The following is a 60,948-nucleotide window of genomic DNA, read 5'->3' on the forward strand; positions in this document are numbered from 1 at the left end:
TATCTTCATCTCCTAATTTTCCATGTTTTATAGCTGTTTTGTTTTACTAGTTCAGCTTAACTCATTTTGCATGAACAACTCATTTTTAAAGATGTTTCTTTCTGATAGAGATGGTCTGGAGTGTAAAATCCTTTTAATATTTTGCCAACGTATAAGCAGGTCCGGGCAGATACTGGTGGGCAGACATTACCCACCCCCAACACACACACACACACACACACACACACACACACACACACACACACACACACACACACACCGCAGGGCAGTCATTTTTCACCCAGCCCTATGGGCCTCTGACAGGTCTGGGAGAGGGTCTGCCTCCATGTAAGGCAGACTGGCAGGACTGACACCTCCATATAGCAACGTTAATTATGGGCATCTGCTTGGACGCCCCAGTCTGGGGGTCTTCCAGGGTCCTTGGCTGTTGCCATAGGGACAGTGGAGAACCGTTGGTGGTTTGGGGGGCAGACAGAGACCCCGTTATTCTCCTGAGGGGTGGCCAGACATGACCCCCCCCCCCCCACGACTCACCCCTTTTGATTTGGCTGGGAAACAGCGAGCAGCCAGCCAGGAGAGAGACAGATCGTTTCAGCTTCATTTTGCGGACTGTGGGTGCCGATCTAGTGAGACTGACAAGAATGGCAGGGAGCAAAAACTGTTTGGATTTCAGTGCAAGAACACTGTATCACTGTATGTGTGCTGACCCCTGTTTCATGAGTCCAAAATGTCTATGTAGCAATTTTAAAATGATTTTGATTTAAAACGACTTTGTGCAATGTATAGGTTCATTTTCATTATATTCACAAAAATGCAAAAATGCAAGAAAAAGGCAAGTCAATTATAAATACAAACTTATTAATGTACACACACGCACACACACACTCACACACACATGGGAGTACACGCTGAACGCCTGGATTTGCTTTATTCCCACTTTGCATAAATTGGCTAAGTGTCTGTGTCCTGAAAAGCATTGTTGTGTTTTCCCGCTCCTCCCCATTTGATGTCTCTTTTGTCACTGTGAATAAAAGATGAGTGATGAATGGGAGCTGAACTGCAGCTTCATCAGAGGGAGAGAGACACGGAGAGGCCGCCACGGAGGCAGCAGATGACCCCTGTTGGACGAGAGGTGAACAGCAGAGAAAACGGCTCCAGATAACAAACTTTAACTGGAATGATGTATTTGTGAATTTCAGACAAGTTCAGACATGTATTTTCAACAAATGTCTAGAACACCTGTGTGTTCATTCATAAAAATTAATTTGTTTTCTTTGGCTTTCTTTTTTTTTATTATCCTTGATATATCACCACTTTTTGTTTCCTGCTCTCCACTGTAAAGCAACTTCTGTTTTGACAAATGCAATGCAGTTTCCTTGGACAACCAAGCATCATGTGTCACCGGTTATCTCCACTAGATGGCCCTAAAACATCACCGTCTGAGCTATTTTTTTCATCTTCCTGAATTTTCTCCCCTTTTCTTGTTGCTTTGTGTGAAAGATGGCAAGGACAGGGAAGGTTTTTTTTTTAAACAGAGCAACAACAAAAGCTTTCAATAGCTGGACAGCATACCATACATTTCTGAAGGGTTATTTCACACATATAATTCAGTCTGCCTGGTGACATTGTCCTCAGTGACAGAGGTGTTACAAAAGTTCGAGGAGGCTTCTTCATCACTTTCTGCCAGTCGGGTCAGACTGACCCTGAGGTGTAATTTACGGGAGCACCGAGGACAAGCAGCAGCAACTTGGTGTCCTTCAAGAAAATGAAGTGACAGCAGAGATGGATGTGAGAAACAGTGGTTGCATTGCAGTGACGAGACCATTAGCGGCAGAGTGCTGCAGAGGGAGGAGACAGAGGGCAAAAGGAGGCGACCTGAAATCAGGACTCAGTGAATGTCACAGTTCGGCACAGTTCAGCTCTCCTGAGGATGCAGAGCTTTCAATTAGTCTGACCTTTTTTACCCAAGAGGTCAAAGACTATGTGATCAATGAGATTGTTAGCAATCTAGCCAGGTGTGTGTGTGTGTGTGCATGTCGGCATAGGTATACTAGCCTTAAACCTAAAAATCAATCAAATGTAGGAAAAAATAAATGAAGGCCTCCTGTTCTTTTACTTGAAGTTATCTGAGCGTTCAGTCAAGGACAATAGGATGGTGCTATGATTTGCAGCACTGTGAAGCATGAATATTTTTGCTACTGAAGGATTAACAGGCCTGTCTGCATAATCCAAACAACACGTCCTCCTCTCCTCTCCAGACAGACAGACAGCAACAACACAACAGAGACAGAAGAGAAAGATGTTAAGGCAAATAAAGGACGTCCAGGTTCCTCAAAAGGACAAGGAGGCATGAAGGTCAAATTTGACAGCAAACAGCATTACTTATTCTCTCATCGCTCATCCTCAGCTCTTCATCTGCAAAAAGCGTTGTCTTAAAACTAACATTATATGCTACTTTATACTACTTTTTGCTGTGCTGTTAAATATAAGGCATGCAGCAGCCGGTTAGCTTAGCACAAACAAGGAGCTAGGCTAGCTCCATCCAAAGGAAAAAACACACCTATCAGCATCTCTGAAATTCAATAAATAACACAATATATAAAACCAAAGTGTAAAAACATTAACTTGCTGTTTTAAAGGGGTTATGTGCCAAAGAATATATTTGCTAAGAGCAGTAACGTCCCGGTGGCTTGTCAGAGCTGAGAACTGGCTTAGCATGTAACCCCCATAAAACGGTTGATTTCCGTTTTTACAGTACTGATTTTTTTACAGATTAAAAAAGAAGCCGAGATACAGCGTGTTAGTTAGTGAGCTTTAGAGGTGCTAACTAGTTGATCGATTTATTTTCCTTTGGACGGAGCCAGGTGAGCTGTTTTCTCCATATTCGGTCCCACTGCAGCTTCACATGTACTGTAAAAGCATGAAAGTCCCATCCACCCACCACCTCCTTACATGGACCCTGCTGCTCTGTAACACCTGACTTCTTCCGTTGCTCTCGTCAAAATTCTTACAAGCGCAAACATAGGTCGTTTTGGGGCACTCGCTGAAACTACTGATACTGTAGTTCTCCCTGGGAGGACAGACAGCAAATTAGCATTATCTCCCAAAATGTTTAACTGTTCCTTTAAGGATACTCCATGTTTCCTGTTACATGAACCTGATAATGTAGTGGGCGTGGGATTGTAAAGCACTAATTGGGACTGTAACAGTCGTGTGCCTTCAAGAGCACAATATTTCCACTGGAGTTATGCGTTTAAAAAAATATGTTTGATTCACGCTGTGTTAATGTTCTGACAAGCCAAATGCGTTGTAATTAGGAAAAACAAACAGATGGGTATTTTCATTAGAGGCGTTAAACGTGGGTTTGTGTGTGAACGAGAGAACGAGAGAGGGAGAGAGGGAGAGAGGGAGTTAATTTAAGTTTTCAGAGTTAATTTCCTGGTTTTCTGAAAAAATCTAATCAACACCACCAACAAAAACAGTTATAAAGCTTCTCTATAAAGCCTTTTTTTTGATACTCCAAAACATTTGAACAGAAAGAGCCTTATTTCTCAGTACTAAATACTTTGAAATTGTCCTTTACATCCAATTTATTTCAGCATTAATCCCCAGGCCAATAGGTCTGGAGTGCAGGATATTTAGCCTTTAGAAGCAATCTGAGATGGCCTTTATCAATACAATTTCATCTGATTTGCTTTTTCACTCGCAGGCTAATACCCCCTCACCTAAGCAGTGAATACCATGCATTTCTGTGCAAAGCGTCCTGTTTGCAGTAATTGGAAATATCTAAGGTCCATGTTTTCCATTTCAATAGGAAGCAGTAGAGAGATAATAACACACAGAGGGGCATTATAAAAGGCTTCAGGAGAAGTGTTTACTCTGTTATGAAATATAATCTTGAACACACTGAGAAATCATTTATTGGCACAGACAGAAAATGGAGCATGTTTTTTGGCAACTTGCTTTCGAAAAGCATGAGGCTGAAACCCCCCCCCCCCCCCCACAGATTGAATACCTGAGTGATGAAATAGGCTTAAAAGTGGAGTAGAGTAGGTTCAGGAGTGAGTGTGCAGATCTAAAGATCATTTAGTCAGATTCCCCTCAGTGTCAGGGAGGCAGCGTGAGGCAATAAGACTGAAACACTCGACTGTCAGGCCAACTAGGGCAAGTCTTACCTGCAGCGATGAGGAGATTAAGAGCTCACCTACTTGTTACATTCTTTCGTTATGTCGCAATTTAGTAATGATGAATTATAGCTGAGTTACAGGGGGAGCGGAGTACTGATGAGTAGAGGAGTCCAGAGTGAAGGGGAGTTATAGCAGACTAGACTGGAGTTGAAAAGAGCAGAGAGGAGTTGCATCTGAATAGAATAATGGAGACGAGAAGAGTTAAAGATCAAGTTATCTTTGTGATTCTAAAGGAGCTTTCCAAAGTTTGAAATCATAACCCTGGGTTTGAGATTTAATTTCAATATGTATCTATGTGTGTCTTTTCCTGCTATTTCATTAGTTACTCTTATTTGTTGTTTGTTTTTAGCTTTGTTGTGTTCTCAGTTAGCTACAGTTTGTCCCAACAACCGTTTTTAAGTTTTATCTTTAAAGCTTTAAACATAGTAGGTTGAGATAAGTGTTACTGCAAAGTACTAAACAGAAAAGAGCAGAATAATGTGGCTTTAAAAGCAACGTATACCAAATAAAGCAGAGCAGAACGGAGACAGAAGAGTTATCACTGTAAAGTGGAGAAGGGTAGAGTACAGGTGAGTACAGATACGTTCCAGTAGAGTAGAACAAGGAAGAGTTGACAATACGTAAGATTATATGTTTTTCTCTTTTATCTATTTTTGTCAAGTTGACTGTCCAGGGCGATAATAAGCCTGTGTGTGTTAGTATGTGTGTGTTTATTTCTCTCTCTCTGTGTGTGTGTGTGTGTGTGTGTGTGTGTGTGTGTGTGTGTGTGTGTACAGGTTAGTGTAATAGGCGAACGCTTTGACAGCAGAGCTTCTTCTTTTCAAAGCTCTGTTTTTATTTGCTTCTGTGAAGAGAGCGACTGCCACAGATACCTGATGAAAGCAGGAGGAGGAGAGGGACGGAGGCTGAGTGCGACATAGACCACAGATGCTGCACAGGAGAGCTCATTAGACACACACACACACACACACACACACACACACACACACACACACTCAAATACATAATTTCAGCTACACACCCCAATCATGCCTGAGAATGTAAACAATTGCACTCATAGACACATGTGAACAAGCCTCAACACCCCCCCCCCCCCCCCCCCCACCCCCCCCCCACACACACACACACACAGCTGCTCCTCCACACATGACCTGAATTTTAACTTCCAAGATAAGTGATTAATTGAGCATGTAAAAGTTTTTTTCTTTTTTTCAGCATGTTTGTGTGTGTGTGTGTGTGTGTTATTTGGGGGGTTGGGGTTGTTAAAGCTCTCATTCAGTCTGAATTATAGCGCTCACACATCAGACAAACTGTAAGACGAGCTCAGATGCACATGCACAAACAAAGTGTCTCTGAAACTGAACATTTTTCTAGGATCAAAAAATAATGACAAAAACAAAAGCTTCACCAAAAAACAGTCTTGTTCAGTCCCAGAAGCTTGAGCTCAAACATTTGTAAAAAACATTCACGATTTGGGAGTTCGTGGCTCCTTTTGTTCTCTCCTCCCCTAAACACTCCCCTTGTTTGCTAATAGTCCCTCCACTGCTGTCTGATCTTTTGCCCACACATTTCTCATCTCTTCCAGGCTGCCAAGACTTCCTCTCTCTTTGATTCGTGAGATATATTTCTCTTCTATAACTTATAAAGCTACATTTGGGCCTCAGGCTCAGTGACTAGCTCCATCAAATCTGACTGTATGAACGTCTACAGTTAAAACAGAGCAACTGATTTGACAAAAACAAATCACTGTTGGCTTTTTCCGGAGCTTTCAAACACATCTCATCGGCTCAAGGAGTTTTCTCAGTTGTCATGGTGATGGTAACGTCTACATGAGTTCAGGATTTAGTGTTTTACTGAAAACTGAGTCGGCTGAATGAAAGTAACTGATAGTGGAAACACAGAATTTTATGATTTTATTTCTCTGTTTATTCAACATGGATTGGTCATGTTAAGGCTGAAAGCAAGTCTGTTAAAAAGGTCAGCATCGGGGCTGATATCTGTATCCATAATATTTGGGTCATGTGATGACAACTGAACCATCAGGTGGTCGTACATGGGGGACAATTGTAGCTTGTCTCTTTTAAGTGATATAACTTCCACGTGACTGGCCTTCTTGATCTTTCTTCATGACTCTGAAGACCAAAGATGTGAATCTCAGGGTGGCGTCAGAGGACATCTCTGATATCACCAGTAGAATTCATCCTCTGGGCACCATGAACGTCTGTGCAAAACGTTATCGTGATCCATCCAACAGCTGTTCGACCAACACAGCATTCCATGTCAAGCATCGCTGAGCATTTTAGAGTAAGCATGAATATAGTCTCTCTGATTGAACTTACTTTGAACTTCGCTGGACCTTGAGTTAAGTGCTTTTTGGCAAACTACTGAATTACAGAAATGACCTCTCACAGTAAGTATTCCACTTCACTGAAATAAAAGCTTGTCTTTCCAGTTTCAGAGCGAGCTTCAAACCTTGAAACTTCTACTGTGCAGCCACCAGAGATGACATAACAAAGTATGAAACTATGTCTGTAATGACCATCTATGTGGTCCAAAGTAAATATTAACTAGTCGGCCTGTGGTTAGACAGTGTGGAGGTATCCCATGTGGTTATCATCGGAGGTATCCCATGTGGTTATCATCGGAGGTATCCCATGTGGTTATCATCGGAGGTATCCCATGTGGTTATCATCGGAGGTATCCCATGTGGTTATCATCGGTGGCCGCCACGTCTCCCTGACTTCCTCCATAACTGCTCGGCTGCCTCCCAGATGGGGCCTCTTGCCTCGCAAAGACTTAAACGCAGCATGGTGGCTAAACCAAGTCTGAAGAACTGCTGAGTTTATCAAATCTAGTTGAGTTCAGACCTCTCTCTACTGGGAGGTATCTTGTTTTCCTCTCTTTTTATGTGGCTTGGTTACTGGCCTGTTTGATCTCTTCACATTAACAGCATGACCATAAAAACAAACACATGAAGGAGGCCGCCCCGTAAATTCTAAGCAAACACAGGAGCCTAAACACACATCTCCATCAGTGTGAAGAAATCATGAGGCCGCTGAAAGCTTCATTAGACTCTCTGATTCCCACCAAAAACAGCATGTGCTACTTGGCTGTCTTATTTCGCTCCCGTTAAGAAGCTATAACAGCTTTCCAGAAGTCATGTTTGCGTCATCGTCCTCATCCTGCCTCCCTTGTGTATTGTGTGTTCTCCATTGTGCGTGGATGGCTGCTCCCTCGCTGGAGAGTGATTGACATTGTTTGTCTCTTTGGCGAGGCGCCTGACATTTCTAAAAGTCACAGCTCACATTAAGGCTGAGCCAAGCCTCCTTGCATATGTGTGTGTGTGTGTGTGTGTGCATGAATTAGTGGCTATGAGCAGGGCATGTGCAGCATGCTGTAAAACTGTGCAATTCAAAGTTTAATCTCGTTGGACACAAACATGCTCAGATATCCACTTTCACTTCCTGCTCTAAATTATATGTTTAATATTCATAAGTATATTTCTGCAACAGCAATTTCATTTGGAGTGTTGTTCCCTGCTGCATGATCAATGCTAGTCCAGTTTTTACTCTAATGGTAGCTTTGCTTTGGTCTCCACCATCTCCTGAGGGAAATATCTGCCTCTTTAGCTTCTAACTGCTCCACTATGTTCACCAGCTAGTAGCTACTTTGTCTTTCTACCTCGATTGTATCAACAGCTGCCTGTTGTGTCCCACAATGACGCTGAGAAAGGTTGCAGACTGTAAAACCAAAACAATGAGCTGAAAGACGTTAAAAAATCTCCGGAGAGCTGAAGAGAACAGCGCAGTACTACTCAGTGGGTTCATCACTCCGAGGGAGATTACACATTATTTTCATCCACTGTTGATATAAACAAACATAGAGCAGCTTAATGGGCAATAACGGTACAATTGTATGTTAGGGGATATGTGAATCTTTAAAATGTGCTGATGATGGTGTTTCCTGAAGCCTGAAATGTTGTAAGACATTTGAAGGCGTAGAAGCGGTTTGAAATGTGACGCAGTGTTTCTTTTATAAACTCAGAAAGAGGATTCAGACGAAGGAAAGACAAACAATAAATCTTTACACTGTTAGTTTCTGGGTCTTAGTTTTAACACTGAGGAACTGAGAGCTGACTGGATAAACAAGGTTGACTATCGGTACGGGGAAAGACTTGCTATAATTCAACTGGAAATTGATCCTCTGGAATTGGAGCTGAGGGCAGATTGTCTTTCCACAGTGGCACTGATCTCTTTCCAGCCCACAGAGGTATGGGAGTCTCCAATAACAAGTATTGATCCAGTCCATTACTGATATTGACGAAGTATTCTTACAGTTTGTGGTCTTCTGACATAAATATTACAAAGATTAATGGACATTGTGTCATTCTTTGTTCTAGCCTGCAGAATGGACAATGAAGTACAAATGTGATTAAGTGCACCTCTGGTCAACAGAAAAGCTTTTTCTTTCTGTCAGCACATAAATCTACAGGCTGGTGGGAGTAGTGCTGAGTGACTCTACGAGACACACTGTTCATGACAAGGCCTGAGCCAGCTAAACGTCTTCTAAGCAAATGTTAGTTCAATCATCTAAATACCTCATCGTGCTTTCTTGGTGTCTGTCTCTTTCTTTGTGGCACAAAATACAAAAACAACTTTCTTCCAAAAAAATCTCCATTTCAAACGCAGAAATTCAGATTAAACAAAGCTGTTTGATGTGTTGGAGAACATAGTTTAGTCATATTTAATCGTATTGAGTGTGTAAACATAGTTCGCCTCTAATCCCGTTGCAACTGTTATTTTTTGGCTTCGGTTTCGTTGGCATTCAAAAACAATGGCGTGTTAATACTTTTGTGAAAAAGAAGGAGAAAGTATATGAGGCCACAAAAACTTTGGATCAGAAATAGCAGTGGTTCAGGCCTACTGAGGCTCCTGATCCAGTCAGCGTGTTTGTTTTACAAGCAGACACATTTACGGGCAAGGGTTTTTTGACTGGACCCTCATCGGCGCTGTGAGAGTGATGGGAAAAACAGAGACAAACAGGACAGTGGGGGATTCATCCGGCTCTTACCGGGTGTCTGATTCCCTCTAAACACAACAGGAGGAGGACCAGAAGGAGATGCAGGAGAATTAAACGTTTTACTGAAAAAAAGCTTCAAGGCACAGCTCCAGGGAGTTCGACCTGAACAAAACAACCCTGTGTTTATGGCTGCACCATAAAACGGAAGTATTCTAAACGTCTGGTGCGTGGTGAGGAATGCTCCCCTATGTGCAAGTCAATATGAATCATGTGTAGTGTTGGTGAATGCAGCCCCAGGCCTGGCTCATCACCCAATCAATTCCCTAGTTATGGTCAGATTGTATAAGACACCTGTTGGACTTTGCTCACTCTTTAGTACCCTGTCATGGCTGGTATAGTGTTTGGTGTTACAGGTATGTCGTTAAATCACTTAACATCTTTTTCACACTGCACATTCAGTTGACTGTGCTCTGTTCTAGCTTTGATCTCAGATGTTCACTGAGCATATTGTGTGTTGGAACCCCATTGTTGTCCTGCCTATACCTTTTTGGGTGAGCCCATGTGTTAATACCTGGGGTGGGGAGTGTATCATTTCAGCATGCATTATGGTGAGCTCTCGTGAGCACAGTTTTCCCTTTTGAAAGCTCACCTGCTGCTGTTACTATTTTGCCTGTATTGTCAAGCCAACTGGTTGGCTTATTTGTTTTGATTCTTTGTTTCTTTTCTTCCAGTGAAGCATTGTCAGACCAGCTGGGTTTGTTTTTGATTCTTTTTGTGTTCCCCTTTCTTTCAGTGAAGCGGAGTGCCACATTGTTGGGAGGCTAAGCACTCACGCTTGAGGCTCCTTCACCTTATGCGGGAAAGTACCAGCGCTGGGACACAATGTAGATTGCACCATTTTTGCTGTGAGGGTTGTTGCGTTGCACCCGATGGAGCCAGCGCTAGAATTCATCAGTGAAGTCGACCTCTCCACCGGTGGTATCAGCTCAGTTTCTCCAGTTCTGCTTAGTTTATGGTGGATTAGTAGTTTTAAGGATTGTCTACATTTTGTATTAAACTAAAATTGTAATAAAGAACAATTTGTATTTCTTTTTTTAGTTTAAGTTATTTTCATTTGGCTATTAATATTACTTCCTGCCCCACAACTCCCCGTCCCTGTCTATTTGATTATGTCTGATTTATTTCAATAAAACTAGATCTCCACTAGCATTTGAAACAAAGTTTGGCTGTACAGCATGGATTTCTGATGACTGACCCACAGGTATAGGTTAAACTGAGGTTCAAATGAATGTTGAAAAACCAACGCTGCATCACTTGCCCGAATCCCAAAAGAAGTGCTCTGACTTATTTTAAAAAGCAAACAAGCTGAATTCTCAGACTTTAAAAGAAACATTTCACCTTTGTTCTACAACACCTCCTATACACATAAGTGAAAAGAGGAATTGTCCTCAAACGTTTGAGTCATTGATTCCCATGATTAGCTGCTCGATCAATGTACAAAACCAACTCCTGCCTCCATTACTCAAGGGAAATGCATGTCATGTTGAGCAACCGACTGTAGGCCTGCAGTATGGGTCTGATGCTCTTCTGCTCATTTCTTCGTTGATGGAAAATTGTGGTGGAGCTGAGCCTGCGGTCAGATGGCCTTGGTCAAAGCTGCCAACTATAGCAACAAACAAGCTTTTTATAATGTGCTAATGAAGACTGACTTGAGTATTGACCTTGCTGCAGTGTTGAGATGTTGGCTGTTGTGAGATGTGTCTGAGGCAGCTGTGTTTTCCACTTGGCAGCACTGAATTCTGCTCGGCATCGGTCAAAACGTTAGTCCTGCACTAATTGGTCAGATACTGTATGATTTTTATTTTATTTCAATAGAACAGAAGGCCTGATGTTAGGTGATGCACAAGTTGAGTTGATTGATCGAAGGTATGTGTAGAAACAGAGGATGTGACATGAGGATATCAGGGGGTTTAGGTCAGACTGTAAGCTCATGGGTAAATTTCAATTTAATTCAGACACCGGATCACCCATTGAGGTTTATGTAGGAATCGGATTACGGTCATAAAGTACACCTCCCGTCCTCTCGCTCTCTTACACCCCCCCCCCCCCCCCACCCTCCCTCTCACCCACCCTGTGCCCCCCCCCCCCCTCCCCTCTCTCTTTGAATGGGGGCGCTGGAGCCGTCTGCCTGTCACTGCTTTGCCTCTTTGTTCAAACTGATCTTGCTTCTCTCCCTCAGCGTTGCTGCTGGCGAGGAGGGGGTCGGAGGCAGCACCTTGCTGTGTGTATCTGCGCGCATCTATTCCGATCTGGCAGATATCAACGCGTGACGATGAACGGCGCATAGGCTGCAGCTCAGCGAGGAGAGGATAACGTTGGTGACGGAGTGACAAGTCCAAGACGTCTAGCGCCTGTGCACACACTCACGCCGGTTTCTTCTGCCTCTGCAAAGTGCTGTTTTCACCCTTGTTTCGTCGTTCGGCCGTCTCTTCACCCTGTGGGAGCTTTGGGGAGCACCTGCACTGAGGCGCAAAGCTCACATTCCTGAGGATTGCGCCACTGAGACGGGTCTCGTTTTGACAGAAAAGGTAGGACTGAAAGCATGGAAATAATTTGCTTCGCATGCAGGCTTTATGAAATCAGTCATTTGGTCAGTGTGTGATATCTCAAGTCACCGGGTGGCAGGAAGCGCCTGAGACCGCTCAGCTGCTAGAAGAGGATTCAAAGTGGTTTTATTTCTTGGTTTAAATATAAAAATGCACTTTAAAAAACTGAGGTTGCAATTTATGAAAATTGTGAAGTTCTTTTCACAATGCTTAATCATGCAATATTTAATTATATGCATATGCTGTAGGTTATTCTTGATAAATGCCTTTCCTCTCGCGCAATCACAGCCTCAACCTTTAGACGCACACAAATCGCACCCGTATGGGATATCTTTAATTATTTACAGGTCAGAGCTTTTATTTTTGGTCTATATTTACTACCCATGTTGGGGCATGCTATAATCATCAACTCACCAAGTAATCGTGTGTCCTACGCTAAGGAGATGTCCTGTCTTCATAAGAACTTTGGTTACATACATCTTTTAAATCTTCCTTTACAGATGTCAAAATCATTAGAAATCAGAGGGGAGAGTGCCTTCTGTTGAGAGATGCAATTGTGGAAGCAGATCTGAACTCTTGAACAGGTGTTTGTGAAATATATTATGTAAATCAGAGTAATTTGGTGAACAACATGTGCTGAACATATGCCAAAAATCTGATCTGCACCTGGGCATGGCATCAAAGATCCTGTTATATATAGGAACTGGATTATCAGTGATCCCAGAGGTTCGCTTTAGCTTTATAAACTAACTCTGGTGATACAAAATGATTAAAAAGTGACCAAATTATAGTAAAATGAGTGATTGGATGGATTTGTGAAAGTCTTGTATTGATGCTTTCTCTGTAAACAAACACTGGCATATACAAATCACAGTGAAGGAGAACAGTCGGGTCACCTTGACAAATGAGCTGTATTGTCTGAGAATATGAGAGCCCCTGCAGCCCAATAAAGCCCATTCTGTTTCTATTCACTAAGTGCAAGTCTTGTCTTCCTTGGCCTTGTTAGTGTGTCCACCACCAGCTGTGTGTCAATGCCACAAAGAAGGACGTGGTTAACCAGGCAACACCGAGCTATACGAGCTTGAAATGTACGACGTGTGTGTGTGTGTGTAAGAGATAACAGAGCAGTAGTGCCTGTGGGATGAGAATAGTGAGGAATGAGGCTAAGAGACCCAGCTGAAAGTTTACAGCATGCATTTTTCATTCTGTCTGGATGTGTGCAAGTGTGTAGCCTATTTGAAAGGGCATCCATGAGCCCCGGCACGCATACAGCAGAGATGTGTATATGTAGATGACTGCACTCATACGAGCACAGGGATCAGAGAGAGTGGTGTTGTGGGGAAGAAAAAGGTCTGACTAAAATAGAGTACAAGCTCAGTTCGGCTGCTTCACCGTCTGTTGCTGCACACTTTGCACTCAATCAGCCTCAGTGTTGTTTATCATGTCTGGCTCTGAGATGGCTACAATTCCAGGAGACACTTTGAATCACTGGAAGATGAAAAAAAAAGAGCAATGCTAGATGCTTTCAGAAAGATGAAACACTAAGTGAAATGATCAGCCGATCTGCAGAAAATGCCACACATTCCCATGTTTCTGCCTGCAGCTTCTCAAAAGTTATGATTTGACGCTTTTCTATCATTTTAAATTGAATATCTTTGTTTTGGGCTGTTGGTCGAACAAAACGTTAAGACGTCACCTTGGGCTTAATTTCTTTGACATTTTATAGATGGCTGAGAACATAATCTGCAGATTAATTGATCATTAAATAGTTACTTTAAGTCCTAAAGTACTGTAATTTTTCTAAATAAAATGAAATAAAGGAGTTTAAGTGAGCAGCTTTGTCAAAAATCTTGCTGATGGTGTATTTTCAGTAGAAGCTAAAGTCAGTCCTCAGTCGAGGTTTGATATTCTTCTCTATGGTATGAAAGTGCCCTCACCAGTATGTCATTCAGGTGATTATGGGGTCCATCCCCCTCTAATACCGTGCTAATAGCTAACAGAATAGCACCATAAAAATGCAAATCATGGCAAGCGCTCGCTTGTAGTGACAATCAAAATAAGCTTCACATCTGAGTCAGCCACAGGCTTGTTTCTTTACGGTTATGCTGCCCTGTAAATGTGTTGACTTTGTTTGGATAAAAATGTGATGTGTTCTGATGTACAATGCAGCAAATATTTGAGACTTCTTTGTTGCAGTCTGTCATAGCAGTAATTCACAAACAGCACATTAAACCGAGAATTGAAGTGGGAAGTTTATGATCTCTTTGAACTTTAAGGTTCATTTATAGCCAGAACGGGAACAGGCTTTAGACTAACAATGTCCTCACAGTGACTGGAGCTAAAACTGTCAACGTGTTCAGCACTGGACAGCTCCCAAATCTCAGAGCCCAAATGTTCCAACCGCAAACATTAGTCAAATAGAAAAAGAGCAGTGAATAGTTGTGTTTTGAGCTGCTGGATGGAAACGTAATGTCTCCCTCTCTGCCTGGAATAGGCCTATTGAAACCAGAATGAGTCCCCAGCCACCAAAACCCAAAAGGGATTGGACAAACCAATCCATCAATCAAGTTGTCTTTAGCCTGGGAGGGACTAAAGCAGCCCACCAGGCCAATCATTACAAGCGTAGATGAGACCACAGCTGAACAGCTCACCCACACAAAGAGAGAGGTGCCTCTCTTTGTCTTTGGCCAGAGGCTCTCCTCTAAGGTACTGACTGGTGGAAGACAAATGTTTGGCTTCGCAGTTGGCTGAGAAGAAGCTCTTTAAGGCAGGACCAACATTTTTATCTGCCTCTGCAACACAGAAGATTGGAATGATTAGTCACTTTCAAAGAAGTAGTTAATAGTCATTGCAGTTAGGATTTTCCTAAAGTCTCACCGATGGAACACGTACTCAACACTTCTTTCTTGTTGTGCTGTTGTGAGAATGAGTAGATGGCTTGTGCCTCTGTGTGCATTGGCTTTGGTTATACATACTTGAAGGACAGAGCTCTCTGTTTTTAGTCTTTTCTCACCGAGTTAATATTCCACAGACTCAGCACAGCATTAAAGATGAGGGATTTTTGGAAGAAGCTCCTCCACCACGTCTGTGTTTGTCTATTCTTCCATATAATTTCACTGCTACTCGTTTTTCTGACCACCTTTCCCAGTGGATGGAAATGTGGTTGTGCTGTGGTGCCTGTTTATGGAAGCTCTCAGTATCCTGTGTGTGTGGAGTCGTAGACTAATATACTCAAGTTAATAGCTGCGTCTCATGCACCTGATCCTTTATTGACTTTGTTACCAAGAGTTGACCTCAGAACCTTCACCTTTGACCTCTGGTGTCTTTATAACACAGCTGGTGTAGAGGCTACTCACGACTAGCCAGTTCCTACATGTATTTGTCGTCTGACCCTAAAATCATTATCCCCTTCAATATTGCTATTTACTAAAATAAACATTTTACCTACCATACGTGGGAACTTCATTCCTTTAAGCTGCTTTTATTATCATTTTGTATAATAACATTGGATCAAATGACTACATGGCATGTGAAAGGGGGCCGATCGTAGTGATGAACCCACCCAACGCTGCAGTTCCCTTCTGCGGAGCATTTTAGCATCTTTTAGCTAATTTTTTTAAATGTGTTTAATATTTCGGTTAATTCTCATTAGCTTTGTTCCTGGCAGGCGTCAAGGAACCTATAAAAGATGGAAGGGTCATTAAGTCATCGACAGCGTTCTAATTTTCATTGGCGCCAGACTTTGGTGCCAGTTCTATTAAAGTGAATGGGGCGGGCATGGCAAGCCCCACTGTAACCCAAAGTATTTGTGTTGTTTCACCTTTGACTGAAAAATGCTTTCACAAAGTAAAAAAAACAGAACACATTGCGTGATGGCGACTAAATGTGCGTGATCATGGCTCTGTCCAACAGCTGCATACAGCTCAAGTCAAGATAGCTGCATCATGATACAAAGCCAAATTATCATCACTGACCAGACTGCAATCATAAACAAATCAATTTATTAATGGATCGTATTCACTGGACATAATGATGTGGTCTGTCAGTCCGGTAAATATCTTATAGGACTGGACTGTATGTCTGGGTTTGCCTCTGCGATTTCCATTCATGCTAGTCATCTAGCCTATTGTTAGCTAGCACACACGTAAGTAATGACAGCGATTAAGCTAGAGAGGCTGTAACATTCCCCAATACTGCAGCGACGTGTCTGTTTCTTTTACACCTTCACAAGGATTATTTCTTACCGTTAACTGTTTTGTCTCCAAATGAATGTAGGACGTCTCAACTGAGAGATTGCTGGCTAGCATTTGATAAACAAAGTGCAAATGCTAATTTTGTTAATTGACAACCAAAGTAACAAGTACCGGTATAAAGGCCCAGATTTAAAGAGGCACATCAAATTTAGCAATTTCGAGATAGTTGGCTAACGTTAGCCCTTTTGAATATTATTGAATATCATTAAGAGTTTTATATTTGGTTAGGTATTGATAACAAAGACAGACAAAGTTAGCGATTAGCTGGTGAATATAGTGGAGTATTTAGCAGCTAAAGAGCCAGATATCATCCCCCAAAGTGGCCGAAATTTCAAAAAATTTAGGTTTAAAAGATTTTTTTTGACAGTATTTAGTTCATGCTTCATTTACATACATCTAATGAGTCAAAATTATAGTTTTAAGTAATAATCACACAATAATCAAAATGATGGGACAGTGTGGTAACTAAGTCAAAATTGTAGTTTCTCAAAATGTGTATATAATACGTAAGTAATATGTAGGTTTTTCATATCAATGTTTCATCAGTTTTCTTGGCTGGAATGGCTCACCAGAGTCACGAGGACAAATTCTTTACAATTTATTTCGCAAAACAAATCAGCTTTTCTTTTCTCTGTAGTCTTTATCTGAGTTAGATACGATTTATTTCCTCTTCCAGCAAAAGGTTCACTAACACAATGTTGGTGTGATTTGATCCCTTTTGATGCATTACAGAAAAGAGCGATGATTGATTTGACCGAGGTCGCTGTCTGGCGCCCCCCGGTTTCTATTTCCTCTAAAAGCTGTTACAATGCTTCTCAAATATTTATGTGCACACTTATAAATAGTGTGGCTCCCTCATATTCTAATCAAATTCATTTAAATAGATTTTTCTGTCTGACACACGACCTTTTGTACATGCACACACAACGAAAACACACATGTGACGGTGCCAGAAAGAGAGTGAGAATGAAAAGGCGGCGAGAGAAAAAGAGCATTTCCGAGATCGTCTGCTGCAGGTCTGTTGAGTGTCGCTCCACAGCAGCTTAACAGCTCTACAGGAATCTAGGTAACAGATGGATGTTATAAGAGCTGTCAATCTCTCGCATGAATGCACAAATTGGTGATACATGCATTAAACATCACATCAGTATATTTCCTTTTGGTTTGCTGTTCCACACTGAATAATTAATGAAAATAACAGAACATGTGTAACTACCTAGTTACAACAAGTCTCTTTTTCACCCGACTTGTCTGTTTAGAGCAATCCAAATTTCCTCCTCTCTGCGCTTAACTGCACACACATATAAAATCCTAACCTGGCCCGTCCTAAGCGAGCTGGTTTAAATAACCTCTGTCTCCATGCCCAGTAAGATCAATGGTGTCAGTGTGAGAGGGAGAGGTGTGTAATCTTGAATCGGAGAGACCAGCTTTCCAGAGTCCTCTCGCCAACTGAAGCCAGGGCCAGAGCTGCATGAGTCATTAGTTGCTTTGAATGTGATCAGTCACCACACAGGCACACCGAACACAATGGGTGTCTGAATGTGTGTGAGAGTGTGAGAGAGAGAGTGTGCACAATGCATGAAGGGAGCAGGAAGTGAATACCTGATTCAGCTCAGCTCTCTTCTTATAAAGTTCCTTTTTTAAGCAATTAATGTTCATACACTCTGGTTTAATTTCTCAATGGTAACAAATCTCCACTGCACCATACTACCTACCACTGTGTTTTCTTCTGTCTTTACAATCCGTTAAAGAAAATTGCGTCTGTGTTCGCGCACAGAAGTTACAATTTTGGCCACTAATCTATTAAAAATGCAACATTTTTACAAACAGCAAATTAAGAAGAATCATGGAGCTTCCACCGTAGCTTCTCTGAAGAGCTTTCATCATGGCAGTGCAGTATTGTCACGACAGTGATAAAATGACCTTCCTTTCATTCTTCCTCCTTCATGTGCTTCCTCTCCCAGCTCACCACTTTGTCTGTCACTCATCCAGAGCTGTTATTCTGCTGTACACGCCGCCGCTCTCTGGAGGTAATAGTTTTGTGAGACATGATTAAAGAAAAAGGGAAGGAGAGAAATCACCTTCTCCTGTCTGGTCCCAGGAGGGGGATACAAGACTGACAGTTTGACTCCTTACTGTAGAACTGCCTCTGCTTCCATCCCGAAGTCTACAGATTTAGTCTTCAGCCTCTCCTCTTGAGCTAGCATACGTTATATTTTTAGACACTAATTCTGCTGCTTCTTCTTGTCATCATGCCGTTGCCCAAGAAAAGAACTTCCTGTAAAAATACAAAAGAAACTCTTGGATTTTTCCTGTCTGAAATTCATTTCCCCAAAGGGGAAAGAAGAGCGAGTTTTTTTTCTGTTGGGTAGAGAACAATATTCTTTCAAATGCCAGGCAGAAAGAAAAAAAACATTATTATTGGTTTATTTAATATAAAAATAAATAAATATATATATATATAGCATATAAACAGGAGCTCAAGAGTTGTACTTATTTACTCCTTTAACAAGTTGAGTAGGAAGAGTTACTTCCAAAGCTAACATTTAAAGCTATTAGCAAATCAAGTTTTTTGGTTTTGGTTACAAGTTATTTAATAAAAAGGTCAGTTCAGGATTGGCAGCTGTGTGGAAACCACATCCTGCTACATCAGAGTTGAGGCTAACGTTGGTGGCTCTGTCTTGCTTCTGTATGTGGTTTGGGGATGTTTAAACTCCAGCAACATTTCTCAAACTTGTTGATTCGTCCTCATTCTCAAATCCTCTCTGCTTAAGTGAAAAATATTGTTTGGAAATAAACAATAAAACCTAGCCCTGGTATGTTTTATTGTTTATTTATAATTTTATTTTCTAAAATCTAAGATCACATTTTAATGCTGACTTTCTACCAGGAACATGTAGCTTTCTCATGCTAAATGACTCCATTTAGTAGCCCAATGTGTAATTACTGTAGCTATTAAATATATAGGACCCTTCTTGTTGAGTTTCTACTGGAAACATTAAAAAGTCAGATGGAGAACTCAAGGAGTTAGTGTTAATTAGCTAGCCAGCTATAAAGTTAGCTTATTGAATTTGCCAGATAAATTGACAGTCGCCTGTTAAAAGTGAGAGGTACTTCAATCTACTTCCGTCTGAAAACCAGCACCCATTGTTTCCAAAAATGATTTGGAAATCTGCCACTGTTATCTTTGCAAACTGCATTATGTGGGTTAATTCACAAACTATAATACATTTAGTTTATTTGTTGTCTTGACTTAAACAGAGATACCAGCTGCCAGTGTGTGCTTGTGTGTAATGCGTGAAACCGGCATGTTTGTGTACATACTTTGTGCACATGAACTCAGGAGGTGAGTTTCAGTGACCTACCTGCATTGCTTTAGTTTGATGTGGGGCTTTTCGTAGATGTACAATTACAGTGTTGTTTGTGTGTGTGTGTGTGTGTGTGTGTGTGTGTGTGTGATGAATCAACCTGGCCTGATTAAGTAAACCTTTACAGTCTGTGAACACACACACACACACACACTTTAATGTAGCATGATGGAAGCATTGTAAGAATAATGCTGTGCTTACGAACACGATTTATCAGCTGACATGACGTGTTCCACACTTTTCATGTTTTTTTGTTTAAGCTATTTTCCCACCAGCTGCAGAACCGAAGGAGATTTGGGTCGAGGGGCCCGTCTTGCCTGCGTCACGACGAACATGAGGCCAGTTGGTCTCCTGCTTCAACAGATTGACAGCTTAGCGCTGAGCCGTAATGTGGGACTGCCAGCCTCGTCTGTTAGCTCTCTTTGGATCTCTGTCACTCCGCTCGTCGTCTCTTACAATGAGCTGAGAATGCGTCCTATTCAGACAGCATCGTGGAAATGTGTCGGGTGGACATCCACATTGAAGTTCACTGAAGCATTTTAGAGACTTCTGGATCTTTTCTCCTCAAGACACAGCTGTGCCTGTGAAAGTGAAGAGTGGCTTTTTAGAGGGAGGCGTTCACGACATCTGATGTCTCCTCCTTAACAAAAGGTGGTACTGGTTAGTATGCGGCCGGTGTGATTGGCTGGCCAGTGCACTGTATGTTGTAAATCCCTTCTGGTAAAACTTTGAAAGGCGGCTATCTATAGAGCACACACAGCGTTATATGTTGTATAGCATCCATAGAGATGTCCATAGGCTGAACTCTGTATTCTGTTGCTTCTGGGGCCCTGCCAGTCCCTGGCCCTCCAATACAACGCTCTCTAACGCTCTCTCTTACAAGACTGGGCAAACTCCTCAGTGTCATGACCCTCTCCAAGCCTTTAGAAATCTTTTGTCACCCACCCAGCTAGCTCCACCAATGGTTCAGGCCTTCAACATGCAGAGAGTCCAACAGCTCAACCCCAATCTGTCACAGCCCATCACAGGGTCCTAACCCACCTTCAGAGATTGGATGCCTCAAAGTGTGTGGCACAGTGGGGTCCCACCCGCACCAGCATCCCCCCTTTTCCAAGAGTCCAGACACCAACTTGATTGCCCACCATTTAAAAATCACTCAACAAATTGTTGTTTAATGGCAGTATAGTTTGGCAGGCGTCACATGGCGCTTTACTTCTCTAAGAGGAATGTTTTGCTTTGCCTCACATGCTCCAGTTTTATACGGTTGAAGGTTTTACGGAGCTTTCACATGGTCAGAGAAGAGAGCGACCATTATTCCTGTAATTTATAAGGGGTTGAACTGGTGTTGCGTAATCTTCTCTCTGAGCATCAGAGATGCTGGTGACACGAGTTGCTGTTACCTTGGTGAATGCAAAGAGGTCTTTTGCTTTCCAGGATAAATTAATACTTAAATCTAGACAGTCCAAACATGTTGGATTCATTTCTGCTCCAGCTACTTAAAATTCTTCATATGGTCTATTGCAAGCCTCTGTTGATGATGCCTTTGTGGTCAGGAAGGTATAAAGAACCAATATTTTGTAAATACATCATTTGGATTTATTTGTGTTGCTTAGCTCCCCTTAATCAGCATTATAATACAAAGCTTGTTTTCTTCAAACAACTCTCTTCTTCATTTAATACCAGTACGGGGCAATAAAGCTCTGTCTCAGGCGTCTCTCCATTGAGCTGAGAAGCTTTGGGCCCTGAGCCAAATCCTCTGGCAATGTCAACAGCTCATTTCTGATGTGCAGTAGGAATGCACCAGAATCACTTTTTTCACTGTGGTGTGCTCAAACTTAATCCATTTTTTTACTTCAAGAGTGGTTCTCTTAAGAATCATGATTCTGCATTTGATGTATCACTCTGTGATCAGACTTAACACCGTCTGATGGCCAGTTTCCACCAGGTATAAGACCAGTACTGGATGACAATGTTGTATTAGTTAAATAGACAGTGGTAGCTCAGGCAGAGAGGGTGAAAAATGTAAATATGTGTGGACAAAGACACTGTCTAAATGGAAAGCACTAAATACAAGTCCGTCAACTGGCCTCTAAGTGCCCTTAAATATGCAATATTGTTTATTTCTTTTTTACATTATAACACCAATAAATACAATGGACATGATACATTATCCGTCCCTGTCTGTGATACAGTGTGCATGCTACTGAATCACCTCATTTGCCTGAGATCGGCTTTTCAAGGATTCAATGTTCAAGGCAATGTTGGGGTACTTTATTTTATAGGTGTGGCCACAGTGCAATGACTCCCAATAGATAGGATGAAAACAAAATAAAGTACAAGTAATCTGCTCATTCAAAAACCTTGTGAAGGTCAGCATTCGTTTTTGTGTATGTAAGATGTCATGCTGCTGCTTTACCACCTGTAAAAGTCGCTTTCATAGTGGACGGTCAGCTCTTCAAGATGAGTGGCATGTATTTGTGCGTGTATGTGAACATCACCAACAGAGTTAGAAGAAGGCAGTACTTTGGTTTTGAGTTGGTCTCATTGGTTTCGAAAAGGTTTTTGTAAACCAAGCTGGGGAGCTTTGTACCGGCAAGCTGCCCTTCATCTGCTTAAACACGAAAATCACCAAACTGTTTTCACCTGACAGAATATGGACTGTATTTATATCACACTTTTACCCAAAGCAGTTTACAATTTCTCTCACATTCACCCACACACACACACACACACACATATACACGACATTTAGACAGAAAATACCACATAGATCTAATTCAGTACAGAAGGTTCTGTACATGACTGTAGGTCCGATGTTGGGAATTATTGACCAAAATATTTTTGATGTTTTTTGGTACGATCATGCAGCTTTATGGCAGTAAAACAGACTTCATGTTATGCTAATCTACATTATGTTGAGCTGTTTTATTCACATGGCAGACTCACATCATTCTTTCTTACTGTTTGTAAACAAACACACATTGTATGCATGTTGATGCTGAGGGTGACAGCACTGGACACAGATGCATGCACAGATGAATTATCTTATTGTATGACTATGGATGAAGAAATACCTTTTTGATGATAATATGCTTACATTAAGGAAGATGGAGATTCTTACAACTCAAATAGCTGCAGCTAAACTGAAAGATAAACAAATATTTGCAGTACATAAACCTTTACATTTCTACCCTGTCTCGCTCTCTCTCTCTGCAGGTCCAGGATGGCCCTCAGTCTGTGTGCCGCTGGGCAGCAGATCCTCCTTGCCCTGATGCTGCTGCTCTATTTAGGCTCGGGTAAGTTGTCTTCCTCCTCCCTCCTAAATTGTTGCATCTCCGTGTGCTACAGAAATTCACCAGCAGTTTATGATCTGAAGGAAAACAATTTGACAAATTAATGTTGGCACACAAGTAAAAAGAAAGAGGGAAGGAGCAGCTGGACCAGAATATGGAAAAAACATCAGTTCCCACATACATTTTCCATAGACATGAATACACAAGACAGGTCTGCACTAATTTGAGTGTTGTAAGTAAGAGCTGACATGCTGAGGATGTTTTCAGACACGCTCGGTGGGACTGAGCTGGAACACCTCCAAGCCCATTTCTGTAAGTTTAGTCGACCATCTGTTCCATTACAACTATGCATAAAATTCCCAATTATGGAACAAAAAGACAAAACATCTCAGAGCCTCAGGTTTGAGGCCCCACGTGCAGTCTGCTGACTGCCTGCGGTAAAGATAAGTTCCTCTCCTTAATTACTTTTCCTGCAATTGGCATGCATGATAGCTGTTTAGTGTGGATTTTCATTACAAGAAGAAACTGCATCACTTATTTCCAAAATTGAAACAAAAAAACAATACCTTAATGGTCATTATGCTCTGGCCGCAGAAAGTTATTACTCCATTCAGTCATGTTTTTGTTTTTGCTGCAGAAGCGCCGGCCTCCAAAAGTAAACAAAATAATCCAAGTACTACTAAAAACAAAACTAAAAAAAGATTGGAACCTGCTATTACTCCAAGATACAAGTACAAGACAACATTCTTAAGTTGTAAAAGCTGTTAAAACATTTATATTATTTTACTTTTGAATCAGTAATTTTCAAGTTCATCACCACAAAGTTGCCCTCAAGCAGTCAACAAAGTACCACAATATACCAAACTGGGACATCTGGATCACAGAGTTTACTGTATGAGCTGTGATGATGGACAGCTGGCAAGCAATGTACCAGGTTAATGATACATACTGCGTATCCATCTGCTCTGTAACGTGTAGTGCACAATATATTCAGTCTGCTAACAAGAACAAGTGGAGTTTAAAGCTGTTTGTTTTGGATTTAATCACGTTTTGACCTTGGCAACTCTTGATGCTATCACAACTCTGTGGCAGATGCCCATCGCTAGAGAATATCTGGTAAATACATGCTCGCCTGATATTTCCTGACTTCATGAGTTGATAAGAATCACCTGAATAAGCCAGTTATCAGTAACATAGGTTGTGGGATACAAAATGCCGCAAGAGATACAGTGCACCAGTTGTGTACAGCTACATTTTCTGCAGTTGGAGGAGCCTCCTAAATGTGATCATATTATCAATCTGATGTACGCATTTCCTCTGCTTTAAGGAGTTGGTCCACATTTTGGGATAAAAAAACATTTATGTGCTTTCCTGAGAGTTAGATTAGGTCATTGATAGCTCTCTCATGTCTGTACGGTAAACATGAAACTACCGCGCCAGCAACCAGTCAGCTTAGCTTAGCATAAATACTCTTGAACCGAAGAAATGGTGGAACAATATTGATTACTTTACACAACAAAGAAATATTTGTTTTTTTTCTGTGCTTTTCAAAACACGCTAAGGAAGTCTGTTAGATGCAATTAAAAGCTCCAGGAATAGTTAGAAGACCTTTAGTTCAGATTTCCAGTCACTCTTTCCTACATTCATGCTCATCATTTTAAATATAGACCTACCACATGAGTCGCTGTGGTAGTATTAATTAGTATGTCCTTATTACATGTTTGTAAGCAATATTATTCTAAGCATGAAATCATCAAATGTATTGAGCCAGCACAATCAGTTCTGTTTATTAAACACTGTCATTGGCCTTGAAAGCCTCCTTGCAGTTTGTCTTTATTGGACAGCTCACTGGACTCTAGAGGAGGACTCACAGCAATAAGAGAAGGCATCTGTTAATGACAGAGAGTGTCCTTTCATGTCACTTCCAGATATCTCTTCCTCCTTTTAGGTTGTATTTCTTTTGTCCCATCTGTCACCACCATGTTACAGGGCATACTTGTCATCCAATCTCTGAATTTGCTCCATTCAGTTTCTTAGACTCCTTCTTATCCTCCATCCTCATCCTTGATTTTCCCTATTATTTACTCTCTTCCCCCATCCCTCTCTCATTCCTGCTCCCTGTCTTGTTCTGGCTCTCCTGCTTTTCACTGGTATTTGTTATTCTGAGATTACATCTGATTTGGGGGGAAGGCGGCGGAGGGGTTCTTCGGCACAGAGAGATGCTCTCGGGGGGTTCAGCTTGTGAAAGCAGTCCAATCTAAATGCAGATGCAAATATCTTTTGAAGGATTTAATTCCACCATGTGCAATATTCCAAATAAGGCATTTCTTTTTGTTTTGTTACACAGCACCTCTTGTTACGCTCATATTAGTTTTCTACACATTGGTGCTTTTCACTAATGGTGAGGATTTGAATGAAGAGGACCACAAAAGAAAACAATTGTGAAAATCCTTATTAAGCTTTGTAATTATGTCTTTTGCCTTTTCGTCTTCTTATGTGCCAGAGACGGTCGCGCCTCACCAGCACGTTTTCCTCCCATCTCGTCACATACTGATGCTTGGTCAGGACTATGGCATCACTTTCTAACGCACACAGCATACAGCTCAGTATGACAGCATCAACTAACTCACTATAATTTATAAATGAGTATAAATTATTTGGTTTTGATCGTTGTTTTTAAAAAAAAAAAATTAGCAACAAATGCATTTTAATTGAAGGTCCTTTAGTTGTTTCCACTGCATCTCACAATCTTCATGGAAATAGATAGAGTATGATCAGTTATCATGGCAATAACTCGCTTTTCCTTAAAATTACATTTTGAGGAAATTACTTTATAGAAAAGGTCTTTATTATGTTTAAGAAAATTACAATTTCTACCTTTTAGATAGATAGATAGACACTTTATTCGTCCTGCAAGGGGACATTTGTTAAAGATTTTATAACATATTGTTGCTCGGTATGTGACGGTCAGGTGCACGCAGGTTAAAGCCACAAAAAGGCAGGATTTGGTTTGCAGATAATGTCTGTACAGGTGATCCTGTTGTCATGGTTACATTGAACCTGCATGTCATGGCAACCAGACGAAGTGAGTTGCTGATATCAATCTGCGTTACCAAGAAATTGCCGCACACGGTGACATTGACTTTACATTGATGCTTCTCTTGCATGAAATTACTTTAAATCAATTAGTTTGAGTGACAGCTGCAGTCATTTATGTGAACACGGAGAGAGAAAACATAGGTTAGAGGTAAGTACGTTGTAATTTGGAGCCTGTGAGCCACTGTTGTAACTTGTGTGTCTTTATACTCTTGTCTATGTGTATATAATTGTCTGTGAGAGGATCCTTATAATAGGTCAGCGCTATGTTCGTCTGCTGGAATGATAAAACCAGTTCCTTGTTCTCGAGTGTGAACTTGCTAATGAACCCCTGAGGTCTTGTTACTGTAGCAGGCACCTTGGTTAGAAGCTAGAGAACAGCCGACACTTTCTTTGTATAGAATACTGTTCGTCATTTACCCTATAATCAAACACCAGCCTTATTCATATCTGTCAGAAAGTGTATTGTTCATTGTTTTCTTCCCTTGCAACATATCCTCCAACATATTTACATGCATAATGTAATGATGTCCTGTTCTCTTGTTCGTCCTCTGTAGGTGCAGCCTCCTCCATAGTGAACATGCGTAGGATCACACATCCTACTGTACAACAAACGCTGGCAGGCAACGCCGTCCTCCCCTGTGTCTTCACCCTTCAGACCAGCTCCTTCAGCCAACCTTCCCACCTCCTGTGGACTCGCATCAGGGCACCAGCAAAAGGAGAGGGCGCTCCTCTGGAGCAGATTGTGCTCTCTGCTAAAGGTAACGCAGAGACACGATGACGTGGTCTAGCTGTTGATTATTATAGTGGGTCACTCTACTTCTCTCAGTCAGATAACATTTCTTAGAATGCTTAGAAAGTGCACGTAAAAGGTGCTCAATATTTCCATATTAATAGTAAAATGTCATCGTTAAATGACTGTGTATTTTCACAGACAGTCGTCACCTGATTTAATGAACCTATTTAATGAATTAATCTGAAGGCCTCACAAGTAAAACAAATGACCAAGAACTGACAAAAGAAGCTCCTGGAATTAAAGTGAGATAAATCTTCGAAGTAGAGATTTTCCGCTGTACTTGTAAATGCTCCAAACTTTTTAGCAATGTCATTGCTGGCACAGATTGAAGTCATCTATATCAGGCCCCTTGAAAGTCTTGGTGTCTTTCAGGTCATTGTTTTGGTTTTACAACCAGCAAATTTACTGTTTTGGTTCAGTCTCACCACTAATCAACCTGGGTTTTCAAATGTAGAAGGCAGCTGTTTTCAGTGAAAAGGCTCTAAAAAGTTTACTTTAAATGGAACCTCACAAACTAAATAAAATTGTTGATACCATTTTAAAGTCTTTGAAAACGTTTGATATTCTTTCCTCTACAACGCCAAATGTTAATGAAAAATAAAGAAACTCTTAAAGGTAAAGTCAAAAATGAAAAAAACTGAGCTACTCTGCTGTGATCAAAGTGATCAAACCACACCATTCAAGTGTTGAATTTTGATTGGTCCACAAAAGTATGTGACATCACATTGTTCCAAATGAGCCCCGCCGTCCTCCAACCAGTGGGAAAAGCAAAGACAAAAACAAAAGTACAAGAGTTGTTTGTGGGAAATTTATGCTTTATCGCTCAAATCTGCAGGATGCCAATAGACACTTATAATGAAGAAACCTCTCTTTCTCTGCCAAAGGTGATGTAATCAAGGTGAATAAGGCTTTCAGTGGCCGCGTCACGCTGCCAGGATACACTGCCAACCCTCTGAATGCTACCATGGAGATCTCCAGCCTCCGGACCAACGACTCGGGCACTTACCGCTGTCAGGTTGTCCTGGGTAACGAATATGAGCGAGACACGGTGCCCCTGGTGGTCTCCGGTAAGTGCAGCAGCCGCTCATTGTGAGAAAAGTTTAGTGCCCTAACTCCCTTAAGGACACATTTTGTGTTTTATTGCATTCCAGGATTGCTAATCAGTTAGATAATGGTAGCCTGAAAACAGGAGCTCTGCCAACCTTTTTTGTTTAATTAAACATTAATAACATTGATTCACCATATCAATATCAAAATGACTGACTTAATTAATGTAGCCCGCTGCTCTCTGTGTCTGTGTTGTTTTTTATCTAGTTTTCCACTCGAGTGATTGTGTAATTCTTTTAATTAAAGAGTTTAGACTGAATACCAATGATCACTTTTCTATGTGCCCATCTGTGAAGTTTCAGCTGAAACTCGCATAGTATTAGATCGATCTGTTTGTGGCCACAATAACATGTTTACTGATTACCTCCCACTGATTTATTGGTTTTAAACTCGGTGTATCTCCTAAATAAATTCACATCCATCTCATCACATGTCCCTGTGTGTACCTGTATAGGTCTGGTGTTTCACTACCAGGCTCCCAGCACCAGATACGCCCTCTCATTTGCCGATGCTCAGCGGGCCTGCCAGGAAAACTCGGCTGAGATGGCCACACCGGCCCAGCTGTGGGCAGCGCACTATGACGGCTTTGCCAGCTGTGCAGCCGGCTGGTTGGATGATCAGACTGTCCGGTGAGGAGACGTTCAATAACTTCCTTCTGTTTGTCACATCACCCTTGTTGCTTACTAGTTGTTCCGCTGTGCTTTAAATCAGGGCTGCAACTAACAATTATAGTCAGTATCGATTGATCTGCAGAATATTTTCTCAATTGATTGATTATTCCAGGTTTTCATAAACAAATTACTTTTTTGCTGAACCTTGGATATTTAATGGAACCCATTCATTTAAAAAACATTGTTTAAAGGAATAGTTCAACACATTTATTTCTTGCGTTAGATGAGAAGAATGAAAATACTCTCACATTTGTATGGTTAATATAAAGCTAACATGTTAGCGAAGCTTAGCAAGACTGGCTGGAAACCGGTGGAAATAGTGTGCAAGTAGATGATTTTTATCTTTAGACAGAGCCAGATCCCCCTGTCTCCAGTCTTTATGCTAAGCTAAGCTAACTGGCTGCTAGTGGTCAACCCGTTCTCACTCCCAACATGTCAAATAACGCAGCTTGGTCTCTGCTGCTCGGCCTTTGACACCGTAACTCATTGAGGTGAGGTGGATGGATGTCTAACAAACACAGGACTTATAGGACGCCGCTGTATGTGTCCCGTGCGAAACCAAAAGTTAACGTTGACATTTTGTGAGTCAGTCAAGGTCAGCCACGCTCTTTTCCTAAAGTGGTTTTGTAGCCTAAATCTAAATTCCTGTAAAAAGTTTATTTTGTAACAAGCAAATATTGACCCAGAGTGGGACAAAGACCTTCATAGTTTGAAGCTTAGTGCCACTGACCAAGCTGCATTTTTTGATGCAATGTTGTGTGTTGGAGAAATGTATCATACCGTTCTTAGTTATAACTTGTATCACTAAACCTGCATATAATCTTAACCCTCTTCCCATATAATATGAAGACATTTGCTTTGTTTCATCTACTGTCAATTAATATTCAGTTCTTCTGTTTTGTAACTTCACCTGCTTCAGATTCATGTTCTTCTTTTCACCGCTGTTGTATATTTGCTGCTGATTGTATTTCAGTTTATTTTAATCTCTTGCCCTTTAAAAGAGATTAATAATTAAAATTTATTCTTAACTGACATTTAAAGTCTTGAAAATGAGAACAAACACTTTGATATGTGAGCTGAGATAATGTTCATCCGGGAAAATGTCCACAAGACCTTGTCACTTATTTCCTATAATTTGTAAAATAAAAGGTTCGTTCCCGTTTATGATGCCCGCATGGTTTTCTTCACAGCTATTCGGTCCAGTTGCCAGGGCTTGGTTGCTATGGACACAAGGAGTACTCAGCTGGAGTGAGGAACTATGGGAAGAGGGACCCCAAAGAACTGTTTGATGTGTACTGTTTGGCAAAAGAACTGGATGGTACACACACACACACACACACACACACACACACACACACACACACACACACACACACATGCACACAAAACACATCAAAATAGCACCACACATCATATTCTGCTGCAATATTAAAGGACCGGTGAGAATCTTTTCATTATTTTTAAAGTTCAATAAAGTGAAAAACCAAAGAAACTTGCTTTTGCAACCAATATTAATCCACGGTTGAAAGTAATACATTCATCAATTACACCTGTCTGAGCAACCTTTGCTTAAAATCAAGCCTTTTAAAAAAATGAAACTATATACATTTGTTCTGTTTTTAAATATTTACATCTAGATAACATAACAAAGACATAATATCACCATCCTTATCCTTTACATACCAATATAATTATGTAATTTCAGTGCTCAACCCATGCAGGTGTTTTCCCGCTAGAAATCAGACAGACGTCCTCTTGACAAGTTCATGTCTCATGTCTCCGTACTCCAGGTGAAGTCTTTCACTCCGCAGTCCCGGGCAGGCTGTCTCTGCCGTCGGCATCAGACTGCTGTGTGTCCCTCGGCGGGCAGCTGGCCACAGTGGGACAGCTTTATCTGGCCTGGAAGGCCGGCCTGGACAGCTGCGCACCGGGCTGGTTGTCTGATGGCAGCGTGCGCTACCCGGTGACCTTGCCTCGCCCGGACTGTGGAGGGAGCCAGCCAGGAGTCCACACCGTCGCACCCAACAGCACTGCGGACAACACCACCGTGCTATATGATGCGTACTGCTACAGAGGTACCTTAAGATATATATATACACACACACACATATACATATATATACAGTGAATGTACAGAATAATCTCAATGATCATAATCATATGAAATAATGCTTCACATCAACATTAAATTGAAATGTGTGCAGGCTGAAACATTACAATATGGATACATATTGTTATGTGTTATGTTATGTTATGGCTGCCACGATAACAGGTTTTCGCTGCATTATCATGGCCAAAACAATTCACCTGAACAATATCATTGCTAAATGTATAGAAAATTTAAAATAAACAAATAATGCTGTCAGTTCAAATTCATATTCATCTTTAACTTTGTTTATTGAGCATTTCGTGTCTTTTTTGGCAAATGAATTACACTCAAAATACGAGTGTAGGTGGAGAAAGACTCTTATAATAGTATATAATACATCATATATATATGATTTAAGAGGTGCTGCAGTATTTACGTTATATCATCATATGTGTATTATTCACATGATATCAATATTTCATTTTTTAAATATCCTGCTTGTCATCAATACCAGTCTATTGCGACAATCCTGAAGCACTCTTAACAGAGGTGTTGATGCTACTGTGGAAGCTTTGAGTGCAATTAGTTACAATCGCAGTAAATGTCATTGGCACTGTTGTAGCTATGGCAACAATAATGTCTTATGTGATCTATCACACGGTCACATGTTTGTCTGCTGGATTGAGAGAGAAAAAGAGAACAGGATGTGTTGAAGTTAAAGAAGCTCAGCTTGTGTTCTCTGTGTTGACTGATATCGGCCAATTTCCGCAAAATTAAAACACAGCAAACTTTTTGGTCCAACTTCGTAAGATCCTTCAACAATAGCCATGTGAACGAGCAAATCTCCTCAACGTTTTTCTCAGGTAAAGTGGAGAATTCAGGCTCCATCTCTCAGATCTACACCTCCCTGTGGAAGCCCTGGAGCTACCTCGCAGGCTTAAGTGATGCTGACTCCACAAGGACGGGCAGTCCAGACGCGACTACACAGCAAACCACCACTACCGGAGGTTTCACATTTCTCTACCTTTAGCAGATCTGTAACAGCATGGACCAGCTGATTAATCAGAGGATCAACCATCCAATCCGTAAACACAAATACAGTAGGACTGTACTTACAATAGCTATGTTTTTGCAAACTCATCCTTGCAGGGTCCACAGATGCCGGTGATGTTTCACCATCAAACTGGACAGGATCGATTGAACTAGAAGACGAGGCCTCCGTCCGCAGCACTGAAGCATGTAAGGCTGCTTTCTAATATTGAATTGATTATTGATCGCAACAGAATGTAGATGTTTGCTTATAATCCGACTGATTGTGTCCTCAGCCTCAGACCCCTGGTCCTCAGAATCTTCAGGGTCATTTGTGACCCTCCAGCTGATCCCAGGACAGAACCTCTTAGACTGGGGAGAGCCGCTGGAGCCTGGCCCCGACTCTGAGGAGTTTCTCCGGCCACCGGTCAACCCCACTCCTGTTGACAAGAAGGTGGGTCCTGGTTCAAGCTTTTATTTTGAAATTTAACAAACAGGAGTAGCATCACTGGGTCAGCTAACTTTCTGTGCATCCACTTTATATTTTTAAGGTGATCTCAAAGATCGTCAAGTCCATTTGGAAGCCTTGGAACTACCTGGCGGGGACTGGAGATGAGGAAGGAACCCAAGCACCAAGACAGGCAGGGGAAGACGAAATGGCCACGAAAAAGACAGATGATGGGTCAAATTCATCCAGTGCAGCATCACCAAGTGAGTGGACTTATATAACTTGTATGGTCGACCATCTAGACTAGAGTAACCTCCCTGAGAGAGCTTATGAGTGAATACATCTCTGAAAAGAGGATAACGGAGGAAAATCTGTAAAAAAAGCAAACAGAAATTAAGTCAATTCAGTTGACACAACTGACATCTTTGAGTATACTACATTTTTTAACTTTTCTAGTGTTAACATAATACAGTACACCTTATTATTAGCACAGTAAGCAGTCTGGAAAGGAACACGGTTACAGATTTTGAGTTATAAAGCAACCAGGCTTGACGGCAGTGTATAATTATGAGCATGTACAGTATTCTGAACATATTGCTGTTGAGGCAGTAATTGGTCTGTGATGTTGGGGAAACACAACAGGATGGTACATTAATTGCAGTTCAAGGAAGCCCCAGGAATGAAGATCATTAGAGAAACACAGAATGAATAAGGCGTAACTGGGAGAGCAGACGCCTTGCAGTGAGGAGAACAAAAGGAGTGTGTCCAGCATCACCTCTTTCTTTGTATGAAAAGTGCTGTATAAATAAAGTGACATACATTGTATGTATATATAAAACTTCCAAAAAGGATGCGCTGGTGTTTCCTCACTTAATGCCCCCCCCCCCCCGGCAAGCCTCCTCGCTCCTCAAGATGGATTTTAGGAATTGAGACGTCCTTCAAGATGAAGCAATGACAATAATTTCCGGGTCACAAGCTGGAGGAACGAGGCACAAAATCGAGAAATGAGAAAAGCCCCAGGTGTGACAGCTGACGAGCTCCAGCTGGGATTTCCCTCGTATTGGGATACAATATAAATAGTTTTTAAAAAAATCTGTTATTTTAACTGTGACTTGTCGTTGACCTGCATGAGAAATATTACAATAATGATTTAATAACTAAAAATATAAATGCTAAAATTAAATACTAAAAGCACTCCTTAAGGCATAATTAAATAATATAAAAAGGTGTTCGGTCTCTTGTGTGTACTGAGCAGCCATAATTTCATTTCATTTCATTTCATTTATTTAAAAGGGACCATGTACAGTTTAAACATAAATGTCTCCATTCGATGCACTGTACCAGATTGTAGCTTAAGCTAATTTGCATCTGCAGTCCCTTGGCAGGTCAACAAGGACAAGACGATAACACAGTAAAAGGAAAAGACATTCTGCCATACAAGCAATAAAGTCAATGCCTAAAACATTAATTCGACTTTTAATTAGATTAGTTCTAGGTCAAAGTCAGATACGAATAAAATGGTATCTGATATTTATCTGATCAGCTTAATAAGAAAGGAATTACTCATACCCAAATGAGCAGGACATTTATTTAAAAGTCTCCTATCAGGGCTTTAGATGTAGTATTATTATAATTATATTATTTTATTCGATAACATGTGAAAATAATGTGTACTTTTTGTATTTTTAAACTGACCATTACTTAGCAATAAAGCTAGATGTTTCAGGGAAGACAAAGGTAATGAGTCCTGTATTTCATAAATCTGTGGTGATTTATTTCAAAATTATTGAAGACTACTTTGTACAAAATGCAGCAGCTAGGCTCTTCACTAAGGCTGTAGATCTCATATCACTCCTAGCCTTGCTGCATTGGCCGCCAGTCAAGTTCAGGACTGATTTAAGATTATTTTAATCACTTATAAGAGACTCCTTGGCCGAGCCCTGTCTACGTCTCCGAGCTACTAAATCCTTACACCGCCGAGTGTCCACTTAGGTTGTCCAACCAAAACCTGTTGGCTATACCCTTGCCAAACGCGAAATCGATAAACATCTAGAAAAGTTGGCTTTTCTATCATTTCAAACGTTGTTTTTTCTATAATATATATGTGGGGTTAATAGTTGCTGTATACTTTGTGTGTTCTTAAGTGTATTTGCTTTTTCTTGTATTTTGTGTTTTCTTTGTTACTGTAAAGCACTTTGTGTTTAAAAAAGGTGCTATGTGAATACAGTCGTACTTACTTACTTACACTGGAGGGGTACAGATGATAACAAATTGAGGAAAAAGCTAACTACATTGATCCAGAATAACTATGGGGTACATTTGTGTTTTTACTTTGGGACAAACTGTAGACTACAGACTTTATGTTACTGTGTATGTTGTAAAGTAGGCCTACGACATTGAATCGGGTGCAATATTGTACTTAAAGCGGTCTTCAGAAGCCTGAGGTGGTTCAGCTTTATGTGGATTGACACTGCTGTTACACAAGATGAGTTTCATTACAGTAGAGTTATGATGAGGTTTCTACATTAAATACAATTTAACTGAAAACCAGAGTTGTCCATCTCACGGCCAAGGCATCTGTAACTTTAATACCGTGTCTCAGTGTAACTGGCATGAACAGTGAGGAACACAAACACTGCAGTCATCTAAAAACTTTATTGAGAGTAAAACCACAACATCAAAATTAAGAAATGATATGAGGATTTCTTCAATGAAGCCCATCTCTTCAAACAGTAAACTAAACAGTTTCAACTTGCATTTAAAAAAAGAGCAGAACTGATGTTAAAACCACAGGCAAAAGCTAAATACAAATGTTTCTATAATACTTTATCAATAGCTGCATGGCAGACATACAGCATGTAGTGTGATACTGTCATATCCATGCAGAGAAATCCTGTCTCTGTTGAGCTGGATGCCCATTATTAACACTGAGGCACAGGCATGAAAACATCAGGTCTCTTTCAAAGAGAGAGATGATGGAAAAAGAGTTAAATCCAACTCATCAAACTGTAGGCTACTCCTCTTTCCTGTCTCTGGGTGCAGCAGGTTTATCTGTATGTGATTTTACGAGGATGAAAGTGGTTTCCAAATGGCAGGCATCCATTTAGTGTTTGTTAAAACTGTGTTACAGAGTTGTTGATTTAATTCTGAGGCTGTGGTGGTCTTTAGTTTCACTCTGTTTCACCTGACTGCGTTTGTTTTTGTCTTAATGTGGGTGCAGAGAGGTTTTAAACCTTCACCTACGTCTGTGTTGTCTTTGTGTTTTGTTTATTTGTTGTAGTTAACAGTGGCTGTTTTAAATAAACTGTTCCTTTATGTGTCAAGTCGAACATGCCTGAGCTTTCAGAAAAATAAATGGCATTTAATCTGCTGTAATTACAACTTCAAGTCAGAAGTTACTCTGATATGACATGAACACGGCGTTATGTTATGTTAGGCTCACACTTACACTCAGTGCTGAATGTTGTGTGTTTCAAACAAGCACTTTCTGCTGATTGGCAGTGAGACAGGTGAGTAATGAAATGTTTGCCATTGCTTATCGATCGCTACTGTGTTCAGTGGTCATATCCCTGTGACAATAATGCATACATACTGTACAGGGAAATGTTCAGACATTTATTTTAAATGTTTTTCTTTACAGTGTTCACAGAGGTTTGCTAGCTGACTGTGATCTCATTGAAGTGTAGACGGTGCTGGTACAGTGATAGAGGAAAAAACAGCTGACGGACAGCTCAGACAGCTTAGAAGTGTTGGTTTTGTCTCCCTTGGCAAAGCAAAGTGAATCCATAAGAAGATTTTTGCTTTGTTAGTCACTCTTGGCTTTGTTTTTTGCAGTATTCTCTCTGTCTGCAAAATTGGATCCCTGACTTCACGCGTTCTTTTCTTTTTTATTTGTTTTGTGCCCTCTGCAGGTTTGTTTTCCTGGGGCAGTTCATGGTTCAACAGCACCACAAGGGAAAACTCTACACCACCCAGTGAAGAATCTCCCACTCGTCTGGCATCTACTTTGGCCGCCTCCAGTAACTCTATGACTACAGAGAGCACCAAGAGCTGGGAGACTTCAGATACGCACACGTCCACCGTCTCCAGCTCTGCACCCGGAATCACCTCATCCAAAGGGGAGACATGGGTCCGTGTTGAATCAGCGACCACAACCCAGCCGGGTGACAAGAGGGAGGAGACGGTAACCTCCAGAGGCAGCGGTAGAGGAGGCAGAGGAAGAGGGAAGAAGAACAGAGGGGAGGACAGGAACAGGGGAGAAGAGAAGGGGAGAGGAGAGGATAAAGGGAAAGGAGAAGAAGAGGGGAGTGGAGAAATCACTGGAGCAGAAGCAAAAGGGGAGATACAAGTTTCACGTCGACCAGCTGGAACAAGCAAACCAAGAGAAAGATCCAGAGAACGATCTAGAGACAGGGGTCACAGGAAGGGACAGTCCACCACTACCGCTTCTACCACTACTACTGCTAGTCCTCTGGAGCTCACAGTGATGACCACAACTGGGTCGGAAAGGGCTGACTTATCTACATCTGAATCCCCGTCCACCTCACCGGCAAAAATCCCATCCCCATCAAGCTTACCAGATCCATACCAATCCCTCTCCTCATCTCCATCACCTTTGTCCTCTGTTACTGCGTCCCCATCTCCCTCCTCCTCCCAACCATCCCCATCTCAATCCCTGTATGAATCCCAATCCCAATCTCCATCCCCATCCCCGTCTAGTCCATCTTCCTCCTCCCCATCCCCGTCTAGTCCATCTTCCTCCTCCCCATCCCCATCTCCACCCACTTCCTCACCTTCATCCAATTCCCAAACCCCATCCCTCTCGACCTCACCATCATCCCCCCGTTCCCCATTTCAAACTGCCGGATCAGGAGACCCAGCTCCATCTACTCGCTCAGACATCCAGGACAGCTCCACTAAGACCCTGACATCGTCCCACTGGATCCCAGTGGAGAAAGCACTTCTGAACAGCTCTCTGGATCATCCTCCATTACTGTCGGGACCCCCAGATGTGGAGGAGCCTGCTTGGTCTCACGCTGTGGGGTCAGGGGCCCTGTTACCTGGCAACATGGAGGAGGAGAGCAGCAGAGGCGGAGTCAACATCAGTACCGTAACTCTCAGCCCAACAGGTTAGCATTGTATGCCTGTTTTCAGATGTTTTGTCATCCATGTATCTGTATATTCATTGTAATTAATTGATATCATTCTACAAAAAACACAATTTTGATTTGATAGGCTTCAGTGATAATTCAGATTTTATGCAATGTGGGTCTTATTTTTGTAGTTTTGACCATCGCTTCTATTGCCAATAGTAAGAATGTGTAAACCATATTGCTTTTCTGCAAAGATGCTAAGATAGCTGTTGATTTTTAAAATTTCTCCAAATCAGAGTTTGGCTACTTGTTGAAGGAAGAAATGTATATTTCTTGCGGAGTATTTTGATGAAAGGATCGATCTAGCCCGGCGCAGTCTGAAAGTAACAAAATCTATATCCACCACCGGTCAAGAAATGGATCGGCACATACCCCTGTTAGGCTTTGCACCACGAATAAGGGCATCTACAAATCACACTGTGCTTATTCTATATTGAACAACAACACGGAGGCACCTTCGGTCCGAAACCACGACGGTTTGCTAGCTACTCCATTTAACCTTGACAAAGGCAGCACGTGAGATCTACTCCCTCTGTTCTTACCTTTCACAATAAATGCCCTTCAAATACTCACTGCATAACTGTTTACCAGAGGAAACTCAAATTCACTCAGTATCTTACGGTAGCTCAGGCTATCCAACAGTTTACCTCAGACAGAATGTCAGGCGCTGCTGTAGGTCAATAGGATCTAGTTGGTACCCTGCCTACGCAAATCTATGAGAACATTTTGTTGAAAACAGTTTCAAATATGCACCGCTGCTGGTATGAATAACTTTGATGCAAAATATTCACAGCCGAGTATTTTGCATTTTTGTGTTTATTTGTCACGGCCTCCGTGCGTAAAGATGAATTGATGGTGTGACTGTTTGTGTGTCTTGCTTGCTCACACTTGGGTGCGTCAATGTGCCTACATGCCTCAGGATTTACTTTGGTAGGTTCACTGTTATCATAACTGATAGGAAATTAAGGCAGATGAAAGTAAGACCCGAGTTGTAAATATGTAAGTATGCTTTAATATTGCCTTTTCATTTCCTCCCCTGACCTCGCCACTGGCATATTTATTCAAAAAAACTCAGTGTTTATTCCCTTGGCTACACACCTTTTATTCCCACCAGAAGCAGAGACCACATTCCCGCCACCACACAATCTGTTGATTAAGTCTGCAGCTCATGTATTTATCAGTGAAGCTCCTGGCTGGCCACCTGGTTTACTTATTTTTTTGATAATGATAATGAGAGCTCACACAGAGAACATATATCACCTGGCAGCCATCATCCTATCACACATTTCTTTATGGTGATTTATTTTACTCCCTGTGAAAGCGGCTCATGTCTGTGGCAGATATGGCTCAGCTCGAGTATGAGAGTGGAAAACAGCTGCAAAATGTATCGACAAGAAGCCGAGGGCAACCATCTGGGCTTCTGGTGTACAGTATGAGGGTTGATTGATTGACTGACACCCTGGAGTCATGCAGGCAGAAGGCCATAAACACACTAACACACGGTGATATCTTTGCTACACAAACAGGAGAAGTGGATGGATGCGCTTGAGATTCAACCACAATAGTGGCTTCCATCTCTCTCTCTCTCTCTCTCTCTCTCTCTCTCTCTCTCTCTCTCTCTCTCTCTCTCTCTCTCTCTCTCTCTCGTCTCCAGTTCAGTCCCTTGTGGTTGGGTTTCATGGTGGTGGTCAGTATTTTCTCTCCTGACTGGATCAAGGAGCACTTCATCAGTCAGTTAAATCAATGAGGACAGAAAAAAAAAGAAGCCTTGGGTTAGATTCAAGGACCTTCAGGAGCAAAGCAAATTGATCAAAGCAAAAACAAACACATTCAGACACACAAGGATTCAACACACAATGCAGTCACCTTTCTTTCCATTTTCTGATCTTTTTTAAAAACAGAGACAGTGACATTTTTATCACAGCATCTTTCTGTTACACTTAAATTGCAGATGGTTTCTTGTTCTTCTTCCTCTTCGTGCTTCCCTGCACTCACAGAAATGTCAAGTGCTTATCGGAAAATCATATTTCCAAAGTGAACCATATTTCCACTGTAGCTTTTATTACTCGAAGCAAAGGCTACGTGTGATGTGTGGATTAATACTTTAAGGTATCCCAACGTTGCCTCTGCCACTTATCATCTTCCTGTGCTGTTTCTGTAAACTTATTAGTTGGATTTAGCTGTTGCCAGCTTATTGTTGTTGTTTGTGCCGGTGGTGTCGGCCGCTGTGCAAAGCGAGGGACAGTCCACTCTGTCAACTCCTTCTACCGACCTCTATTGATTTTTCTGCACCACTCGCTTTAATGAACGGCCAATCGCACAGAGTTTATCTTTCACACACACACACATGCTGTAGTAAATCTGCTTGTCATAACAGTTGGGATTTGTCAAGGCGTGCCATGACCTTGACTGACACGGAGGGTGCGAGTGAACGTCGGCCTGGACTGATGTACATGAACGGAAATGCATGGCTGGTTTTAGCACCTGACTTCAGCAGAATTCACACCACGAGCAGAGGATTGGCTCATGGCAAAACTCAACATAAATCTATGGACGCTATTGAGAAATCTTGCTCTTTTGATTGAAAACCCTTCTTTTTATTATTTTTTTATCCGTCAACATTTATTTTGCCCAACACAGCAGCCGACATCATGATAATTCAGAGGATGTGAGCTGTCGATATCTGCCTCTGGGTAGTTATTGGACAGGATCAGCCTCAAGGCTAATCACAGCCAGATTTTCGCTCTTCGTACCGTGTAAACACAAACACACAAACCTACACACATACACACTGTCAACCTCATACACACCACCCCCTCCTAAGCAGTCCTCGGTGTCAGAGAGAGCTGGCAGAACAAAGACTCCCACAGCTGAGCTTTTGCGGCCAGGATGAACGAGTGGTGGTTTCCAAAGACCTTAATTTGCTATAATGAGCGGTTCGGGGGAGAAACACGTGGTAGTGTGTCAATTGATATGGAAATGTGTAATTGTGGAAGGAGACCACACACACGCACACATTTAGGGGGTGAATAGCGGGGCCGAGGCCCTCAGCGGGAGGTCTGCTCATTTCTGTTGAGGATGGCTAATGTCTGAAGTTCTCACGCTGCCCACTACGCTCGGTGGACTGAGCCAAGGCCTCGCTTTCCATATGGTAACCATGACAACTGTGGCTGTGAGGTGATGGCGAGGTTGAGGCTCTCTGGCTTCTGATCCCTTTGAAAAGAGACAGAGTGTGAAATGGATATGCTTGTGTGTTATAACCGCTAGTTTTGACTAAGCTGCATAGCATATTTCTTTCTGAGTCATGCCTTTTTGATTTTCATTTAAAATTCTAGAAGTGGTGAGAGTGGAAAATTGTGTTAAAGCCATCCGACTTCAGAAGATCACCATGGACATAAATATTTAAGCTTTATTCAGGTGGTGAGCTTCGATACACATGCTTTGTCCTCGGCCAAAATAAATCCCATCTACACACAGAAAAAGCATTCTCCTGTACAGTATCACTAATCAACTCCCTCATTTTGAATCCCAACATTCCCCTCCTCCCTCCATCCGTCTGTCTCTTGTAGACGAGGTGGATCCCTGCGTGACAAACCCGTGTCTGCACGGAGGAAAGTGCCTCCCGCAGGGAACGGGCTACAGCTGCTACTGCCCACAAGGATACACTGGGGAGAACTGTGAGATTGGTGAGCGATGCCTACACAAACACACACACTCATACACGCACACATCCCACACAAGCACACACACACACATGCAAGTATCCACACATAGTCACGATAATGTCAGCCCTGCCTTAATACATATTGACGTAAGGCTCTCCAATGGCCTATTGGCAGGTCAAAGGTCGAGCTGTGTGTGACAGTGAGGGAGGACTTATAATGGGGGCTGGGGTCAAAGGTTATGATCAGACCTTCGACAGCAGGGCGATGATATTGGTCCTTCAATGTCAAACTATTGGGAGCTTTCACTGCCGAGGTTCTTCTTTACAAACTAAATTCCTGTAGTAGTAGTCGCATGGAGCAAAGAAATAAGTATCTGCTTACAGTCAGTTCATTTTTTGAGCTCAATTGATTTCTTGTCCCTGCAAAAATACCTAAAGGTTAAAGGATTTCTACAAAAATAAATAAATTGTTCCTCACATGAAGGCCTTTATGCCCAACAAACTTCACAGAAATCCATTCACAGAATTTGATGATATGTTGCTGACAGAAGCAGCAACTAACAGAGGAAGGAGGACATATATCATTGTTCAGGTACAAAGATGGCTGAGAAGTGCTGATCACTGTTGTTTGTGGTTATACCTTCAGAGGTTAGAGATAAGATTCATTTTACTACAGGAGGTCAGGGCCAGCAGACACACAACCTATTGTGACCTGCATGAACTGCAAGACAAAGAGGGACTGACAGAATCTACATTCTAAATCTTCTCGATCAATTCTTCTTTATCTACATGCAATTTCCTCCCTCTCTCTGTCTTCGGGCTGATTCCCCTGTTGTTCTTCCTATCTGTTTGGCTGTAGCACAGTATGATCAGGTCTGAATTATGTGGTGTAACTCTATGGTATGTGATAAGATGTGATCCTGTGTCTTCAAGGTGAGAATGAACATCTGCAAATAACCAGCATACACTGTGGTCAGTGGGTGCACCTCAAAACCTGACCACAAACGGCAGATGCGCATGACGCCTTATATCGATAGGCTTTATGCCGCATGTAAACGAAATATTATGGGTACCAACAGCATTGTAAAGATAACAGACCAATAATCACATTTGGCTTATTATAGCTGAAGTGGAAAATGTATTGTGCAGGCTCTGAAAACACATGCTGTCTCATCTCCACTCAGCATCTCAACGACAGGACCTGCTGCCTCATGAGCCTCTTGTACTCCTTTGCCTTTTGTTGGATGGTTAATAATATAGAGCCAGGCAGGAAATGACTGGAGAGACAGTGTCACATAACATACAATAAATGTTGACCCGGCTTTAACATCAGAAGATGGTGTTTCTATGGTTTACATTTCAATCATTTCAACAGTGGACCTACTGCAATCAATTTGAGCAATACCACATAACAAGCAGCAGCACACTAGCATACATGAAACACAGCCATGGACTGTCAGTATTTCTACTGCTATTTATTGTTTAAATAATTTCCCCTGATCTAAAGGCCCATGACAGACCCAGATGTATTCACTCACTTATTCTTATTAGACATCTTCTCAGGACTGGGCTTGAAAGGCCGTTTTCATAGGAGAAATTGTTTATTGTTAGTAGTGCTTTCTGTACTGTGACTATTCTAAATGTCTGTAGTTTGTGTAAGACCCATGATTCTGATCCGCTTCAAATTTTAATGCTACACTCGACCAAGTCTCATAAAAACTGACAGCCAGCAGCTGATGTGTGGGTATGCTGGAGGGCTTTGTTATGGATTTGCAGAATTTGCAGTATTATGAAGAGCAGCTTCCCCTCTGCATAATGGATGAGAGGGACGAGCGGATCAGACTTTTTATGTTGAACAACAAAGAGCTGGACTGATTTTAAAGGAGAGAGTTGGTGGCGTGTGTTTAACTATGAACTAACACATTGAGACGTCATTCAAGGTCGTCATTAGCTTTTTTCATATTTATATAACAATATTAAAGTTATAAGCTAGGTTTTGGTCATACACAAACCATTTAACATTTTTTTTTATGACAAGTTTAAGGCCTGAGGAATTACATGTTCTTGTTTTCTCATGCGTTGAGAAAACATAAATGTGAAAAAAACTTACTTGGAAATCCAATCTCTGCACTTTTCGGTTAAACGCATTCATGTGTGATTATTTCCAGATACATTGTCTCTTGTGGAGATTAAATTCACAATTTGAATTGAGTTCTACCCACATGGTTTAATTTCATCTCTAATAAATCACGTTGGTACATCTAAGTTTTTTGTAAGTATAAGATCTATTTAATACCAAATTGTAATGTCACAGTGTTATTCCTCTACTAAAGTTGACATTTTCAAATTCCACACAGAGTGGCTTTCAGGGATTTAAACCAATGAACCAAGCTGTCAAGGAAGACTACTTCTTATCTTCTTAAATTGCTACGATCTTACGGACAAACAACATTGTTTGATCGATCGCTCAACTTCAAGCCTGTTGAGAGAAAACACACGAGCATAAACCACTGGTTTCAGCTGCCATTTCTATAAACTAACAGTTTTTGCTGTTGGATTAAAGTTAGATCAAACATTAAACATTTTAAAGAAAAAGTTAAAACTAAAACAAATTGGATTAGAAAAACAAACTTAATTCGCCCCACTTGTACCCTGAAATATGCTTTATTGATAAACCACAATTCAGTTCAGATTACAAACTAAGCCTTATTGCAACCAACCCTCATTGTGTGTAGTGACAACACTCTGAAGCAGATATTTCATGAGGCTAAAGGTCATTCTAGTTTGATCTGTCTGACACATTTAGCTCTTTACAGCCACTGACTGAATGATTAAAATGTATAAGGAGCTTTGTTTTTGCTCTCTTGCTGTGAGTTTTAATAGATTTCTGCAGTCCTGGGGCATATCTATTATTATGGGTCCAAAAAAACCCCACAGTGGTGAGAGAAAATTACATGCTCTCTGTTTACAATGATAAAGTGATACTCTATCGATCCCTGTGAGGAGATGTTCCTTTTTCTTGTTTTTTTTCACAGAGAGGTTAGACAGCACTGTAGCACAGCAGCCCTGGAGCTTGCATCTGTCTTTGCTTCTTCTGCATTGTGGATGGCTGCCAAAATGGGGACCTCGAACCTAAATCCTCTGGTCAGGTTTCTCCTCACTGCTGATTAGACCACCAAATTTATAACTGCTTTAAAGGAAAAGCAATGCAAAGTGCTATTTCTCCCTCATGCAGCCTTTTTGTAAATGGAGACAAAGGACAGGAGACAAAAGAAGAGATTAGACATAAATCAAGTCAACCTTACGCTCTTTACTGTAAATGCATGAAGAAGGATGTAATAACACTTGAAGTGTCTTCCTCAGTGAGAGAATGAGGACAAATAAGGAAGGTAAAGGGGATTGTCTGTATTCTCCTCACACTCACACTGTACTCACCAAAATGGACAATTTCACCGTTCAAAATCAGGACTAAAGAGTTTGTTTCTCTCTTTATGAACATGATCAGCAGAATACATCCTGTTAATTTGAACTCTAATGAGATATGCAACCCTTGCTGCTTTATTCCTTTTTCACAGATGTTGATGACTGCCAGTCTGAGCCATGTGAAAATGGAGGCACTTGCATCGACAAGATTGATTCATTCCTCTGCCTTTGCCTGCCCAGCTATGGAGGAGACACGTGTGAGAAAGGTGAGAATGAGAACACTGCATCAACAAATTCAGCACATTGTCGTATGTGCAGCCACAGCGGCGAACTTGTTAAGATTCTCGGTCATCTTGCAGTAAAATGTTTGTTGCAAACTGTGCTGGTGAAAATGATCTTGATCAGTGTGCAGCGTCTCTGTTACAGCTGTATGTCATAACACAACATCACAAAGATGCATCTCTAAGCAGTGTGTGTGTGTGTCACAGGCCTACAGGTTAACAGATAATGACTGAAAGTCTGCAGGCACAACACACTGTTTTCCAAGCAAGTCTGAAGTGTTTGGTGTGATAGTAATACTTTTTTTGTGGTTATAGATTATTGCTGTGCCTGTATGATCTATTGTGTGTAGTTTAAAGATGCCCTGTGGAGTTTTCTTACTTCAATAAATTGGATCAAATGGAAGTAGGCAAGCAAACTTTATTAAAATAGCACTTTTCAAAACAAAAGACAAAAAGTTCTTTGTCAAATAAAGAAAATGGGAAAGAGGGACATTAAAAAGGACAGAGAAGATAATATATAATATATACGAGGCAAGACTCACAAGTGTGTCTGTGTATTAGGTGGCTCTAATCCCCCCCCACCCCTCATACCCCACACTCAAACCAACATGCACATAAGCACTGATTCATCACCTCACTGTTTTAGCCTCCTCCAGCTTCAGATCTGCTCTCAATGTGTGTGTGCGTGTGCGTGTGTGCGTTTGCGTGTGTGTGTGTGTGTGTGTGTGCGTGTGCGTGCGGGCGTGCCATAAAGTAGTAATTAGAATGAATGAATATCTAACCTGTGCTGTTATAAATTAATACACTGGCTCTGATGTTATTAATGAATACTAATAGTGCAGACAGAGGGCCACATGTGTTGTGAATTGAAAACGAGCCTGTTTAATTAGTTCATGTATTTTGCCTCTCAAGATGCTAGAGTCATATATTTTTGTCTTTATTTGCCAAATGGGATGCAACGCTCGGTAAAAGAAAGCTTCCTCTCTCTCCTCCCATCTTACACAGAGCATTTCATCTCATTTTGTGTCCCTGCTCTTTAACTACGCTTTTACGTGCCCTTCAATAAATGATCTTAGCTTCTCTCACATCTTCTCTTTTTTCTCTTCATCTTTTCAGATGTAGAAGGTTGCGAGCACAGTTGGAGGAAGTTCCACGGCCACTGCTACAGGTAAAAATGATGAAAAACTGTCTCTGCTGTTAAAATAGATATATTTAACTGCAACCACAGGTGCCTCATCTGTCTGCATTACTCTTTTATACCCTGGAGTTATTCGTGATATACTTACCACAGCGCTCTGTACCATTTAAACTTGTCTTGCTGCGTAAGGTATGAAATATGCATTTTCATATCCACTTTCACTGTCCCACAGGTACTTCACCCACAGACACACCTGGGAGGATGCAGAGAAAGACTGCAGAGAGCACAGTGCTCACCTCAGTAGCGTCATCTCAGCTACTGAGCAGGAGTTTATCAACGGTATGTGTGTATTTCTGTCACAAACAATCTACAGTACACATCAGACACTTGAATGATTTTTGAATACCAAATGTTTATATATTCAGAAACAAAATAAAATAAACATATAGCATACATCTCGGATAGCAAAGGGGAGGTGTTATGCATTTAATTGAAACTGGAAACAGTATAGACACTAAAAGTTCATTTTACTTATTTCCATAGTCTTTCTGAGTTGTTAATTTGATGTATGATGTCGGGAGAGCATGGAAGACAAAGCAAGACGAGGGAGGAAGTCACAAATAGAACGAAGCAGTAGTGAAATAATACAGATAAAAGACGGTGGAATAAACAAGAAGGAGAAGAAAAACATTCAACAGTTGTGCTGTTGTCTTTTACAGGTCTGGGTCATGACAATGCCTGGATCGGTCTGAATGACCGCACAGTGGAGGAAGACTTTCAGTGGACCGACAGCAACGACCTGGTCAGTGATCGCTTTTGAATTGTGCTGTTATGTGAGAATCTCCAACTCCAACTTTAAGGCCCCTTCAAAGTTTTTGTAAGCTTTAAGAAAAACTACATCAGTTATTATTGATTGAAACAATTGATCAGGTTTTATAGAGAGCAGCCTTCCAACAACAGCAGACAACCCACAACTGGCATCAGATTTATGATTCAAATGTTGCTAAATCATTAGCTGGGCAGAAGCATTTCAAACCAGTGAGAAGAGCGCATTGGAAAACACAAATAGAGACATCTTAACATTTGCAGAAAGATTTGTGTTCATAAAGGACCCATTGCTCATAGTAAGATACTTGTTTTAATTTTTTGCATTTTAATTTTTTGCATTTTAATTATAACTGTGCCGCTATTTGTGAAATCTCATGTGTAATGTAACAAATGTCATTCCCCTGAAAGTGTTCATCATTGCTTTTACAAGGGAAAAGATAGGAGAATAACTCTCTGATGGTGCTGACAAATGAAAGCAACTGTTTTTGCTGTCGTGCAGGTATATGAAAACTGGAGGGAGAGCCAGCCAGATAACTTCTTTGCGGGCGGGGAGGACTGTGTGGTGACCATTGCCCATGAGGACGGCAAGTGGAACGACGTGCCCTGCAACTACAACCTGCCCTACATCTGCAAGAAAGGCACAGGTACTGAAATCCTGCTGATCTCAATCTAACCAAACAGCACGCAAAATGTGCAAATGAACAATAGCTTGTTTTGCACATTCAGGTCCAGTGTGACTCTCCCATCAAATCTAAGCTTAATCACTTCATAAGGAGAGATTGTTGCTGTCTTCATACATCGTGCTTGTGTTATCTCACTGACCAGCTGGCTACCTGTTAGTCATCACTGCTCATCATCAATTCTTGTGCTCTTTGTGTAGAAAAGATTCAGCGGTTGGTCATTTGCACCTTTTCTCCCTTAAAGGTCACAGCCGCAGATGCTCCAAAAAAAATTGACAACAAACACAAACATAAGTGAAGATTGTGAGTCAGTCTCAAACCTGTATTGATTTTCGAGAGCAATATCAATCTCAATCTTCTCTTTATTGCCGACTCTCCCTTGGGCTCTCTTACATTTGTCCAGACAGCAGAACCGTTAGTTGCAGTTATTGCCAATTACTGCGTCGTCCACAAATAGGAAATAAGCCAGTTTGCCAAGTTTTCCTAATCGTCTCCCACACCTTCCCTCTGTGACCCGACTCAGCCGACCTGAATGTGAATGCAGCGAGAGCTTGTAGGATGCGAAGAAAGCTAAAGGCTGGAACACGCTGGAGAAACGGAGGATGGTCAGGAGTTAGAAAAGGATGGATAAGGATGGAGGAGGACACGGAGAAAAGGATTAAGTATCTGGCTGCGGCCTCGTGGCTCTGTGGCTTGGCTGTATTCCCTGTCTGCTGCAGAGACCCATCGCCTCCTCCTGGCCTCTCCTCAAATCACATGCAGATACAGCAACAAGGCTGCCATCTAGAGGCAAAGCACACCTGCAATATTGAATATGGTCAATAGCAGTATAGAAAATGCACTAATATTTGTAGTATCTGTACTTAAAAGATTCATAATAAGTGTAACAAGTTGACACTAATATTCTAGCTATTTCATCATGGACGGTCATACACACCTTTGGCACCATATGCACGTCTGGATTGATGAGAAATAGATATTGTATATACCTCTCATCTCTACGATGGCTTTATTTCATGATTCCCTGCAGTGCTGTGTGGGACGCCGCCCGCAGTGGAGAACGCCCATTTGATAGGTCGGCGAAGGTCACATTATGACATCCATGCAGTGGTACGCTACCAGTGCTCCGAGGGCTTCTTCCAGCGTCACATCCCCACTGCTCGCTGCCGGGCCGACGGGAGCTGGGAGAGACCCAGGATCATCTGCACAAAGTGTGAGTGTTCAATGTCTAGTTTAAACCTTTGCTATGTTTCATGTAAGTAAAGGTTGGTAACGGCACTCAGGACTTAACCAGTCATCAGCTTTTGGTTGCCAACAACGGAAAATATGGTTGCCATTTTTACAGTGGCGGGCCGTGCATTTTATACCTGGGCCTTCAGTGCTGTCCTACTACAGTTGAATTACCTCCTAATAACCTCATTATGACGCATCAATCCAGCAAACCTGCAGCAGATCCACGCATTCCACCACACAAGAGCACGAGCCATTCAAATATTATTCATAAAAACGACACGATAGACAAATGAACAGTCGTAACGTTACTATGTCAAAAAACAAACGCAGTTTGTCACTTACCGAAACTTAAAGAGTTTAATCCCAGTACATCGTTTCAGTTCCAGTAAGAAGTCATTCTCCATTCATGGACGCCAGTGATGACAGTCGAGCCTCCCCAGTTGTATTTAGTGGGATCCCACCTCCGCCGGGGCGCACGCCGGGTTGTGGAGCTGTTTCCCTGCGAACGTGTTTGTTGAGTTGTAGATCCACTCGAGTGTCTCCAAAAGTTTTCAAATGCTATGGTGTCCTCAGGTTAGCGTAGCGTAGCATCAAACACCAAGACGCTCAGTTAAAATGAAACACATTCCCAGCCATAAAATGTGCAACGCTTCTCCGACGCTGTCAGCAAGAAATACCGTTCATACAAATCCTTTTCCTGGCTGAGTCAGGCTGCCAGCTGTGGCGTTGACTGACCATTTCTTACGATGTCCAGCTTTTCCTGAAATGTCCTTCTTTCTTGAGAAAGGCATTGTCAGTAACTCCGCCACTAAATCCGTTTCTCCTCCTTATTCAGCCAAAAACAAAGCTAGGTAAAAAAATGAATAAACTAGACCAAGCAAAATCTAAAAATGTTATAGTTTCTTCCATATCTTCGAATTTGAACTCTTACTCCTCCAACTAAGCTCTGCTGGCAAGTTAAGTTTCAGTTTACAATAGTCACGTGCTCGCCCACTGACCAATCACAGCACACTCTGCACCTCGCGGCAGAGCTGCACCTGGAAACTGAGCTGCACCTAATGCTGACGTCATTATAGGCCGGCTAGCAGGCTCTGATACTCAAAGAATACGCCCAACATGTCAAACTAAAGATCTGATTGGTTGAACACTATGACAATCAACAATATCGTCCCCATTCACTTAAACTGCAAAGGGATGCACGTGAGAGTCTGCAGGCCTCTGCCTCTGTTCTTACCTAGAGACACAGAGGTGAAATCTGATTGGATAAAAGCTCTACTTAAAACAAGCTGCACTGGAAGCAGAGCAACTGAGGAAGACAGTAGCTGTGCAATGAGAAAATAAGATAATGGGAAAAATATTTTTATAAATTATAATACATGTGTATTTAAGAAAGATTATTAAATTATAAAATAGCTGTAATTTTGTAATTCTGTTTAGGCCAGCAGAGAAGGCCTTGCAGGCCCTGACGGCCCACCACTGCAGTCACCTTATATTTTAATATGTGACCGAGAAGTGCAAAGAAAGCGAGAAACAGAAGAGAGTTGTGCATCTGCTACAGTACATGTAAGACATAAAACTTGTTTGTTTCCCTCCACGTTTAGCCCGGCGGTCACACCGGTACCGACGCCACCACCACAATCAGCACAACGAACGCCACGGCCACAGGAGACACGGAGTAGAGGGACAAAAGGCCAGAGAGGACACACACAGCTACTACTGAACCAAATAACACAACCTTCTTCAAAGGCTAGGTGCTAACCATGGCTCATAAAGAAAGACAGTAGTCCACATCATTTCTATTCCTTTTCCTACTTCTATTTCTACTTTATTTCTCCTGATCAATAAGGTTTTATTACACTAACATACAGTTTATCCCTTCTTTTTTTTTTTACCCTGCTAACTGAGGTCCATGCGAACACTAACTATAACACTAACTCTTATTAACGCCTCCCTCCGAAATATCTCGATACAGTAAATCCTCTTCCTGTCTCTGAACTAAAACCCTCTCTGTCGGTCAGACTAACAGCTGTGTGTGAGCGTGTGTGAGCGTGTGCATGTAAGAGAGAAACTTAGAAAAGTGCAGAGTCACTTTTTTTGTTGTCGCAAATATTTGCTTGTTCTACCTGAAAAATGACTCTCATCCTAGTGTTCTGTTAGCAAAGCACAGATGTAATTGATGGAAGTTAGCATTCAGTCCCCGGTGACCCTGAGCTTTTTGTATGTGTACTGTAGCTGTTACTTTTTCCATTGAGCCCCTGAATAGTTAGTTTGTTTTACTCCACTCACTTGCTTTTTCTAATATTTGCTATTTGTGTGTTATGTTGCTATTTATTATGAATTGTTTGCTAGTGAATATGCTTTCTTTTTTTACTTATACTTCAGAGAGCCAATGTAACAACCTTTTTCTATACCAGTACATAAATCAACAATAAATTAAATTAATCATTAGATTGCGTCTAATCTCTGTATTGTAAATATTGTGGTGTTTGTTTTTGGCTGGTCCCTGATCAATAGCTTGACCTTGTCTTGCCCTCTCAGCTAGTGAATATGTCCCATTGACATAGATAGTGAGGATGGGATTACACAATACTTTCTTGAGATAACCACCTGATTGTATCTGAATTGCTAAATACTTTCAATCTTTGCACGGCTATATTTACCTGATGGGTACGTCACTTTTGTTTTTGCCTTTGGTCTCTTTGATATTTGATTGGTCATCCACTTTTTTGGTGTTCTTATGACTTTTTGTCCTGCTGTTGTATTCCATTCTTAATAAAGTGAGAAAATGAACAACAGCATTTCTGGTATTTTTTTTATTTTGTATTTAAGCCAACAAAACATCAACTGGTTTTCGGCTTCAAACATGCACATTTTATTAGCGATGCTAGTAACACTTTGATCCAGACTTAAATATCTCAACTGGATGGCTTACCGTAACAATTGGTAGATATTTATGGTCCCCAGAGGATGAACCAGGGGCAGAATTATAATTCCAATGGTCATAACAAAAATATTCCATACAGCAAAAAGTATTTAGTTCAAATTTACACTTAGAGTACCCTAATATCTGCCCTAAACCTCAAAGCAATATATGTACATATCAAAATATGTATTTATTGTTTAAAAAGAGGCTTTTACATACAAAGTTGTCAAAAGAAGACACTTTACTTTTTCTTAAGATATGATGGTATGTTGGCACTGTTCAGGCACTTACATTGATCAAGAAACTTTTGTGTTTCAATGAAAATTGATGTAAATGTATTTTATAATATGCAGATATTGATTTGCTGTTCTTAATCCTTCGTCTCTCTCTTTGCAGAATGAAGTGCTTACAACACCAGAACTCACAGTCGTGTTCTTTACTCAGTATTTCCTACAGTACTGGGTTTCTTTTACACAGTTTTTCATTCACTCACGTCATGAAAATAAACACGAGGCGCAATGCAGTTTAAGCTAGCAAAATACACGTAGCCAATTGTTGTTTGTTTGTTTGTTGTTGACTGTTTGTTCTTCTTCTACGTTAATAGTTTCTACTATTTCCCTCCCTTGATCTCGGCTGAATCTGCGTTTCCCTTTCTGCAGGCTTGTCGAGCCGTCTCTGGGATATTTAGAAAACTTCAATATAAACCCCACAATTAAATCGGACCGTTTTTCTGATAAATTTATGAGGGTTACACGTCGTTATTGAGAATTTGTTTATTTTCTTGTTCATCTTGTTTAGTATTTTTTTACTTATTTGTTGCATGTTGGAAATAAATAAATAGAAAATAAGTGAAACGTTTAATCCGACAGAAATCTATCTATGGTTCTTCAATTCTGTGTAAAAAGCCCAGGCAGGCCCTTTGTTATCTGGATATTTATGTTTAATCAATTCATTATTTTTGTAAATCTTTAGTCATTTAAAACCACTTGCATATCCCAGTGTTTTTCGACATGATGGTCTAAAAGCTAATTTTCTATAACTTTATCTCTTCTCTGCCATGACTACAGTCTAATGGGAAAATGTGTAACTTTAAATTACAAAATGGGAATTTCAGCCCACAGCCTCTGAGAAAGAAGGACAACAATTTCAATCCACCATGTGAAAATGATATGCCATACGAAAATGATACTTTGGAACCAAAAACAAAGAAATGTTTGGGCCATGGACAGCTGACCCGACGTGTCATGTGATCATTTGTGTGGTTGTGGCTCACCTAAATCCAGGGTCCACCTCTTATCAGTTTGACGAAAGCAGAAGAGTTAACTGACCCAGCAGTTCACAGCACATGAGGCATAATCTGCTCAGGTTGCAACATTAGATCTATGATCAACTTTTGGAAGTAAAGATAGACTTCATCTAAGACATTCACACATGGCTCACGTAATGTGTATCCTATTATAATACAAAAAAGCCCAATTTAATGCTCCATTTTTATTTATTGTACAAAAGAAAGTGGCACATGAAACAAAAAACAACACTGAGATGCAGTCACGACAAGAGCTGAAATCGATTAATCTATTAGTTGATGGACAGAACTATTTTGATAATCAATTAAGTTTGAGGATTTGCCGCTTTTCTCCATTTTATATCATTGTAAACTGAATATTGTTGGGTTTTGAACTGTTGTTCCAACAAAACAAACAATTTGAAAATGTCATGTTCATCATCAAATATTTTACACAATATAAAGGCACCAGGTGGAGTTTTTCCATCATCTAATTATCCGCTTAATTAGCATCGGCTATTATCTTCTTTATCAGCAACTTTTAGTTATTCAGCCTTTTAAGCAATCAGTGAATATTTTTCTGAAAAGGTACTTAGTTTTTAAACAATGAAAACTGTCAATTTTAGATGAGTAAAAATAAACTTCAAGCTGTGGAGTTGTGGTGTGGATCAAAACAGTGGTGTTGCCAAACTGTATGATCCAGGTCAATAGTCTCAGTTTGGGAAGATACCAACTGGATATCTGCATGAGTCACCTGAAAGCTGATGACAGTCCTTAACTCCATCATCAGCCTTCTTATCAGAGTCCAATAGTTCATGCAGGGAGTGCTACTGCTGCCTGAGGTGACTTATTTTGAACAGTTGAGTGACGTTTTTAGATTTTCTTTGGGTTTTAGGTTAAAAAATTGCATTTCATGCAGTTTGTGTGACAAAGAGAGTCCCCAGAAAACATGAGCCGTGTCTCAGCGTGAAGTATTCCTCGATAGTTTGTGGCTGGTGTGTGGTCTAGTTCTTCTTCTTCCCGTTGTTGGTCTGTCCCTCGGGAACAGGTTTCATAAAATAAGTGGGGTTGGTGTGGCAGCGCAGGGCCAGCAGAGCCGGCACAGCAGCCAGCAGCACATTTAGGGTGATAACAGGCCACCATTTGTCTGCTGGGACTCGGTATGTGAAGGGAGTGCGGGAGTGCAGAGATGCTCCGATATGGCACCACTGGGTCTGAGAAAACAGCAGGAGGAAGTCAGCTTTTATGCTGTATTTTGCTTTTTCAAGGAATATAAATATAACTAACAGCAAAGCCATAAACAATCAGTTACCTGAGCCATGGCCCCAGCAAAGAAGATGGTCCAGTCCAACATCCAGGTGCATCCAGGTGTTTTCAGACCATAGGTGAAGACAGTCAGCAGAGGCAGAGCATAGAACAAATACACCAGCATCTGCAGGAGTGATGCAGAAAAATATCATTTATCATTTTGAACCAGAATATTGAGTATATCTGGTTTAATGTGTTTAAAGGTGTGCTTTTCTCAGGACGCACCATCACCCTCGGAAAGCCAACTGGGTCTTTGAGATAGGGCTCGTACTGGTAGATGTAGGTGAAACAGGTGTCTAGAGGGCAGTCCAGCACCACCTGGAGCAGAGCAGCAGGAGTGAGTTATAGCATCCGTACTCCACATGTGACCTCACGTCTCAGGGAGTTCATTCAGAAGCAGAAATGTTGGACAGATTCAAAAGCTTCCATGTAGTTTTACTCACAAAGCCTCTGAATACGCAGAAGGCCATTGCTCCAAGTGACAGAATCGATAGAAGCAGGTCAACAGGTCGAGACAGCAGACCTTTCTTCTGCTCCGCTGAAATCTAGTCAACACAGGAAAAATCTCAGTAAATGTGCCATATTCAATCACTTAAATTACTTCAAGTGGTCATTAAAGTCTGACCAGTATAGGCAGATTTGCTTGGACTGCATTTTTATTTGTCTTTATTCATGTTTTTCTTTTTTTTTACAATTGAATGCCTAGTTGTTAACAAATACAGGCTAATATCAAGTAAATAAGCACAAATTAGTTGATCCCCTATGGCAGAGGTCCACAACGTGGGGGTCAGGACCCAGACAAGGGGTCGCGAGACTATTATCAGAGTGAGGAAAAAGGAAAAAAACACATAAATGTCTTCACTTTTTCTCTTACTGCAAAGATAAATACTATACTGATTTACCTTTCGGTCCTCTGACAAAAGCTCAAATGAAACAATCTAAAAAGGGACAAGGGTTGGACATCACTTCTCTATAGATACACAGAATATAATATAAATGTCTGAACTGCTGAGATTTACCTTGTCTGCTGGGATGACTGGAATCTCTCTGGGTCGGCTAAAGAGCAGCGAAGCCGCCCAGAAAGGCACCAAGAAGAAGGGGACGTTGCTCCAAAAGGCTGGTCGGATGTTAGACGCGTATTTACCTGCACAAATGAGAAGATCAATAAGAGAAACAGACACAAACAACATGGAGGATGTGATGAATCAAACGTAGGCAGCTCTCACCAATGACCACCCCTGGGATGTGAACAATTTGATGGGCGATTGATGAGCCCGCCCACAGCAGCCCCAGGCTACGATAGGACTTCCTGCATGGACAGAAAATCAACAGGTCTCATCACAGGACTCACTGAACACATGGCGGACGGGTTTCTGACGGTGATGCCACAGCTTACCCTTTGAACATGCGGTGGATGATGGTGAGGAAGAGGACCAAGTGAACGATGCCTTCCCAGTAAGACATCATCACAGCATAGGCGGTGCTTAGATGAGGCTCACCCTGAAGAGAAGGCATTACATGATGAATTTTAACTTTAGACATATAAAAGTCTGAAATACAAACCATTATTGAGAAGTTGTCTCAGGCAGAGAGGGGGAAGGTTTAACTCAGTGTGGGTCCTCTTACCATCTTTAGGTAGAAACCCATGAAGCCAGAGATGAACCCATCCTGCTCTAAAGCATTAGTCAGGCCCAACATGCAGGTGAAGGACAACTCTGCAAATGCTGAACAGACACAAAGAGGCACAGTGAAAAAACAACATCTTTATTTCATTGATTAAAGTGTTTGTTATATGGTTGTACCATAGAATAAAGGGTCCACTTTCATCTTGTTCGGCACAATGATGAGGAGGACGATGAGAACTAATCCCAGGACGACCATTCCCATTCCAAGGATAGGAAGAGGTCTGAGGAGTAATGGTGGGAGGTCATACATCAATTTGCAAATTGTGCTTTAGAAAATTATCTTCATGTCATAGAAAAAAAATCATCAGACTGGTCGAAAATTTAAATAACTGTTAGTTGCATTCTTGATTATACATTCATACTTTCATCAGAAAAAAAGGAGGTGAGAAATGAAGGATTATGGGTTGTAGATAACATCATTTCATTATATATCCTCCATTTTCTTTTTAACATTATTTAGATCCAAAAGGACCCTACCAGTAAATAAACTATATTGTTAAGTCTTTACTTTTAAAATTTTCTAAATTTGAGCCTTACGGTTGAAATGAATTTTGTTGTCTGTGTTGGCTTTAGGAATCTCAACAGCAACTTAAAACGAGGTTGACCTCTGGATAAACACGCCCTCGCTAAACCTCCTTTCCCCTCAGGCTGGGGGCCGCATTATAAGCCTATTAATATGAGCGGCTTTAGGCCCACTGTGCAATGCCTTCAAACAGCAGGCCAAGATGACAGTGAAGTTATTAGAGGGCATGCACACTTACTCCTGAAGCGCAGGGATGTTGTTCATGGCGTACAAAACTCCAGGAGCCAAGAGAGAAAGGATCAAAACGTAGACTTCCACCGGCGGCCTCATTGTTGATACGTTATTGTTTGACTTCTCTTAGAAATAAATGTCCACATACAAAGTGTCTCTGCTAAACACGCTTGTTTGTGAAGCGAGGCATGTTAGAAGCCAGTGTCCTCTCCACTGCCGCCGACGGAAGGTCATTAAATGGAGTGTCTCCCCACTGCCTTTTAGCCCGTGATGAAACGACACTGTTGCTCCAATGCGTTTGCTATCTAGCAGGTCTCAAAGTTCAACACGGGAGGAGTCACGTCTGATGAGAGAAACTTTAAAGGGAGATCGTGCAAAGTGCAGATAATGGACTTCGTGCGTGATGCGTAAAATGTGTGTCATTCCGAAAACAAGCACTTTGATATTTCTGGCTGCAATTGATTATTTCAACCTATCTGCTGTGAACCACTCTAATCATACAATCTGTTGTTCACCATTCAGCGTATGCTTGTACCGACTGCCACCTGGTGGAGGAATTTACCGTGTTTATCTTTCTTTCCTTCGTGGCTTTTCCCCTACACCTTTGAGCTTCTGATTTCAAATTGTATCCAGTTCATGAATAGTATGTAGATGAGATGAGTCTGTCATAGGAAAAGAATCTGAGTCATGCTGCACATGTTTGCAGTGTTGTCTGGGCTCCTATGGCCCCTGTGGGCTCGATTGAGGAGCCATCTGTCCTGTTTGGTGTAAGATTAAGAACTCCTCCGTCTGATGTCTCCAGTCTTGATTAGTTTCTGGATTATATCTGACAGAGAACATAAAGTTCAGAACAAGGATTATGTTTTTTTTCAGTCCCTGGGGTTGTTTAAGTCATTCTTACATTTCTTGAGCAGTTTCTCCACAAAATACTGTCTCATACCGCTTTTCTTTCTGCATATTGTGAAGAATGAGCATGTGCATCATGCATCACATCTTCTGGATGATCATTTGTAAAGCGGGCCTACATCTAATGCAACTTTATCTTCTGTAACAAAGCGGCAGGAAGAGGATTACGCTGCTGCTGCTGCCACAGAAACTTAGTGGCCAGTGGAAAGAGAGAGCGGAGGGGGGGTGGGGAGTATAGAGGAGAAACGGACAGAGAGGCGATTAAATCAGACACACGGACAAACTTCGCCTACACAGCAGACACAGTTTTTTGAGGTGACACATATTCCTAAAAAGAGTTCTCCCAGTCTGCAGCAATGATACACCCTTTAATCATCGCCATTGTGACCGTAAACACCTCTCTAACCATCGTCTACTGGGCCTTCATGCTGAGTGATGCTTACTCCAAGTGGCTGATGGAGCAAGAAGACAAACCCAAGAAGTTGGTCACCCCGGCCTGAGGGAGTCACAGTCAATATGGACTGACTTATTTATTGAGTGTCTTGGGTTTTTATTTTGCTTAGTGAGCAAGAGCTGTTCAGCTTCTAGTGCTTTCTGTGGAGTCTGATTTTGCAATGGATCTGCTTGTCTGTGTCACCTGGAGAGGACTTGGAAACTAAACTTACACCTTTTACTGAACTGAATGGATCCTGCAAGTGAAAGAGAAAATCCGTCTTACAGGTAATGCCGAAGATTTTTCTAAAACTTTAGTGCAGGAAAATACATTAAATTGCATGTTTGCTTATCTGCGGTTTGTCTTGTAGTCGGATTTGTGGCTTACAGTGTGAATCAGCTGTAGAAAACTGCACCACACTTCAGTGTCAACAGGTACTTCAGCTGATGAACTCCGTCTTCTGTTTTGCTGTCTGCTTACTCAGTTAAAAGTTGTTGCCGGTGACAGCGACAGTGTCAAGCAAATCCTATCATGGATTACTAAAGAACACCTTGATGCTGACGCAGACAGCCTGACTCTCCTGACAGCCTCATCACATTCAGACAGACGCATTCAGAGACATCACTCTGCTTTTTCGTTACACCCATTCTTCCAATTAGTTCATTCTTCTTTTTTTTCCATCTGGTTCCTTGTTTACGGTAGGACTTGTTTTCCAACCAAGTTTATCATCCTTTCGACTTTTACACAACATGACATCACACGTCTTCTATTTTGGTCTGCACCCGGTCTCTTGGTTCATCGTCTTTGCGAGTGTTGCCATCACCATCATAGAATGGAAATTTCTTGTTTCTCAGTTTTGCAAAGTTCCCGAGCCACCAAAAGACAATGACTCTAAAGCGTAGAGGAGAATTTTACATCCTGATGGTCCACCGAGAAGATCTGAGAGGAGGAGAGCTTATTTTTGGATCACTGTGTACCTGCCCACTTCATCACTGATTGTTTTTTTTTTTGAGTTTGCTGTGATAGAGCAGTCACTTCGGTGAGCCTTTTTGTTTGCATGACCTTAACTTTCTGGACTGTGCTTGTGGTTATTTCCAGAGCCGTTTGTATACGACACATGCCAATTTGGAAGTCCTTTCATTTACAAGTCAAAGAAAAGATCTGTGGAGCAGTATCTGTAGTCTTGACTACGAGGTAAGCAGTCATACAACTTCACCATAACATCCTAAAACTTCCTTATTTCATCAACATTTTCTCATCCTATATTAGAAAGAGAGTCAATATGTTTGTTCTTTGTCATTTGATGATGTAGTTATACCCATGGGGATATTTACTCGTCATATTTTGAAATATCAGCATCTGCTCTGTGATCAAGCAAGAAATGAGCCGTGAAAATATCTGTGAATTATGTGACAGGAAATATACAGAATATAAAAGTAGACCTGCTGTGCTTGGAATAATTTCAAAGCATGGGATATCCATAAAGTGATGCCACTTTAAACCCAAGATAAACTGGGTTTACTGTAATGTATGTTTCATATATATATATATATATATATATATATATATATATATATATATATGCAACTTAGTCATGAGACCATAAGCCTCTTTGCCGTATTACTGTCCACCATCTCTAATCCCTACAGATGGAAAGCTGATATTGCCCTGTGACAGACTCAATCCTATTAACTCTGCCTGTCCCATATTCACCTCTGGTCCGTCTCACACTCCTCGCTCCCCTGGAAGTTTGGCCGAGAGCCCCTCTCCAAAACACTAGAAGGACGAATTCTGGGATTTAAGTCTAGACAAAAGATTAGTACAGTTGGCACACTTATGGTATCACATTTTTCTTGTCTGGTGAACTAGATTTTCTGAAGCACTATTTTGTGGCAAAGCGCTGTCACTTACAAGAAACCGTGTTTTCATTATTCAACCATCTGTCATCAATCCCTCTTCCCAACTTCAGGAAATAATAAAATGTTAAAATCTTACTGTCCCCCCTCGTCTCTGACGCACCTTTTCCATCCGTTATTCAAGTTTTCACAGTGCGGCAAAGGAGCTCGGACCTGCAAGAAGACAATAAATCACCCAAAGAAACAGCCCCAAAGCTTCACCACGTTCCTTGAACACACCATCCTATAAAGACAGTATCCACTTGTAAAAAACAACTTTACCAAAGCAACTAAAACCATGAACCAACAACCAGTTGTCTCCCTAAACGCCTCAGGAGGAGCTCTGCTTTTGAACCTCACACAGCTGGTGTTTGAGCACCGACAGCTCCTCCAGCTGTCCAGGAGGAAGGAGGAGGAGGCCTATTTCGTGGACTACGTACCGCCGGCGAGAGATGCTATAACTCTGCCGCGCAATGTGATCTATGTCCTAGTCGGGGTGGTTTTGGTAATAGTGGCCACATACGCCGTAGTGGGACATCTGATTAAAGATCTATTACATGACCTAGCAGGTAACCCCCCGGCTGGTGTCTCCTTCCTATCACTCTCTCCAATCTGGTGTCTTTGAGTCCTTTTTCCTTCTTGAGCTCTTGGGCCAAGGCTGCATCCGTGTTTTGTCTTTGCCTTTTTCCCCTTTTGGGTGACCATGTTGTTTGATGACTCTCCTTCACATTAACCCTGAGGTTTGTGTGCAAAGGTCAACCTTCCCAACAGTTTCTTTGTTGTACCATCAAGGTGATTGCCAAAAACGGATTCAAATTTGAGTGCTGCTAAAGTAACAAAGTACTCTGCTGATTTTTGATTGCACTTCCACAAAGTTGGGAGGCCAAACTATTCAGAATTTTAGGCCCCAAAACACCAGATCCTCAGGCTCCATGACAAGTAAACTGAAGTTCATATGTAAAATTGGCGGAGTGCCCCTTTAAAAAACACACACTAAGAAGTCACAGACAATCATTTACTTTCATTCTAACATGTTTTTCTCCTCACAGACTGGATTCTTGGCCCCAAACCAGTGGAGGATGATTCAGAGGAAGGGAGAGCAGAAATAGAAGAAGAGCGCCGACTGAGCATTTGCAGTAAGCTGATGGAGAGAGACGGGCTGCAGATGGAAAAGGACGGACTGCTGCCCGGTTTCTACCAGGGAGACGGAGGCTGCCATCGTCCATCCGTCCCTCCTCCACTGAGATGCTCCATCGCCGCATCATACCCCAGAGAAAAACGAATATCTATTCATAGTGTGACCTTCGCCTGCCCCGTGACCCCTTATGCCACTTCCCTTTGAGTTTCCACTTTAGCATTCAGCTTTGGTTGCATATCTCATTTCAGTGCAGTGATCA

At 41.5% G+C, this 60,948-nt stretch overlaps 2 protein-coding genes across 2 annotated transcripts; one reads left to right on the top strand and one right to left on the bottom strand.

Moving 5' to 3' along the window:
* Positions 1–22,656: 22,656 nt before the first annotated feature.
* Positions 22,657–50,082, top strand: LOC142956709 (neurocan core protein-like). Its single transcript, XM_076098439.1, has 19 exons — positions 22,657–22,729; positions 26,380–26,583; positions 27,503–27,685; positions 28,180–28,354; positions 29,587–29,714; positions 30,187–30,471; positions 31,349–31,492; positions 31,635–31,724; positions 31,811–31,968; positions 32,066–32,225; positions 35,874–37,091; positions 40,685–40,801; positions 44,355–44,468; positions 45,600–45,651; positions 45,854–45,960; positions 46,341–46,423; positions 46,949–47,093; positions 48,160–48,342; positions 49,964–50,082. The coding sequence occupies exons 1-19, from the start codon at positions 22,657–22,659 to the stop codon at positions 50,080–50,082; spliced, it is 3,738 nt and encodes a 1,245-aa protein (XP_075954554.1).
* Positions 50,083–53,493: 3,411 nt separating this feature from the next.
* On the bottom strand, positions 53,494–56,416 carry LOC142956800 (transmembrane 6 superfamily member 2-like). Its single transcript, XM_076098545.1, has 10 exons — positions 56,325–56,416; positions 55,681–55,784; positions 55,505–55,602; positions 55,275–55,378; positions 55,105–55,187; positions 54,898–55,022; positions 54,322–54,423; positions 54,104–54,196; positions 53,883–54,002; positions 53,494–53,784 (listed from the first exon to the last, which is right to left on the bottom strand). The coding sequence occupies exons 1-10, from the start codon at positions 56,414–56,416 to the stop codon at positions 53,575–53,577; spliced, it is 1,131 nt and encodes a 376-aa protein (XP_075954660.1). The 3' UTR covers positions 53,494–53,574.
* Positions 56,417–60,948: the final 4,532 nt, after the last annotated feature.

Source organism: Anarhichas minor, unplaced genomic scaffold (assembly GCF_050575085.1).
Source record: "Anarhichas minor isolate MPS153535 unplaced genomic scaffold, ASM5057508v1 ptg000024l, whole genome shotgun sequence".
Taxonomy (NCBI): Eukaryota; Metazoa; Chordata; class Actinopteri; order Perciformes; family Anarhichadidae; genus Anarhichas; species Anarhichas minor.

What these genes read in the sequence shown, in the direction of transcription:
- LOC142956709 (XM_076098439.1), top strand. Translation starts at nt 22,657, where the DNA reads ATGGCCCTCAGTCTGTGTGCCGCTGGGCAGCAGATCCTCCTTGCCCTG. An exon ending in CGTCCGCAGCACTGAAGCAT is followed by an intron (nt 31,725 to 31,810) that starts GTAAGGCTGCTT and finishes TTGTGTCCTCAG; the next exon opens with CCTCAGACCCCTGGTCCTCA. An exon ending in CATCTGCAAGAAAGGCACAG is followed by an intron (nt 47,094 to 48,159) that starts GTACTGAAATCC and finishes GATTCCCTGCAG; the next exon opens with TGCTGTGTGGGACGCCGCCC.
- LOC142956800 (XM_076098545.1), bottom strand. Translation starts at nt 56,416, where the DNA reads ATGAGGCCGCCGGTGGAAGTCTACGTTTTGATCCTTTCTCTCTTGGCT. An exon ending in CAGTCATCCCAGCAGACAAG is followed by an intron (nt 54,424 to 54,897) that starts GTAAATCTCAGC and finishes TGTGTTGACTAG; the next exon opens with ATTTCAGCGGAGCAGAAGAA. An exon ending in TTGCTGGGGCCATGGCTCAG is followed by an intron (nt 53,785 to 53,882) that starts GTAACTGATTGT and finishes CTGTTTTCTCAG; the next exon opens with ACCCAGTGGTGCCATATCGG.